This window comes from Sardina pilchardus, chromosome 2, assembly GCF_963854185.1.
Source record: "Sardina pilchardus chromosome 2, fSarPil1.1, whole genome shotgun sequence".
Lineage (NCBI taxonomy): Eukaryota > Metazoa > Chordata > Actinopteri > Clupeiformes > Clupeidae > Sardina > Sardina pilchardus.
The window spans coordinates 27,275,365-27,345,970 of NC_084995.1; the positions used below are offsets into that span (position 1 = coordinate 27,275,365).

Sequence of the window (70,606 nt, forward strand, 5' to 3'; positions counted from 1 at the left end):
TTAAGACAAGAATATACAGTATGATTTATTTGAAAACCTGCCTTTTAGCTGTATGAATAGGACATGTTTAGAAGTTCTACACGTGATTGTATCTACTGAATGGTAGATGGTACAGCAAAACTGGCGTTATGGTCTATATACTGGACGTGGAAAATGCAAACATAACCAAATAATGCTTGCCACCATGTCAAAAGAAATCAATCTGCTGCAATACGGTTCTATCTGTGTGAAATAGCACACAGCACACATTGGAATTGAAATGTGTGTGTGTGTGTGTGTGTGTGTGCGTGTGTGTGTGTGTGTGTGTGTGTGTGTGTGTGTAAGAGAAAAAGAGGAGGTAAAAGCACTGAACGCTTTGGTTCTTAAGATGCGGGGGGCAGGAGATGGGTCGGGGGGGGGGGGGGGGGGGTGTCCAGGACTGAAGCCATTAAAGTTGGGTGGGTTTGAGCGGGAGGGGTGGATCTGGGGATATCAGGCAATGAATTGTGTCTGGCTGCGTATGTGTCCATGTGTGGCTGGGTGCCATTTGCATATTTTGTCTGGACGAGTTGGGGAGAGTGTGTGTGTGTGTGGGGGGGGGGGTGGCCCCATATGTCCATGCATCATTTTAAACAGATGCATTGTCACGGTGACTCGTAAGCCTAACCAGTGATAGTGGAGAGAGACAAAAAAGCGTGGGAGCCAAAAACTGTAATCAACGGGCGATTTAGCATTCACGGCTGGGTAGCGAATCGCTCTGATTTATGCGCAGGCAAACAGCGGGGCAGCCTCTCTCTCATGCGTGTGTGCCCACTGTGTGCCCCAGCAGTAGCCTGGTTATGTGACACCTCGCCATGCATCTCTCCTGTACACAAAGGAAATATGGAGGCGGCACACAGCCAATCAGCTCAAGGCATGGGCCACTCTTAGCCAATCACTTTTCAGCAGGAAGAAGAAGCAGACGCTGAGGAAACTAAGAATCATTTGTCACAGACAACAGTCACACTGTATCGTCAATGTTAGTTCAGGAGTGGATGGATGTATTTGTGTGTGTGTGTGTGTGTGTATGTGTTTGGGTGGGGGGCATGGATGTATTGGTGAATGACTGAACCGCCGTGCTTTTTTTTAAAACATTTTTTTTTTTTAAAGGCGATGCAGTTGTTCAGGGTTCAGCGGCTAGACACACACATGTGTACTCTTAAATCACCAGTGGGGCGGGGGGGAGAGGGGGGGGGGGGGTTCTGATGGAGACCTGAATCACATGCACATATGACAATGGAGTTTGTGGACATGGAGACAATCCCCCCCCCCCTCCCCAGACCAGCGAGCTCTATATAACTTTGTGATACATTAGGTGATATACTGTAGCTGTTGAAATATTCAATCAAATGAAGGAAATGAACATGTTTGCTATTATCAAATCCTATGCCATGAAATCATGACATTTTATAAAGTAGTTCTATAAAATCAATAAAGTGTCTATCTATCTATCATCTATCTATCAATACCACAATACTATCAAAAACCATGATATACAACCTTGATTAGACAGAATTTTTTTTTTAATTTTCAAGACATCAACAGATAGACCTCACTGAGTTTACTGCAACGTGTATCTACCTCCTTGAATAGCCTCATTCAAAGCCATGTGTACATATACAAATACTAAGAGACTAAGAGACAGCCCCTCACACACACACACACACACACACACACACACACACACACACACACACAGGACTGTCTTGAACGTGAACTCGTGTGAACTCCCCAGAGCTGGTCTGACTGATGGCAGGGTATCCCAGACAGCCATCTGACCCACAGACACAAAGCAGGCGGAGAGGAGAGTAGAGGAGAGGAGAGGCCCCTCACTGCAGTGTGTGAACGTCCCGCCCGCCGCCCGCCGCCCGCCACGGCTGCAGCTTGAGCAGCACTCCCCAGCTCCAGAGCACTCGGCCCAGGCTGCAGCTGGGGCCGGCTGACGTGGGGGACGGGTGGAGTGGGGGTGGGGTGGGGTGCTCTGTCGTGGAGCGTGGGAACACCCCAAAAATGTGCCCTGCAGCCGGGCAGCGGCGAGACGGCTAAAGGGCTCATAATGCCTCTGCAGCAGGTGAAGAAGGACCCCAGAGGTCAAGGTCAAAGGAGGGGTGAGGGATGGGGGGGTGGGGGGGGTCTGGTTGTCTGAGAAACAAATGCAAATACGTGGTTGCCATGTGATAATGAACCTGCGTGGCTACTTATTGTGTGCTGAAGTCCAGGCAGCCGTCTGGGTGGAAGAGAGTAGCGAGGACGTTTAGGGCCGACTGCAGTCCACCCCTCACCCACCCAGCCCACACCACACGTCTGATGGGGCCATGCAGGCTGCCACAGAGTAGGGCCTCCTCCTTTATTGGACATGGCAGCGCTGGTGGTGCTGAGGTGTCAAGATGACATTACCCCAACACTTTTTTTGTCTTAAGGAAGACGGCTTCCTGATTGACACTTCACTTTTTGTTCTGACTCCATCTCAGTGTTTGTGTGTGTGTGTGTGTGTGTGTGTGTGTGTGAGAGAGAGAGGGAGAGAGAGAACTGTCTTTTTTAGTGATTATCTCTCTGTTTGACTGCTGTGTTGTGTTGTACAGCACTGATGAAAATCAGCTGGAGAAGATCAGCTGGCAACAAAATTAGGACTGTTTGTGTGGTAAACAGCTTTAGTGTTTCTGTGTTTGTGTGTGTGTGTGTGTGTGTGTGTCTCTGTGTGTGTGTGTGTGTGTGTGTGTGTGTGTGTGTGTGTGTGTGTGCACGGGTGCCTGCGCGCATAGCAGAGCAGAAATAGCTGTTGTTTTGTAGCGCTCCCCAGTAGTCTTTTGTTCCTGTACATCAGTGAGCAGAGGAGGCCAATCATGGGTTTATTTTAAATCCAACTCTGGGCTCCTTTCATGGGCTATTTTAAAACTCCAGCTGTCAGGAGTCAGGACTGATTGAGCTCCTTATCCGCAAAATCTACATCTTGTTGATTTTTCTCAGACTTTTATAGCGACAGAAAACAAACATGGCCATTAATTAAAGGTGACGTATGCACTCTTAATGCCGAGGAGAAGGACACAAGTGTTCATTTTGTCAAGCTGTTTCCTGGCACTTATACTACTGGTGCTTTTTCTTTATTTTAGATAAAATACAGAAAATCTGAAACATGAGTTATGTTTGAGTCCGATCATGAGAACGAAGCGCTGGGTGATCGTTTCTCTCCCGACACAAAAAGCGGATAAAGATTTGTGTTCCTTTGTTGTGGAGCATGTGTGGTTTGGAGCAGCACCTCTCTCCTCGAGCCCCTTTAAGAGGCGTACGCATTACCTCACCCAGAGAGGATGCGCTAGAATGGCTGAAAAGGTACACCCCGTCACAGGGGTGCACTCCTTTATACTGTGCTGTTTCAGCTTCATTTGCTTAGCAGAAAGAGACACCCCCCCCTCCACACATCACTTCAATAGACTTGTCCACCCCTTCTCATGGTGAATATGGTACCTCTCTCACTCGCTCTCTCTCTCTCTCTCTCTCTCTCTCTCTCTCTCTCTCTCAAGCCTAATCGTGTCAGCCTATGCTGAAATAAAGCTTAGTAGCACTACTTTTGTGAGTCTCACTCTGTCTTGGTCTCTCTCTCTCTCTCTCTCTTTTTTTCTTTCTTCTCTGTCTCTCACGCTCCCCTCCTCTCCTCCTCATTCCTCCACTCAGATGAAACTGTCCGTCCGAATGGTGCTTGAGACTCTGTTGCCGTGTCAACAAAATGTCTGCTCAGCTGGAGTTCTGTGGCCCCCGCTGAGTCCAGCCTCCTCCCTCCTGTCACTTTGTCCATCTCTCTCTTTTCTTCGCTTTCTCTCACTTTTTTATTTGAACCTTTTTTGTGTTGTCATTCACATATCCGTGCGCACACACACACACACACACACACACACACACACACACACACAGAGGGAGAGAGAGAGAGAGAGAGAGAAAGAGAGTGTTTACATTTGATTCCCAGCATTTGTGTTTGTGTTTGTGTGTGTACACATTTGAGCTGAAGTAGATTACAAACATATTTGCCAGTGAGGGCCAGATTAGTGTTGTAAAACACTCTTCATTGTATTTTACGTAAACATAAGACACTTTGATTCTCTAAGGACAAAATTCAGATTATTTCTGTGTGTGTGTGTGTGTGTGTGTGTGGGAGAGATAGATAGGGAAAGAGAGAGTATGTGGAAAGAGGTTCCTGATACTGAGTTATAAACTGCCCTCATTATAGAGAGTGTCCTCATTCTAGTCTCCTATGGGAGTTTTCTCTATCTTTTTGCCCTCATCTCTCTCTCTCTCTCTCTCTCTCTCTCTCTCTCTCTCTCTCTCTCTCTCATAGTTATGCAACATCTTTAATAAATGAGTTAGCAATCCAATCCAAAAGCTGATTTCCAGATACCGAATTAGATCATCTGTGAAATGTGGTGTTAAATGTAATGTTTCAAACTACACCGATGGGTATCTCTGCTCTGTTTGTTCTACACATAGAACAGTGTGTGTGTGTGTGTGTGTGTGTGTGTGTGTGTGTGTGTGTGTGTGTGTGTGTGTGTGTGTGTGTGTGTGTGTGTGTGTGTGTGTGTGTGTGTGTGTGTGTGTGTGTGTGTGTGTGTGTGTGTGTGTGTGTGTGTGCGCGTCCGGCTTAGTGAGGTGTCTCAGTTGCGGTTGGTTGTCTTTGTACAGTATCTTTGGAGCATGGAGCCTCTCACTAAAATGTCTGCTCAGCAGGAACTCAGGAGGCTCTCTCTCTCTCTCTCTCTCTCTCTCTCTCTCTCTTTCTCTCTTTCTCTCTCTCTCTCTCTCATCCTTATTGCCACTCTTACTTTTTTCTCCTGTACAGTATGCATGTATCTCTATATGGAAATGTGTCCACATTAAGTTGGCTTTAGGGTTTGGAGCCGTACATGAGTCCTCCATACAGGGGGCTGTCTGTCAGGCAGCATGTGACCCTTCACCCCGCTTCGCTCTTTCCCACTGGCTCCCATTGGCTACGGCAGTGGCTGCGCCTCATGCCATTGGCCCACTGGTGTCTGGGGCCACCCATTCACTGCAGCTCTCACACAATCGCTTAATTCATGTAAGGTGTGATCCAATGACATGTATTCTGAATGAGGCCCACAGCTTTGTTGCACAGACACAATATCCACTGAGGCAAAAAGACACAGAAAGAAAGAACTTGTCCCCATAAAAATGTCTGTGTGTGTGTGTGTGCGTGTGTGCGTGTGTGTGTGTGTGTGTGTGTGTGTGTGTGTGTGTGTGTGTGTGTTTTAATCATTCTGTCCAGCACTGTGCTTGGACTTGGAAATTAACTAAATATGCCGTAGCCTACCAAGTTCACGTTCATGGCCAAAATATCTTCATTTCAAATTGAATATATTCAATTTTCTTTTTCCCTGGGCTTTTCTCACGGCTTTTCCTTTGCTGGGGTGTGTGTGGTCTATGTTCTAGTGGATGGGGGAACCCCCAGTCTGTCACTAGTTCTTATGATCCAACAGTGCACTGGTCTGGAGAACCTTCCAGATTTCCTCAACACTCTACCCTGTCCTCAGACACCCTCAGACGTTCCCCATACCCTCCTCACCCATCCAGACACCCCAACAACCCCCACCCCAAACTCAGCTACCCCCCAGTCTCTCCCTCTGTCCCTTCCAGACTAATTCAACCCCCCCCCACACACACACACACACGCACACTAACACACAGTCAACCCAGACACACTCCTACTCCCTCCTCTTAATACTGAATACATTATCTTAATGATACACGCCTGCAGCAGTGTGTGAATAGGCTGTGTCTGACCTGCTGTCTTGTCTACGACAGGGAGACCTCTACAGTTAAAACCTAGACACCCTAATCACACACACATTATGGGTCTTCAAATCATTTGGAAAACACTAGGAAAGCTCTCTGAAGTTAAAGCTTCAATACATTTGACACATTGCAGAGTGTAGAATTTAATGTTCAACGACAATGGCCTTGAAGTATAATAGTCTTCATCTGGCAGACAATATGAAGGTAAAAAAATATATTTATGAAACAAATTGTCTGGCTTCAAAATGACTAATGGCAAAATGTCTAAATTGTTTCTCTGTTACACTGAAAAGGATGTGATTTATCTGGAGAAAACAGAGTCACATTTTACAAATGAAAAGAAGTAGGCTATATCTGCTTCTGAACAATTGTCATTGCTATCAGGCAGTGAGGAAGCTGAATGTGGCGTTCTGGTGTTCTGGGTTAGCATGTGAGTGGTCAAGTCATCACACAACCCAACACAGCCTTAGAGCTGTACCAGCGTTTGCCAAACACAAGCCATGAATATTAGAATAGACCTTATGCCAAACTCAGCGTGTCTGGCCTCGTGTCTGGCTCTGTGTGTGTGTGTGTGTGCGTGTGTATGTGTGTGTGTGTGTGTGTGTGTGTGTGTGCATCTTTATTGTCCCTGAGGTGATGTTAATAGGGTCCCATAGGATTTGCTTTCCTCTCCGGCACACTCACACCAACCGGAACAAGGGGTCACTGAGAGGACCCAGATTCTCTCTCTCTCTCTCTCTCTCTCTCTCTCTCTCTGTGTGTGTGTGTGTGTGCGTGTGTTTGCACTTGCATGTATGTCTGGACATAGACTGTGAGGTCATCGCTGGGCATCTAGCGTATGTTTGCAAGAGAAAAAGAGCTAGAAAGAGAGAAAGAAAGTTATTCTGTCTGTGTTTGCTAACCTGTTTAAGACACATTGATAATCTCTTTGGTCTTACTTTATCTCTCTCTCTCTCTCTCTCTCTCTCTGTGTGTGTGTGTGTGTGTGTGTGTGTGTGTGTGTGTGTGTGTGTGTGTGTGAGTGTGTGTGTGTGTGAGAGAGAGAGACAGAGAGAGAGAGAGACTGCATCTGAGTGTGTGTGTGTGTGTGTGTGTGTGTGTGTGTGTGTGTGTGTGTTTCAGTTCTGTTCTATCTTTTTAACAACCCATTAAAAAAACTTGTGATTGCTGATTTCCTAATATTACAATGGACTGCACTTGCACAAAAGAATTGGCCACATTACACCCAATGCTACATGGATTTATTGTCCCCAAAACTGTACATTCTCTACAGCCATTCTTTAAATTAAAATGATCACCTCGTCGGCCGTTATCCCTTACATATCATCACGAAATGACAAGTTGAACACACTGACAGACAAAATGACCCAGTGAAAACCTCTGCATCCAGAAGGCATCTCTTCATGCTTCTGTCTTGATACTCTTTAATGTAAATGATAGAGAAGAAGTGTCTTTCATAATCCCTTCTCAATTAAGACCACATTCTGTCCTGACTTCTAATATAAGTCCTGATATGCACGAGTGCTGTTGATTGAAATCACACTGTGAGCTACATGAGTTGCTTACATAAAATTAAATATATTTAGCCTTTCCAAGATTTTCTGAAGTACTTTTCGATAATAGCACTAGAGGACCGCTTGAGAATTGTAAAGATGTGACACATATGCCAATTTATTTTTTAAAATTCACATTTCTTATTTGGATTGTTTTTGCCTGTTTATTTCAGGTTGCTGAGAGAGTGCAGGTGGCACTAGAGATTCCCAGAGGAATATGTCCAGTCTGAGAGGTGTCTGCCTGGGCCTGCTTTACAGCAAACTACCACAGAAAAAATGCACTAATTCCATCAAACAACCATCTCAGCACTGCAACAAAAATGGTGGATTCCAACTGCTTACATGAAGAAGTCCAGACATGTACAAAAACACGCCTCTGTGTAGGCCTACTGAACTCCTACCTGGCAATCTGTGTATTGGCCTCAAACGTCTCTGGATACATTAAAGAATCTGCTAGGTGTGAACAGTTTCTCCACTTTCCTCTAAATCTAAATCCTGTACTGGATATGAACTGGCTGGTTTGTTGCTGAGGTGATCATCATCTGCTGAAGGGGAGATGGGTAAGTAAAGGTAAGTAAATTATATACTACATCTGTCATGAAATAAGAAACCATCAGGTAATCAGTAAAGCAAAAAAATTCACAACGTGTATTGATTTAAACATATCATAGCAAAACATATAATATCCCAGAATCAACATATTAGTCTTCTTGTTATTAGAATGTGGGTCCAAAATAATCAGACATTTGACCCCAATTTTAAATGCTGTGAACCTACAGACCTGGTAGGCTATATAAGACAGAAAAACACCACCTCATTTTACAGCATTTTATTGCCATCATTGGTTTAGTCTTAACTTTTTCTTTGCATGTTTTAAAAATTGTTTAATTGTTTTCTTCATTCACACTGAACTATATTTAAAATGTGTCTGTTTTTGAAGTGGTATATCTGTGCTATTTTTTTTCAATAAAGTGACCGAAAATGGAATCTGAATCAGATTGTTTCTTGATATGGTGGGGAAAAATGCTTTGTAATTATTTAGAGAGAGAGAGAGAGAGAGAGAGAGAGAGAGAGAGAGTACATACTGTATGTGTGTGTGAAGGAGATGTGCAGTGGGCCATGCATTCTTGCCAGTGCCAAGTTCCACCCATAGACGCAGTGCACGCCACTGCTGTGATAAGTTTGGCATGTATAATCTCATTAGTCTGCAACTGTTCGTCCAACAAATGCTGTCAGTTTAACTGGAGTGAATTAAAAGAGTGAAGTGAACGACAAGGACCAAGCAAACTGTTTCAGAATAGTTAGTTACATGATCGAATTTTCAACGAATGTTGACGCATGAGTTGCAAAATATAGGCTACAGTCGGTGTGCTTGCTTTCGATATCAATATGGTCAGCTTTTGGTCAACAACACTTTTTAAGGGACTTCATCATGCAGATTCTTTCGATAAAGCTATAAATAATAGTGGCCTATATTTAAAACATTTTAAAATCAGAGCACAATTATCTGATTCATACTTTTATTTAGTCTAAATTTGAGCTATTAAAAGCCTTTACGGAATATTATGCTATTTAATTTAACACAGCAGTAGGAAACCTACAGAAGAGCATGATATCAACAGAAAACAAACTATTTCAATGATTCTACGACATTCTAAGGTAATCCCAACACTAGGCTATAGCCTAAGCCTAAACCTAAGAAATAGGCTAAATCTGGAGGGAGAAAGTAGCCTATTCGTGCATTAAAATAATGGGTCTTTAAAAATAAATATTTTAGGCTATTTTATGAATTAAAAAAATTAAATGTAGCCTACATCTAGACATAACTTCATTTTATTGTTCATGATTTTACGGATTAAAATGTGAATCTAGATAATTCTCCTCAGTTTAGTTGTAAAGGTGTATAAAAGCCTGCTGGAAGTGAGTGTGTGAGATTGGCTGTGAGGAAATGTTGTAGCCTAATCAAGTCATTTTGTGGGACATTTCCGCATCCGAATACTGGTTTAATCGCACTGTGAATTCGTTGTCCTACTGAACTCAGATTGTTGATTCACCTGAAACTTTTTAAACAAAATTATGCCATCATGTGCAATAGCAGTCATAATGTAGTCTAATTAAACAAGCTCTTATTTCGCTTCATTGGCGCTTATTTCATTTCATTTTATCAAGACACTGTCAAAATCCTACAGTATGTAATTTTTAACCCATCTTTGCCAATAATTTACCCGTTATTTTGCACCCTAATGCAGGCTCATTTTTTGATAATAAACAGAACCAAGGATTTTATTTTTTACTTAGGCTACACTATCTTATTTATCTTGTCTTTGAGCTATTTGTCGTGTTAGATAAATAACCTAAATTAAGCCTACCCTTGTATCCAAAATGATGAATCACCTGAAATCTTTAAAATAGCATAATAGGCTAAATGCTGCTAGTCTAAGTACCAACAACATATTTGGGTTGATCAGGACGCAGAAGTAAAATTCTGTTTTACTTAATTCTCTCTAAAAGATGGTCGCATTATAATTCATGATTTCAGGAGTGTCATGTATTTAATCTTTTCCGTCAAACGTTGAAACTGCTCTCAGAAGAAAGCCTCCACTCCTGTCCAAGATCCTTGATGACCTCACTTCCTGTGTACAGTAGCCTACGCTATAGTAAGCCAACCACTCATTTTGTTGGCGTCATGCTTCGCTAGTCTGCCCATTCATGTGTATAATGCCATGAGGAATGTAATTTTAAGCTTTACTGTAATCTCAGTAATCTGCCTCATTTGATTCTTTTCTAGCAGCCTATTAACTAAACATGCATAGCTAGTTTATGCCTGTTCCACAAAAGTGTCTTTCAGTCCAATTTACAAAACTGATTTAAACAATATCCATCACTGGTCTGACTGGTCTAAACGTGTGGTAGCCTACTCTATACCCTGTGCTGTGTAAAGGCAGAATTATGGCAAAAGCCTGTTTATTCGAATGCTGCAAATTCACTAAATCCTACATTTCTACATCCTGCTTAAAGCCTTTAATAAAGCCTCAATAGGCAGCCACATACATCCCAATTCCATCATTCTAAAGTGGAGATGGAGGCACAGTGTAAGAGCCTCTCGTACTGTATGTGTCCAGTATTGTGTTCCATGCTCCAGTGTGCCTGCACTAGATCATCTCAGAACAAATTAGAATACATGCAAATCTGCTCTCTCGTCACCTGGCATCATTCCAGGTACCTATGGCAACGGCATTCACCATCACCTCTCCTCCCCAAGCAGTATTTGTGACCATCCCCCCATCAATCGCTATTCAGCCTGACTCTTATGCTCTCAATTTGTTTTTTCACTATAGAGGCAGGGCATATTCTCCTTGACTGACCAATAGAAACTAGTAGCCTCTCCATCGCACTCATCCACTCCTAACTTTATTCATAAAATTAACTCCTGATTTTGTGCCTTCATTTTTTTTAATAAATAAAATCAATGATGAAAAAACTCACTAGCAATCTAAATAGTTTGGTATATTATAGGCTAGCCCATTAGAGGAATGTGTGGTGACAGTAATAATGATGTGAATTAGTTGAAGAAAGCATGTAGCATGAATAAAGGCCCTATAGCACACTACACCACTGGCAGCTGCAGGTCTCCAGTGTCAAGGTCAAGTCCATGGTGAGAGATGAGGGAGCAATGCTGCCAGAGCCCACGTCAACATCCAGGACCGCTCCACGACGCCACCTAGTGGTCTCATTCCTGCAAACGCGGCCTTGTCCTCGGTATGCAAAGAAACGGGATAGCGCGTAAAACGTTCGCTTTTTTACATGCAGAGCTGGCCGTTTTTGAAATTCTTGAAATAAAACAATTTCAAGGGTGAGTCAAATAGGCCTACATGTAATTTAAGCATATTTTAAGCATTTTAGCCTAGGCTACTCTTGGCTAGACGCAGCCCAAGGCCATAATTGTGAGGCAATCCTTTGCCTCAAAATTAAAACTAGTTTATGGAAAAACACCAGAACGAATTAATGCGAAACGTTGTGCAAGAGAACATGCAGTGTCCGCCGTTCATTATCGAAAAATAAGTCCCGAAAGAGCTTATGCAGGACACCATTGCAAAGTCCCAAATTACATGGAAACAGTGCTAGGCTATTTGCTTTGATTGTTGCGCCATCTTGTGGTGTGAGGTGGTAACATTCATGCCGTAACAGACATAATTTTCCCCTCAAATGAACGGAGTATTCCAACAGATAATAAAAAATGACATTTTCAAGCAATATTTAATTTCAAATTAAACACCTACTTTATTCAAATCACTAAGAGCTACACAAATCATGTATAATATTAATCATTTTAATATACATTCTCTTGGCACAAAACCTTAAAAATTTACAAAACAGCTTTGAGCATAGATGCATCAAAAAAAGATGGTGATAAACTCTGATAAATGTTGTTTAGATAGGTACAAATTGTCAACAGCAAGAAAATGGGTTATTTTCAGAAGTCATGCACAACAGATACCACTATACTGGTAATATCAGGTTTGTCTGGTGTACCGTTTAGCCTACTTTATGTCAAGTCTTTCCTTTTTTGTGATCCATTATGTCCTGATTAAATTACATTAGGCAATTTATCAGTGGAGACCTATTTCCCAAAAATTCAAATATGGTGGCTTCAGAAATCCTCCCAAAGACATGAGAGTACCACAGGGAGCAAATGAAAAGCAACATGTGCTTTGGCATAGCTTGATTGTCAGCTCAATTTTAATACTGTTTTCAATCAGTACGCGTTTAGACATCTTTTGTGCAGCTCAGTTACCACCTAATGATCAGATGGCATCAGCCCTGGTCCCATGCCAGTAGGGCATCAGATTGAGATCAGTCCTTGAGTCTGTTGTTCTCACAGGCTGGATGGACAGGACTCGGTATTAATGACCACGCTTCACATTACATTACATCACTCCTGATATGGGTAAATAGAATGTACACAGAACTGCAATTGCACATTGTTACAACATACTTACTGCATTAAAAGCTTAGTATTGTATAGTATTCTTTCAGCTACTGAGTTAGTGAATAAGTCAGCTAATGTAGCAAGTACACAATTGTATCAATTTGGAATTACAACACCTGGTTACATGACACTTACAACCACAAAAGCTGCAGCAGGAGATCTGTAATGCTAAAATTCTCTCCAGACAATGAATACTTATTGTGATGTTTAATTATCCTCAGGGGTGCATTGCAACCAAACCCAAGGTTTACCAATTGAGGTCCACACCTGACTGTTAGTTTAGGGGAGCTCTAAGGGTGAGCAAGAATCATTCAAGAGATTCCAATAGGTTGCTGTGGAATAAAACATTTAATATAGTCGCCAGTCAATTGAACGTTAAACCCATGCTGCTGGCTAACTTCACTGGTAGGTGCTGAGATTACCCGAATCCTCGCTATCCTCTCTATGCGGAGCGGAAACTGAGGTGAACAGATGGCGCCCTCTACTGTTATTTCAGTGCACACCACTATGCCCACAATCCACAGCTAAAACAGCAGCAGATAGTGCTGTTCCAAATCTTGCGCCAAAATACAGACAATTTCTAAAATAAAATGCCAGAGGGACACAGTGAAAGCCTCTGCATTTCAATAGGGGATATGCAGCCATATCTGTGAACGGAATTTCATATGTAGTGTCTATGTGCTCCCCTGAACTGCAGGTTTGGAAACTCAATTTCACGTTTAGGCTTTGGCAGAAGTGCTCGGTCTGATTAGATGTAAGCCGGTAGACAGATACACAGGCAGGCAGAGATATGCTACACTTCCAGTTAGACCTCGCTTCACAATCCCCCCCTCCCCTCGCCCAGTCTCTCTCACACTCTTTTTCCCCTAAGACAAGTGAGAACTCTGAGAGAACGACAACATCCACAGAGAAAATCTGAAGTGTACCACCATACACTTCCACACTTTGCATTTAGTGAATAGTAAAATTTGTACTATTGCTCTTCCAGGCACTTAGGAAGGGTCCAGGAAAGAGCTGGACTACATTTCAGTCAAAGAGAAGACTAGTGCAACACGCAGAAGTCACACAAAGGCCTAGCATGTATGTGTGATTATTTGTGTGCTTATGAATGCATTGCTGTCTATACAGACATAATCTGACTGCTCAGTTGGAACACAGAGATAAATGTTATTAGACACAGGCAAGGACATAAACAGATAAACGTGTACGCACATTCACAGACCAACAAGAGTGGCAGTGTTTTCTGTACAGAGAGTGTTGGTCTGGAGTTGTCAGCAGCTATGTAGTCCTCTGTAGAACACATGCACTCTCTCTCGCCCTCTATTCCTCACACACACACACACACACACACACACACACACACACACACACACACACACGTGGGTACGTAAGCATACGCACGCACGCACAAATATCCTTCCTTCAGCAACTCCGCACCTGCTGCGGGTACTCAGGCTGTGTGCAGGCTTGCAGTGATCCAGTAAGGCCCAGATCTAAACATAGCCCATCTGCACATTACTCAGCAGGCCAGCTACAGCCGAGCTGAAAGCTTTCTCAAACAACTTCGGAAGTACGCAACTTGCAACTTGCCACCCCCAACACACACGCACACACAGCCACACACAATCAATCAACACATACACACACGCACAAATGAATGCTCTTGTGTGCGAATCCACAGTCTACAGCATCAATTCATCATACTGCAAAATTCAGCATTTAATGCATATGTTAGCTATACATTTGTAAAACACTAAAGGTAAATCTGTCTCTGTGTTCAAATGGAAACATTCTACTATTGTTTACCATCTTTCCCTTTGGTAATTATTTAGACAGAGCCAAAACAAAACAAAAACACTAAATCAAACAGAGAACTCGATCATCCTCACCACCTCACCATTGCTTTGAAAGGATACTACAACAATGCTTAACACACCAAAACCGGTGTGTACGTGCAAATAACGTGCGCGTGCACGTGTGTGTGTGTGTGTGCGTGCGTGCATGTCCGTGTGTGTGCGTGGGAGTCCTTGTGAAGACTATTGTGTGTGTGCGTGTGTCAATTCATTCCCAAAGGCTCATCCACAGTTCACACCAGAAGGCAAATGAACCCCCCCCAAAAAAAACAAGACGTGACTAAAATCCGAATGCATGAGAGTGCTGAGAGCTGGGAGCAGAGAACTTATGTGTCCAGTGAGCTCAGTGTGCTGTGTGGGGGACAGGCGTGTTGGGGACAGGCGTGTTGGGGGACGTTGGGGGAGTGATGGTCGGAGGTGAAGAGGGCAGTGCTAGTGTGCGGATGGACACTCTGACGTGACGTGGAGGTACCAGTATTGCACTTGGTGGACAGGACAGGACTGCACTGCACTGCACACGGCCTACTGAGGAGAACTGCTGTGCAGGCAGACATACATTCGCTTACAGTTTAGCCTAGGTTCTTACACACTCTTAACACACACACACACACACACACACACACACACACACATCACATCCAGTCACACAAGCAACTGGACACACACTACCTGGTCAGTGACCTCCACTGGGCGTGGACTGCCCGGTGTGTGTGTGTGTGTGTGTGTGTGTGTGTGTGTGTGCGCGCGTGTGTGTATGGCTGCTGGCGGTCAGGCAGCGCTGGGCTCAGCTCGGGCAGCCCGTCCTCTGGCGCTGCGTTTGGCGCTACACCCACAGCTCTCTGTGTGTCCCCGAGCTGCTTCCGCTCTCTTGTCCACTCCTTCTCTCTCTATCCCTCTCTTCTTCTCCTCCTCCTCCTCCTCCTCTTGTCCGTCCCCCCCCTGCTCCCTGGCTTCTCTCTTCTCTCACTACCGCGGCGCGTAGCCCAGCTTGCGCAGCAGGATCTGCGTGAGGTCGAAGGTGGTGAAGCTGATGCCCACGGCGATGGGCCCCTTGACCCAGTTCATGCTCAGGCCCTTGTAGAGGCCGCGCGCCAGGCCCTCCTCGCGCACGATCTCCCGCATGGTGCCCAGGATGCTGCCGTACGTGTGGCCCGTCACGCCCGCCGTCTGCATGCGCCGCCGCACCACGTCCAGCGGGTACGACGCCGACTGGCCGATCAGGCCCGCGCACGCCCCGAACGCCAGCCGCTCGTACGAGTACGGCTGAGGGCGACCCGTGCGCTCTGGGGGAACGGAAGAGAGGGAAAGAGAGGAGGAAGAGAGAGGAAGAGGAAAGAGAGGAAAGCAAGAGAAAGAAAGAGGTGAGGGAGGGGAAGAGGAAATTAGTCAGACACATTCATAGAGGAACTTCAATCTAAATGGAGCTTTTGGAGTGATTCAATGGAAAGGACACAATTTGAGTGGACTGGTTATCATACACCTTGGACCATCTTTGGACCTTCATGAAACTTGGAAAGTTCATTGCATTCATAAACACATAAACACACGCACGCGCACACACACACACACACACGTTCAGACACATGGGGCTCCTCTCTTTCGTGTTTTTATATATCCTCCCTTTCTCGGTCCTCCGGCTCGTTCCCGCTGATCTAGATAAAGAATGATGGGGCGGCAACAATGAGACAGTCTATCCAGTGTTCTTTATAGATCAGTGGGAACGAGCCGGAGCACGGAGGATTGAGGAGAGAGGTTGAGAAAGGTTGAGAGGTTGTAGGGTTCAAGCTGGCGTACCTCCGTGATGCTTTTTCAGGGTCTCGTAGGTGAAGAAGCTGAGTCCCGCGTAGGGCACCACGCCCAGGATGGTGGGGGAGAAGCCCCGGTACAGAGTCTTCAGGCCCTCCTCACGCGAGATGCGCACAAACACGTGCATGATGTTGCTATACCTGTGGAGCACACACACACACAATGACTCATCTATGGGGATAAGGGATACCGTAATTTCCCGACTATTAGCTGCGGCTTCGCAAAATTTCTTCCGTTACAAGGTTCATACAGGGGGGCAGTTAATATGGTGTTAATATGGTTTTATTTCTTTTAACTTGCATAAAACACTGTCCTGCAGCTTGTACGCCGGGATATCTTAAGAGTCCATCTCTACAGACAGTCTGTCACGATCTTGCGTATGATGGCATTTAGTTTGGGAACGTGCACACATCCAAATGAAGGCCCAGCAGCTAAAAAGTCAAAGATCCAACATGAAGAAGAAGGTCGGCACAGTTGCTCTCCGTTTGTTTAATTCATTAGAGTTCAAGTTACATTTCAAGCCCTTTGACTCTTCATCAGACTTACGATGGCATTTTCTCATTACTGCTTTCTTTCAGTGTACTGTATGCTAGCAGCACCCTGTGTTCCCAGCACAGTAGCCACAGTGTGCACTGCTATTCCAACAATGAGACACAAATACATTACTGTCCACGGTGACACAGAGCCCACTGACTGTTTAGCCTATTTATCTCCCTGTGGGGGAGGGTGTTGATGGGTTGCACTACACATTTGAGGTGGCACTAAATAGTAATCGTTTTTTTAATAGTCTCTCCTTTTGTATTATTTTAACTCACAGTCATTGTCTGTACACTGTAGCCCTTTTCTATTTTCTTGATTTGTGACTTAAGGTCTTTTATTTGTTCTTTGCACTTTAAGCACTTTTACTGTGAAGCACTTTGGTGTGGCTCAGCCGTCTGTAAACGTGCTATAGAATTTGACTTGACTTGACTTGACTTGACTTGACTTGACTTGACTTGACTTGACTTGACTTGACTTGACTTGACTTGACTTGACTTGACTTGACTTGACTTGACTTGACTTGACTTGACTTGACTTGACTTGACTTGACTTGACTTGACTTGACTAGTAAAGAACATCCTAGTGGGAATGCGTCAACAAAGAAATCATAAGCCTTCCAAGAGCGTATGTGCCATGCACATCCTTGACTTGACTTGACTTGACTTGACTTGACTTGACTTGACTTGACTTGACTTGACTTGACTTGACTTGACTTGACTTGACTTGACTTGACTTGACTTGACTTGACTTGACTTGACTTGACTAGTAAAGAACATCCTAGTGGGAATGCGTCAACAAAGAAATCATAAGCCTTCCAAGAGCGTATGTGCCATGCACATCCTTGACTTGACTTGACTTGACTTGACTTGACTAGTAAAGAACATCCTAGTGGGAATGCGTCAACAAAGAAATCATAAGCCTTCCAAGAGCGTATGTGCCATGCACATCCATAACAGGGCTTGTACGCTATGAAGGGCTTGTCAAACATTTGGCACCCACTGGCACTCCATCGACCCACGGGCACACTCACATCTCTTTGGGTGTGACGGCCATCCTGGCTCGCACCATGTCCAGCGGGTACGTGAGCGACACCGCCGTGGTGCCCGCCAGGGAGCCTGCCAACAGCCGGGGCACCGGGGGCAGAGTCCTGAGGAGACAAGGAGCACAGTGAGGAGAAGAACATGGACATGCACTCTGACTGTCCACACACTGCACTGCACACATACTGCAAATGGCAATGAACAAAACATTATTCAGCAGTGAGTCATTTCACAGCATCAGGGCTTTCCGGAGGTCTTACCGGTAATGCTATCTCATATTTTACTATTCAAGGTGTGTCTCTTAAGAACTCCCATGAAATAAACGTTTCTGTGTACGCTTCAAGAGGCTTGAGTCTTATCTCTGGCATCAATCATGGTCCGTCATGCTTCAGATGGGTAGGACAGAGAACATCAGCAAGAACTACTAAGAATTGACATCTTGGTCTTACATTCCAGTCAGTGTTTTTGTAGTCAGCTTTCACCGCTCAAAGGTCACACAAGGCGCAGTGTTAAGTGAAGGTGAAAAAAATCAGTAGCAACTCTTCCACTTTTGTTTCCAACATAGACAGACAGAAGAAAAGCTTAAAAACAAAACCCAAAACAAACAAAAAAAAAACAGTCTCACAACAGCCAATAGGCAGTGTTTTCCTCAGCCCTGTAACAACAAACACTCTGTTGAAAGAGCCACAACACTTCAGCTAAACATGCACTGGGGAAGGTCTTTACTAATAAATTATCTTTTGACTTATTAAACAAGCTTTTAAGAACTTGGCTTACAGGAGTGCATCAAAGCCAGGTGCCCTTTGAGTTCAAGGACATATGACATGCACATGCAGCACAGTGTGTCTGTACTTTTTGGTGTGACTTGTACTGTTTGCTTCACTAAGCTTTGCTTGATGAATTTTCTTGCTCTGTAGAAACCAATGTATGATATAGCATTTTATATCGCTATCATCGAGTGAAAGCACTGACTCTGACAGCAATTAAGCTATCGTCAACTTGAAATACTGTTAACCTGCATTTTAAATCCAGTTTGAAAGAACCATGAACCATCAACACGGATTTGAGTATCCAACAAAAGCAATGGTCCAAACATAAAATAATGTTTAATTATTAATCATTGATAATACGACCTACATTATGCTCATTTATCATTATTTTTACTGTGTATGTGTCATAATCAATGTTATCGCTTGTCAAGCGTTTGTGATTGGACCTGTTTTCCGCTGTAGCTTTCCGACATTCCGCATAACCCCTATTGACTGGTTCTCCTCATTCCTCTCATTCTGTGGAAAATGGCTTGCATCATACTACATGGGGGGAACTGACACTCACTTGCCCTGGCACTGGTAGTAACCGCCCAGCAGCCTCTTGTACTGTTCATGGGCACAGAACTGGATGGCAGCATAGGGGATGACACGGACCATGGTGGCAGAGTTGCCCCGCCACAAGCTAAGGAAGCCATCCTTCAGGTAGGTGCGGTAGATGAGCCGGTAGGCCTCCTGAGGACACACACACACACACACACACACACACACACGATCAGCAAGTTGGATGTTGCTGAACATTACGGACATGTTGAGCATGACTCAAATTCAAATGTGTCTCTCAACTCACCTTGGCAGAAAATCTCGCTGAAGACACTGCAAAAACAAAACAAGAGAGAGTAAAACTTCTGCTTGTAATTGAGCTACATTTAAAAAAAAGGGAAATGACAAACAGTTGTGGCGATGATTTCTTTATCATCAAAGTGCTTATGGTGTGTGAGTGTGTGTCATTGCCTTGGAAGATGATCTTGGTTCTGTCCAAAGGAGCCACAGATGTTTTGGCCACAGCGCCAGCAAAGGCTCCAGAGAGCAGGGAGTTCACCACTGTGCGACCCTGTTTGAAACCCTAAACACACACAGAGAGGAGGAACCACGTGAAGACCACAGAAGAACCGAATTACACACATAACGCTCAAGGGAAACTAGGTTAAAAGCATGTCTAAAACACCATAAGAGAAAGACTGATTAGTGTCTGGGGTATTCTACAGCCTTTGTAGAGAGAGCTAAGGAATGGAACTACTGCTTAACACCAAAACAAGGTAATTGATTGTCAAAAAGTGTTGGGTTTAGATGGATCAACCATGGCAGCCCCTCACTGTTAAGCAGCTTTCATACATACTACCCCACAGGAAAAACAGACCTGTAAACACAGAGGAATGACCATGGCCTTGTTTGCTGTGACCACAACTAGCCCTTTTCCACAACACCCCCCACAGACCACAACAGTGCTACAGTGCCATATTTCATACAAGCACAGATTCTGTGTTTCTCTGAAACACCTCTTGAACACCAATGATTGTGTGTGAAAAGGGAACATGAGAATCAGCATCCAGCAGGGTAAAGCATTCTCATTTCAAACACAAACATACACTCCGAATACAAAGTCAACCGACTCGTAGGCCTATCACTTTTAGAGAGAAAGAAAGTTGTGTCTTGTCATCCGCATTAAATTATGTGCTATCTGTACTGGTTGATATTTGTGCAGTAGAAGATTATAAAGCTTACATAAGACAGACCTCCTGTGTGTGTGTGTGTGTGTGTGTGTGTGTGTGTGTGAGTGTGTGTGTGTGGAGAGAGCAATGGGTTTTGGCTTGATCTGAGCAACCAAGTGAAAACCATTTCAGAGGCTTTGCACCACAGCAGACAGCCAGAGCAGGAGACATGCTCACTGCATAGAGATGAGCTCACTGCTGCTCCACCACAGCTCACTCCCTCAGTGACTACACCACCACCTCCACCTCTACACCTCTACACCTCTCCTCCTCCTCCTCCTCCTCCTCCTCCTCCTCCTCTCTTGCTGAAACACCCTCAGAATAAACACACACACACACACAAACATCAACCCAACCTACTGTGCCCTGCACCTACAGACAAAGAGAGAATGAAGCTGGAGTGCAACAACTAGGTTCAAACGGAGAAGAGACTGACATTTTTGTTATGTTTAAATTTATAAAGCCAGGAAATAAAAAAAAAATGAAATGAGACTCTGTGTGGAAAGCAGCAGAAGAAGAATAGCGTTAAAAAGTTTGACTCAAACAATACTTTTTCATGATGCCCAAACATGCCAAAACAGCACCACATAATTATAGTGTCACCATGAGAGTGTGAATCACTCCAACACTCCAGGGTGTGCATGTACACAGACAGGTGACGTTCAGAGTGATGGGAGCCGTTCCTCTGAATCCGAGTTATTCTAAGCACCAGGGACTCAGTGTGACAGCACAGCCTGTCATCACAGGGGCTTCAGGAACTTAAGGGATCTATGAACATCAAGAGACCAACCTCCGCTAGGCTAGACTACCGTACTGTCTTCCCAACAAAGCCACAGAAAAGAGGATAGAGAAACTCTGTTGGATGGCAATGAGATTGTCACATAAAATCCTGATTTATCATGCAAGTGTGAATATTTGTCACTGGGTTCTTCTGGGGGCAGCATTGGCCTACTGGTTAGGGCTTCGACCTTGTAACCGGTGCCTGGAACTGAACTTCTATAACGTTCTATACAAACAAATGTCTATGATATTTGTTGATACAAGTAATGAATGTATCATTAAGTTTTCCAACTACGCCCTTGCTGGGAGGAGTGAATTTTCAGAAGCCTGAACGGCAACAAAAGATATCCAATCTACGGCATACTTCCAGACGACAGACGACCAGTCCACCACGGCTGAAGTTCCCTTGAGCAAGGCACCTAACCCCTCACTGCTCCCCGAGCGCCGCTGGTTGGGCAGGCAGCTCACTGCTCTGGGTTGTGTGATTCACCTCACTGTGTGTTCACTGTGTGCTGTGTGTTCACTAATTCGGTTAAATTGGGTTAAATGCAGAGAACTGAATTTCCCTCACGGGATCAAAAAAGTATATATTCTATTCTATTCTATTACTTAAGATGATACCAAAAGTTAAGTCATTGTTAGGACATTCTCAGACTGGCTGGTTGTGATAGGCTATCACATGACTGCAGATTGCAATCTACGGTTTCTTCACACAATGGAGGCACTGGGTGTATTATACAGACACCACTCAAGTTACATTAAAGAGTGAGAACATGAAGGGGTGACGTTGAAACAGTGGGAATGATGAGAGCATCCACAAAAAGGGCTTTTGCCCAAAGCGCTTGAATACATCTCTTACCTGGAAGAAGACGCTAAATCTTATTCACTGACTGCAGTTAAATGATGACTAGGGATCAGTTCCTAGCGTAATGCTTTAGACTAATCAACCAGTTCTTGGTAGAGATCAAATGGATACCGGATAAATGGTTCCCACAAAGCAAAGGACGAATAATGAGAGGAAATCTGATATCACGGAAACTCTCATCACGGAACATTACCACAGAAAAACGCATTGAGGAAAAGAAGGCCATTCTTCCACTAACAACTCAGCACTATGAGCCAATCGTGCACAGTCATGCATTTTTATGTGTTGTTGACCTGTTAACCTAAAGTTGATGGCTTTTGTCAAAGAGAATATCAGCTTACAGCTTGGATTATAAAAAAAAAAGCTACACACCCACACAAAAAAGAGAAACTGCATAATTGCTTTAGCTAAACATTACTTTTGAGATGCTATAAATTGAGGAGGACTATTTATTCATCCCACTAACAGTGGACGACGTGTCTTGAGGCGGAAAGTCTTACCTCGGATTGGCTGCTGCTGGAGGAGGAGGGAAGGGGCAGCACCTCGCTCTGTGTCAGTGCCGCCTGGCGTTCCTGCACCCCATTCCCCATGCCCCCGCCCCGCCGCTCATGCACACCCACACTCAGGGTGGCACGCGGGCACCCGTCTCAGGGTGGGCACACGGCTGGCGCTGCCCAGAGGAAAGCACACAAGAAAACAAACAGATCAGGACGATAGACACAAAGCAGAAATTCAAAAAGCAGAAATTCAAAAAAGCACAATACAAACTATTTCCTGATGGACTTCAACTGGCACAAACCATATTAAAGACCACGGGAAGACTGTGGGCTAGGTCAGCACAGTAAACACACAGCAATATCAAAAGAAAGATCCCAAAGAACCGGTAGCCTACGTTAACATCTTGAGATTAGTTCTCTAAAACATGCCAGATTCACCTTGTGAGCGTTTCAGGTTCAACATGACACAAGTTAATGGGACAACAATGCACTGTTTGACATCATAGACACCCTGTAGGGACTCCAAGCATTATGCAAACTCAATCAAGCTTTGCCTCAGATAGCCTCCTGTGGTGTGCCACTGAGAACATGGGGCAACACCATGGGAAGTGGAATGGCAAACCTATTTATAGGGGAGTCGGGAACAAGCAAGATAGCAGCAGTCCTTGTCTTAGGTCATCGTTGGGACAGGGTCATTTTCCGTAAGAAAGGAATCAGCTGTTGGTAAAGCAGGCCCACCTCTGGGAATGTCGAGTGGACGGACCAATGTACGTCTGTGTTGCCACATGGCTGGCGCTGATGTCACCAAAACACTGGCGCTGAGTCAAGGTTCAGGTGATGGAACCGTTCCATTAGCTATAGTTTTCCAGACCTACACCATGATCTGACAGCACACACAAACCAACACTCTCTCTAACCTCAACTAGCTTACTTAGAACCGTAAATAATTAATCAATTCTTCACTGCTGGGCTATACTGCCAATTAATAACCCTGGTTTGACGCTTGCTATCTAATACAGCTAAAGGTCATGTCTGCAATTCTGTCAAAGTTTCACCTTTGATTCCTGCACTAGTAATTTGAGCTGAGGCTGTTGGAGACCATTTTGAAAAACAAAGGAGATGTTTCCACTGATCAGATGGGAATAGCCAGCTGTCTTGGGTCACTGGTTTGGAAATCCCTTGCCGTCACCCGACCCCATGCACTGAACCAGTCACTTCTACACCACGCTCGTACTTGGACCAAATGTTAGGACAGCAAAAATCTCAAGAGACACCCTTCAGGGAAAGCCTGATGATCAACTCCTCCAATAATCACTAGGTTAGATTCCCATTCCATTTCATCTTTTACCAAAGAGAGATAAACCACTGTACTGTACGCCAATGCGTTGCCTATTCTGAGTGCCTCTACAGTAAAACAGAGTGACCCTTGCTCCACTCCCCTGCCCTACATATGCTGGCTATATAAGTCACAGTGCAAGACTGCCGCTCAGTGATGCACGCCATCAACAAACAAACACTTCTGGAGTGCTGCCCTCTATGTGAAAGGTGTTTAAGACACAGTAGGTCAACTGTGAACTAAACTGATTTTTCGTGATTATGCTTAAATGAGTAAACATATATTTCAGTTCTCTAAGTGTGTGTGTGTGTGTGTGTGTGTGTGTGTGTGTGTGTGTTGCACACTGATTTGGCTCTTAACCCCCAAATTAACTGATCTGTACTTCAAATAGGAAGTCAGTGAGGGGTGTGCAGGGAGGGAACCAAATCAAAGCATCAGGTGGTTTTGTTAACAGTGCAAGACTGAGTAACTTTAAAGAAGCAGACCCCAGATCAGCAGGACGGTTAGTGCGGTTAATTGTTAACGGACAGGGAATGCTCTAAGAGAGGTGTCCTTAGCAGACATGCTGCGCGGAGAGATGAGAGCCAGGATGGCTGGGCACTGAGCAAACACAGGAGGGCCGTGTTGGCAGCATGCGTAGTCAGGCAACTGAGGTTGGCATCCTTATGGGCTGTGCCAAAACAGGCTGTGGAAAATCCATGCAAGCAGCTCGACCCCTTTTGCCCCTTGTTCCTTTTCAAGGCCCTCTTCTCCTTCAGCCTCCTCTGAGGTCCATCATGCTGCCACCGTCCTCTCTCTGCATAATCCCCGTTTTGTCTTAAGCTCCTATTCTGCTTGATGTTTTTTTTTTTCTCTGCATCCTGGCAACACCCTCCCCCTCCTCATCCCTCATCTGCACCAAACCACCTTTGTTGACCTTATTCCATGGCTACCTTGTCACCTACTGCTAACCGTGTTCCTCTTCCATCCATTTAGAACAGCAGCATTTCCCATTCATGATAGACTTCATTCTCTTCATCCACCTCTAACCTTTCCTCTCCTTCTCATTCCCAATGGAGCCAAAACAATCATCTATGTGATAGTCCTTGTCATCAGATTCAGAAGTCATTTCTGTCCTGGAAAAGTTTCTCTACACACCACTATCCTGACTTCATTTTGAAGCTCATACAATATGAGATGAGCCTAGATGCAGTTGGTTCAAGTCCTAATATCTGCACAAACACTTCTCCATTTCTTTATGACATTCTTTTACAGCTGTGACTAAAAACACTTAATAAGCTACAATTGTAAAGGCTGGCTGTTTTTTATCTACAGCTTAAACCTAACTCTTATGTGCTCATGTAGAGAAGATATAAATGTCTCTTTTTGACACAGAGCGGGTGAAATATGCCATCTCATGCTTCGTAACGTTTCGCCAATCGCCACCCAGTCAAAAGTCCAGGTGATGTCAAATTGTACTAACCCGACTCTGGGTATGTTTTCAGTATTGACAACACATATCAACTGTCCAAGACTGAAGATAAACAAAAGCGCATCAAATAATGCACGTCCATGTTTCTACATTACAGCATTGCAAACATCATCACAGTTACATTTTGACGAAACTGGCGGCTTTCGGCTTCAACGTTGTTAGTTTGATGTTGGCTTGCCCCGTTAGCTAGACACTAGCCTTCACTGAGTTATCAAACGCTTGCTAACGTTGACATTAGCTTGTATAATCTAGTAACGTTGGTGTTAACTTATCCTGTGGTGAACCTTAACTTACCTCACCAGGAATGTGATGGCACCTGTGGATCCCTTTGATGTTTCGCTTCTAAGTCCGTCCTGAATTTAGGTAAAAACGTAGTGAAATCCTATCAGTTAACGTTGTAATGAAGGGTGCCCCAACTGAGTTGAATGTTACCTAAGCCACTACGATGGCTAGCAGGTTAGCAAGCTAGCTGCCAGTTAGCCAGATGGCTATCTAACGACTCCTGAGTCAGGCTTCACTATGCAAAGTTTCGTTTGGTATCCTAATAATATAAAAGTCGTATGGCGGTTTATTGCCAACTTTTCTCGATCCACGGGGGACTGTCAAACACAGTTTTCCCCTTCTGTTGCTCCAACTGTGACTTTGAGGGGCTGACACCCTTCCATGCTGTTTAGTATCTGCTGTGACACACAAGACGAAAGCAAAGCAAGCTTTGCAAGGGCGAGTTTGCTGGTGTTGTGGGAAATGTAGTTAATGGAAGGCATCGCGGGATAGGTGCATTTGAGGGGCGTGAGGAGGACGGAGCGTCTATGAACGGGAGCCCCTCTATCTCAAAGTAGCCGTTCGTCCATTAAAAGCTGGAGGGAGGAAGCCACATGGAGTGTAGATGATGATATACTTTTTATATTATAGTTTTAGTTTGAAATGTAACTATGTGATAAACGCATTTATACGCCGAAAGACTAGAATACTATAATCACATTTTGCAGATGGCAAAGTTTTGCAGTTCGATTCTTAAAAAAATAAATTAAAAAAAATTAAAAAAATGTTTATTCGGTGAGTTTATTACCCGAGATATTTGAAGCGGTAGATACATTAGGCTATATCATTTGTCGCAACCCGATCGTAAATGCCACTGTTTTGCTCCTTATTCACTGCTCAGTGGCGACGACTGTTTGTCATCGGTCAGTATAGCACTCAAGCTGGCTAATAAAACATATCCAGACATCTGACAGTGTCATTTCGTCATTGCGTCAGCGTACAATTGACCAGATGAAAAATAAATGATAAATATCCTCTAAAAATATTGCTTTAGCCTACATCACACTAATGCTTTATTTTCCTGTCTTGTCTGTCTCAGCCTTGCAGTGTCCATAATAATTCTGAAATTAAACACAGCAAGTAGGCTACTCCTTCATTAGATTTCCAAGTATGAGTAAAAGACACAGGAGCATGACTGAATTGTTACACGTTTCAGATAAATACTAGTTTATTTTAGTTGAGTTGAAACATGCTGGAATGATTAATTGGGCTCATGATATGACTTTACTAGCTGTAAACTGCATCATGTGGGTTTAAGTGAAGACAGAAACTGTCCAAAAGGAACAAAAAGGATGAAAATAAGTGCACTTGAAAAACATGATAATAATAGTAAAAAAAAATATTTAATGTCTAGGATTGGTTAAGAATGTTTGCAGTGTTGCACATGACTGGGTCACAATGAATTAAAAAGTAACACAATAAATAATAAACCACACAAATAAAACACAAACATAACATGTCGGTGTTGTGTGGACACTTTCAACCATTAAAGAAACAACTGATGTAAATATGAAAAAAAAATACCTTCAACAAGTTGTGGTAATGTCCTCTTTAACTGTAAAAGATTACAATTCTAGATTCAGACTAGACTGGGTTCTCTGAAGTCCGAGCTGCTTCGGCCTCAGTATGGTTGGGTGGGATCTGACTCGAGACAGCCACAATCACAGATGCTTGTCCTCCGTAAGATGCCCCCTCAGATCTCCCCTCCATCAGTGTGAGAGGCTGCCCTTCTGACCTGTCCACAGCTCTCGAAGCTCAACTTGACAACCAAGGTCTCGGAGGGCGGCCCTACCCACGTCTCCACAGTCTCGGTGATTGGAAAGTGCTTGACCAATCAGGACTTCGGCTCCCATCTCCAAGATTGGCTGGTTATAGTCCCTTGTACGTGAGACCAGGTTCCTCAACAGCATACATGACTGCTTCTGCACAATTGAACCAATACAATACTGATTACACTTATGGGACTTCAGGAAGCATGCTGCATGAAACAAGCCTGATCATTTACATCACATCAATCTACACTGCGTCTGTTGTTTCTCATGCAAAGTGTTCAGAAATGGATTCATGACAGTGGATAAATGCATATCAGTTCATTCAGATGTTTCCAGAAAAAAAAAAGAGTTTCACAAAGTTAATTCAAGTGTTCTAAACCAGACAACCTGATGGACAGTATCCATTTGTAAACGAAAGGAAATCCATCTGACCTGTACATTGACTACCCCTGGATGGGTCCTCATAGCCTGTAGTGCAGCGAGGGCTCCCCCACTCTCCATGATCACTTTACAGTTATCGGGTTTTCGTAGTGCCAGAACACACAAGGCTGCACAGCCCTGATCACACACCTGTTTCAGGTAAATAACACAAACAAATATCAGCGGAAAGGAAATCAGTCAGCTGCTCCATGATTTAAGAGACGATAGCAAAGCCTGAGGTAATGGTAAATCCTGAGGTAAATACTTCACTTGCATATGCAACATTAAGGTGGTTATGTAGACATTTTGAAAATTCATTCATTGCAGAGCAATAACTCATCATTCAACATATTATAGTTATTATGAGTTATTCTGTATGTCATTCTACACAAAAACAATGCAATGGTAGTTATAATATACTGTAGAGATTATAAATCAAACTAAATTCATGTCTGAGATTCCATCCGATGACAAACACCTGTGCATTGGACATATGTCTGTTCATTGCCATGACGATGAGCTCCACGCCTCCCGCATTAACAACACCATCCTTGACATCATCATTTCCTGCTATAGCTTTGATGGCACTCAAGACCTGCCTTACAAGTTCCTGTAACAAATATTTAAAAAAATTTAGAGACAACGCGCACGCACACACACACACACACACACACACACACACACACACACACACACACACACACACACACACACATACATACACACACACACACACACACACACACACACACACATACACACACACACACACACACTTCATAGCACCTGTACATCTAAAAGGTAAAGCATTAACAATACAGTGGGTATAGTAAGTATGCACACCCATGCTAAAGTTGACTAAAAAGAGGAATATAAAATCATCTTTTGAGAATTGATTGTAATGCCTTAATTCAAAAAATGAGTAAAAATCAAACCGCTAAGGACACTAGTTTTCTTTGTGATTGAAGAATGTATCGTAAATAGATAAATGTTCTTCCTTAAATACAGGTTGCATAAGTATTTGACCCCTATGTTAAATTCCCATAGGAGCAGGAGGATTTTTTATATGTTTTTATTTTTAAAGGCCATGCCAATCTCTAGCTATGGTGAAGGGTATGTGATGATGTGGGGCTATTTTAATTCCAAAGGCCAAGGCAACTTTATCAGGATGCATAATATCCTGGATCCATGAAATAGCTGGCCTTTAAAAATAAAAACATATGACAAATCCTCCTGCTCCTATGGGAATTTAACATAGGGGTAAAATACTTATGCAACCTGTGTTTAAGGAAGAACATTTATCTATTTACGATACATTCTTCAATCAGAAAGAAAATTAGTGTCCTTAGCGGTTTGATTTTTACTCATTTTTTGAATTAAGGCATTACAATCAATTCTCAAAAGATGATTTTATATTCCTCTTTTTGGTCAACTTTAGCATGGGTGTGCATACTTACTATACCCACTGTATATGGAGAAAGCCATGAGAAAATCAACACATTTTTACTTAAGACCAAGGCATTCAAATATCGAATGGAGTCTCACCTGGGAATCCAAGCTATCAGCCAACAGGATGATCATAAACTTCAAGCCTCCCAGGTCCACTATGTCCTGACAGAACTCATTCCTCACAGCAAGTCGAGATAGTGTGGCACACAGCTCACTAAGGACTGAGGTATTCTGAGGATGTTCTGCAAGCAAAGAACAGCAACATATTTGGAACTAGAAGGCCACTCTAAAAGTACCAGAGTTGTATAAAGTATCTGAAACCAACACTTGAGTAGAAGTACAGATATTTGATTGAATTACTTAAGTAAAAATAATATTAATCTATAAGCATACCAAGTAGACAACCCAAAGTATCTATTGTTTAAAGTACTTAAGTATGAAAAGTAGCCCATTATAAAACATACTGAAGAAAGTACTGAAAGTAGAACTAGTAAAAGCTTTCAAAACCAGGTGGGGTGACAACCTCTCCCATAGCTATGCTTTTAATTTAAAAAAAAATAATGTCAGAACTTTGGATAGGCTATTAAGAAATGTATCACATTAGTATGGGGCACTTCAGGGTTAGGTGCCTTGCACTTCAGCCGTGGACTGGTCGGGGATCAAACCAGCAACCCTCCGGTTACAAGCTCAAAGCCCTAACCAGTAGGCCACGGCTGCCCACAACATACTGAACGGAAACTGTGGCTTTTGTTTTCATTTGCACATTACTTTAGGCTACATTCTAGTGTTGCTAATGAAATTCTTAAGTACTATACTTCAGTATTTCTACTTAGTTAATTTACATCTCTGAAAAGTGCCATGGTTAAATCCTCCAATATTCAGAAAGACAGACTATTAAATCCTTAAAGGCAGTCCCCCAGGTCTGTGAACATACCTTTAGCCGCCTGAATTATGACCTTCAAGCCACTGTGCTCCAGGACGATCATTTTGGCATGTTCATGAGCATGTCCGAACGGCACACGGACATCATCGTCGAAGGTCATCACCCTGAGCGCAGCGCAGGCCTCTCGTACCACCTCGGCGCGCCCCATGTGGCGTGTAATTGCCCCAGTGAGCAGCGCCAGCACACCAGCCTTCACCAGGTCCTGCCGGTTCTGTTCATGCTTCAGGCCGCAGTGGCGCACCGCGCGCACCCCCAGGCAGGTCAGGTTAGGGTCTTCCTTATGCCCATTTAGGGCCTTCACAAGGAAGTTCCGACCCTGCTCATCTAGTAGGTCCGGCTGTCCATCAGTCAGGGACGAGAGAGCGGAGAGGGCAGATGATAGGGCAGCAGCGTCATTATCTAGCAACTTCAGGCAGCAAGAGAGGATTGTGGGGTAGGCATCCTTCTGGGCAGCTAAGTGCCTTTGGGCAAACCCGAGAGAGCACTGTTCGGTGAAGCGTGTAAGGTCTTCTGTGATGTCAGCTGGCAGTGAAGGTGCCTGAGCTGCAATTCTGAGCGATTCCAGCACCTTTCCAGAGAAAATGAGTGACAAAATGTAAGTTTCTTTGAATAAATGGATAAACTAGTGACTGTTCTGATTTATATTCCCACCTGATAATATGCAAGTCTGTGTTGCATAAATGCGAGTGAGAAATTACTTTACATGTTCCAACCCATGACCTCTCATCCAAGAATATAAAAATGCAACGGGTACCTGGAGGACCTCGTGTGTCTGATCACCTGCTTGGTCGACAGAGGAATTAGGCACCGCTTTAACTATGTTACTGAGATCCACACCTGAAACGATAGTTTACATGGAAGGGGTTTAGGACAATTTAAAGCTCTGAACAGTGACCTGGTAGAACTATCCTCAATGTCTATCATGATTTCTGTACCCTGGGACTCAAACTGCTCGATGGCCTCTTTCAATGCATCTTCGGCGTCCATCTCGAAGTCATCAATATTTTCCTTGACGACGGCGTCGAATGTCTCTTGTGTTATCCTGCGCTGGTCCATCTTGCCTGATATTGGGCTAGTAATCTCTAGTTTAACTGAAAACTGCAAAAAACAGAAAAACAATCTTGTAATAACACACTGTACACATAGTCTATCTATCATAGAAATAGGCAATGATTGGGCAAAACAATACAGGGAGGAACCCCAGCTAATAAAGCAAGACTAACGTTAGGAGAACGCGTTTCATCATAGCAGCAACCTAATTCGCCACTGTTGTTTTGTCTTATGTTAATATTTGTCGGTGATTTAATCCTTTAAAGGTTCGTTTCTACGTTTCATCTAACAATACTCACCAATAGTCTGGGGCCGGGGCATGGGCCAGGGTAGTGCTGTCCGGTGCTGTCTGTGCCGCAGCTTTCAAGCGAGGAGTAGGAGTTACGTAAAATGTGTACGGTATGCGGACGCTTGACAATCCTCTACCAGAGAATGTCTACGCTTTACTACTAGGTATCGTTTGTGAATCGAAGCTATGCACAGACGTCCTGTCCACAAATACAGCCGGTGTAGTACAACATATTTTAAGAAAGGTTCCATTGTGCATTGGTTTCTTTAGCCTCTGTCTGTAGGTAGTCAAAGCTGCCATCAAATGTTGCGCGTGTGTGTAGAGTGAAACTGTTTTTTATGTGTGTGTGCGCTGATGAAGCTACAGTCAAAGATCCTTCATTACTAGCTTTAACCCTCTCTGCTACAGTATTTGCAAAGAACTGCTGGTAAGCATTTAATCCATCTTCAACTAGAAACACTCTTTCTGGCAGAGAATGTGTCTAATAAGACGGATTCTGGCTTATGAATATAAGGAATATGGAATTAGAATGCCAGATGTGATGGGGAAATTTGAAAATTGAAAATGCAAATGTTATTGATAATGTTGGCCTACTCCAAACAAACAATTCGTTAAAGCTAAGCACCTGTCACCCAACTAACTTTTTATCATTTAGGCCTGAAAGGTTTTTATTATTTGTATTATTATTATTATTATTATTATTATTATCATTATTGTTATTGTTATTATCATTATTATTATTATTATTATTATTATTATTATTATTATACATGGATTATCAACAACCCCATCCAATGACAGCAATCCACTCCTAATCACAACTAGTCAATTTGGCTTGTTGCTGCTTTTCCTTTAAGATCGCATATTCGTGACTTCTGAAACAACACTAGGGCCTTTAGGACCCAGCACGAAAGGCAGCTGAAAGGCGTTGCGTGATGTTTTGAAGATGCGTTTAGTTTGGTAAGTCATTTGAGTTTGGCGTTGTAAGTGTTTGACACTGTGTCTATCAAGATAAGCAAAACCCGATATCGTCCTGTCCTGTATGAGGTGAGTATGACACTGATGTTAATAGTTAGTCTTCTCTTTCTTTGTCAACAGGGATCTCAATGATATGTCCCTAAAGACACCTATGAGATAGTTTCGTTTTCGATGTCAGCCTGCCTAGCCTACTACTACGTGACATAACTGATTAACTTGTCTTGGCTTTTAAGTAACCTAATCATGAACCTAGTCATAAGTAAATCCCTAAACTTCTTATTTGTTGCAGAACAGCAGACGAATAACAGAGTTAAATATGAAGCTCATCGTATTGGGTGGCACTGGTCAGACGGGGCAGCACTTAGTAAGCCAGGCACTGCAACAAGGGCACACCGTTACCGCTGTGGTGCGGAACCCAGGCAAAATGACAGTGTCACATGAGAACCTGAAGGTAACATTTTTTGGCTTGACATAAAATATCCAGCTTGTCTAATAATAATTAATTCAATGTTGATCATTATTTGCATTGTTGAAGAATATGTGATCCTATAGCTTTGGTCATCTAGTCATCTGTCTTCTGGGAAACTGCTGCCTGAACAAATTCCTATAACAGGAAGGAGGGAGGGGGCATTCCTGTATGCACCCCTCTGACTCATTATGTCTCAATGGCCTCTAGGTCGTGGAGGGAAATATCTTCTCTGAGGACAGCCTGAAGCCACACTTCCAGGGCCATGATGCAGTGCTCTCCTGTCTTGGTTTCCCCACATCATTTTTCTCTGGAGTCACAGGCTACACCCAGTCAATGAATGCCACCCTCAGCGCCATGAGAGAGACCAAAATGAATCGTGTCATCACCATGACTTCCTGGTATACTGCCCGTAAGTGATCTTATTTTCTCAGAATGATGCCTTGGTTCTATAACACAAAGTCTCACAAGCTCAGCTTTTGGTGTGCGTGAATCACCAACTGCTTCCTCTTAATTAAAGCTGAGTGTGAAATGTGAACCCACAGTACCAGTTTAAAATATCTGGGATCCAATTAGGCTATTCATGGGTTTCATCAGGTCCCTTTGCACAAGTATAAAATTAAGCACCCAGATTATGAATGCAGACTGCATGGTGCTTGATTAATATACCTGTGGAAAGGGACCTGATGAAATCCATGAATAGGCTGCCAGACAGTTATGGTGGTGTGAATTCTGAGGACATCTGATGTGCAAAGAACTGTGTAGTTATTATACTGTAGGTCTATTTCTGCTATTTCATAATGTTGTCCTTGCGAAGTGAATAAGCATTAAAGCATGCTGCAGGCTGAAAATCAGTATGTCAGATTCACGAATGCACATTAAATGTATAGACAAAAAAAACAACAACATTTTTGGTAACAAATGATTTCTCCAAACTCTCCTTTAGCATAGGTAGGGCTAGAGTGAATGTCAACTGTAGTCACATAGATGAGGCCTGAGCGACGTGACCGTGATGGATTCTAGTGTAACTGGTCTAGTTTGACCGTCTGTTTTCACTTTCCTAATCGTTTAAATGAGATTATAGCTAACATGTGTGAGTTTACACTAGTGTAGTGAGAATATGCTTGCTGTCTTTGAATACGGTAAACACTATGTTGGCTACTTTCACATATAGTGGCCTTTAATGTATCATGGGTACATATAAGGTTCATAGTTCCTTTCTGGTACAGTATGAGACCATGATGCACAGTGTACTGAACGTAAATGAATGCTTTATGTATGTTGATTTTATGACAGCTTAACCACATGTGTTTGAATTGCAGCTGGATCTTCAGACACTGCTCCATTTTTCATCCGCAACGTGCTGATTCCAATGATCCGGAGTGTGCTCACCAACATGTATGAAATGGAGGGCCTTTTGAAGAAGAATGAGGACATCAACTGGACAGTTGTTCGACCTCCTGGACTCGGGAATGCACCTGAAACAGGTAGGGCCGATTAATAATGGGCTATGTTAATGCCCCAAAAACTGAATTGTAATTGGAGGCGGTTCAAACTGTGTGATCTTCTCATGCTTTGCTGTTTTTTAAAAGTCACTTGGTCTCTCAAAGATACTTGTGTCTTGTCTTGTGGTGTGTTCCAGCCATGGAGCAGAACAGACTTTTCTTTCATACCATTGAAATTGGAGTATTTGTCAAGGGACTCTCACTCATTACACATTTTCAATCTGGCCACACAAAACCAAAAACAAGGGCATACTCCCCCTAACAAGAGCATGAGCAGAACTAAAACACATTTGACTGCAACGTCATGTGATTTTTCCTCCACTGTATGCAACGAAATTATTTGATTAATTTATTAAATTAAATTGTTTTGAGTGCCTGGCATCTATTATTACATTATCCACAATACCTTTATTAATGATTAACCCTGCTCACCATCATACCATCCTCTCCTTGGTAGAGAGCATCTGCATAAAAGTCCAATAATTGCTTCTTGCCCTGTCTGGTTCCAGGGCCTCAAATCTTTGTGGGGGACTTTTCACACTAAAAAAAAATGGCATTGTCATTGATAACCCTGATTTTGATCAATCATTTACATAAAGGGTGTGAGTTTGACAACGCATTTTGCCTACAGTGCATGCCCACTGTGGCCAGAGTGAAGTCAGACGCACACACGGCTGAGTCAGGCCAAAGTTAATTATAAAAGAGAGATGAATAGATCAGAATTTAACACTGGTTGCATGTGATTGGGTTATTAAATTCCACTTCACCAGAGTGGTTTCGCCCATTTCAAAGTCCCAGCCTTGACGTAACTTCCCAAAACCTACAACTCAGGCCCTATGGCTTATTAACATGGAATCTCTTGTAGGCTAATGCCTTGCTTCTGCACTCTTCAGTATTTTAAAGAGATTATAATATAAAGATATTATAAAGAATCCAACTGAAAGTAGTGGTGGTACTTTTGTTAAGATTTTAGAAGAAATGTCCAAGACAGGTCCAGAGTGCACTTTTATATCATTTCATGACCTGGTGTATTACTATAGTTTAAAGGGCAGGACAACGACCTCCTGACAATGGCAAAGACCTACAGGAAAATATCCTGAACAGGGCTGATCGTGCAACACCCTTTCTGTTCACACAAAGTATCAAGATCTTTGTTTAGTCTTTCCACAGTCCCATGAACCACTATTACTATGCGGCTTTGTTCTATTTTCCACACAGACAATGCTATCTGACTCTGAGAGGCCAAGCCTTTGACTTTGACTTTGATTCACTCCAGCAAAACAGTCATCCAATTACCACCCCTCCTGACTCCCTATAGTATGTCTGTGTGGTTGCAGACAATCAAACAGCTGCAAGCTGGCTATTTGCTTAAGAGAGTGTCCTGAGATGTCTACAGTGGGTGTCCTACTTGTCTTATGTTCTCCATTGAATTCCATCATTTCTGTAACACATCCTTCACTTATAGACCAGCTGTTCTATAATCCCTTCTTACTGGTTTTCTGAATGGCAGTTGAACAAGATCATTCTAGCATCGGAGCAGGCTTCACTCACTCTCTGTTTTGTTTTTAAGAGTACTGTGCCACAGAAAGGAATCAGAAAGGAGAAAATGCTGCACTTTGCATACATACAGTACATATGTTTTTTTTTTTTATTGCACATGCAATACAAAATTGTTGCATGCAGTGCAGCCTTTTCTCCATCCAGTTGAATGAGGTATCAATCAAAGAAGGATTATTTTCCTTTTATTGTGACATGATCATTTCATGCATCACAGACAGTCAAAGATACAGTACCCCTCATGTGGCACAACATCCTCTCCATAGCATCCTGACTCTCTGGTCAAGTTATCTATAGCTCCTATCTCTACCCAGTTTACCCAGTTTACCCAGTTTACCCTAACCTGAAACATCCAGGTTTGCTTCTCTCATCCTTCAGTTAAGTTAGTTACATGCCATTTTTTGTTTTGGGTTACTGAAAACTGAACATTTGACAATATGGCCACTTAGAGACTCCCTTGACTGACACTGGAGGAAGGACTGACACTGGAGGTAATGGATACTAACTAACTGTGCATCCCCTCCCTAGCAAAAAGGTCTTGTCATAAAAGTGATAACACGTTAGTTTGAGTGGAGGTCAAAATTAACTGGAGAGAGCATGTCATTATACAATTCAGTTGTACATGCAACACCTTCTGTTGATAACACATCCTTGGTTCAAAACTGGTAGAAATGTTGGCTCACTAGATACCACCAAGGTTTGAAGAATTCTTGATGGAACTGGTTAAAGAACCAGTTCTCTGTTGGCCAGAAAACAACTTTTAAGGACTTTGACCCCAGGCGCTGCAATTATATCCACAAACAGCACCTCACTGATTCACCAGCAGAGGTCATCATCTTCAGACTTTTACTTTATTAGTAGGAGTGTTTGACTTAATCTAGTGCCTTACAGTCCTGATTTAACATTGTTCATGCCAGACACTAGGAATTATATATTAACCAAGGACCAAACGAAAGACACCAGAAAGGTGGTGCACCCCTCCATACAGCTCCAACTCCACACAAGGTTTCGTTTTTGTTTGGGGGACGGGCCGCCCCCACTTTGCTTGTTTCCAGTTTTCGAGGCCTGGTCTGCCTACAGAGACCAGAATTTTTTTACAGTGCACTCGTAGACTGGTCAGCTAGCAGGTCATGTGGAGATGATTTCTGACTGTGACAAAAAATGTTATGGGCTTGAAATCACATACAATCACTGACTGTACTTTAAAAACCTGGCGGAAGTTAGGCAACTGCCATTTCAGAAGTGTGGAACTGTAGTTGCTCTGCCTACTTGACATCCGAACATCACCCTCATTGTCATTGTCTGGAATCCTCTGTGGCAAATGTGACGTGTTTCCCCGTGCTGCAATACATGGATAGTTTTCAAATGAGAGAGAAAAGATCTACATCTAGATCTACAGCCTAAATGCACTGAAAACCGTATTATGCAAACAGAATTGATGTGACCAATTCATGCCCATTAGTCATTATGGTTATTCTTGTTTTGTCCGTATACAATCCTAGTGGCACCAACAGCAGGAACCAAATTCATTGTGTGATCACTTAGCCATTAAATCTCTTTATGAAGCTGCATATTCTGATTCTGGTGTTCACTTTAATGAAAAGGAGAAGCTGTCCAGATTGACTGCCGTCTTTCGCTCACTGAGACAGTTGTTCATGTTGACAATTCCATGCTTCTCCTTGTCACTTAACACCGTTAATTTATTTTTGTTTGTCCTGGTAATTTTGTGTGCCCGTTGTCAATTTATGTGATCATTATTTCCCATATATTCCTGTTTCTCCATTTACTCTGGTCTTTGCCTATCCATTTTCTGCCTGTATCTGTTAACTGGTCATGAAATTTGAATGTTCTTTTTATTGTCTCCACAGACAAAGAGATTGTGACTCATGAAGGGTACTTTGTTCCTGATATCAGCGGACAAATGGTAGCCAGGGGTGATGTCGCTCGCTTCATGCTCTCTCTCCTGGGCAACACTACTTGGCTGAAGAAGGGTGTCGCCATGACCACTAAATGAAATGTTGATGTTGCCTTGTGCAATGCAGTGTTTGCTCAAGAACCAGATTTCAAAATAAAACAAAGACCAAATAATTTGAACATGAACATGAAGAGAAATACCAATCATTACCAAGAGCCCTGCTCCTTCATTATCCTAACAACAAAAACAAAAACACAAGAGAGAGCTCAGTTATTAACCTGTCATACTCAGGTTTGTCACTAAATCATACCACTTGTGGGACAACACGAGAGTTTTTTGTATGCGTTTCATTTAGGACTGAATTCACACTGGTGCCTTAATTTTGTAATTGCAAGTTACATGTTAATGTGTATGTAATGTGTTGCTTTGTGCAATTATTCAATACTAAGGCTCTAATTTTGTCCGTTAGACAGTTTACTAGAATCACCTTTATTGGTTCATGAGTGTGTGAATGTTACCGTTATCTGTATGGCCTGGAAATAGATATGAGGTCACAAATGCTTTTGAGCATCTTTCTATGGAAAAGGCGTTTTATAATAGTTCACTAGTGCTACTACAACAAGGCCTTGGTAACCTGTTTTAACAAGTGGTTTTCCAAACCAACACATTTTTGCAATATATGTTTTTGCAAGTAGCAACATCTAACGAGAAGTGAATACTGAAACTTGTTATGTATCGTAGGCACGGAAGCTGAACTTAATGAAATTCACAGCATCTCCTCCGCTCATTCGGCTTCTTTTTTTGAGTATTGTGAATGCTGGCAACAAATATTTAACATTTATTTACAGTATTGTTGTTGTAATAACACCGAAACACTTGCATGGCAATTACGTTAAACTGATGGAATGAATGTTTGAAAGAATAGCCTAGGGTGAAGGCTGCGACATCAGGTGAAATGGGACAAATATGGCTTTACATCTTTACATCATAAATATTAGAATCACTAATAATGTTATGATATGGTAACTACAAATGTTCAACAATCATTTTGATTGGTCTGAGGTAACAACGTGGATTACAATTCAAAGAACCACTGGACCAGAACTTAAAAGAAAGTTACATGGCATGTTGATTTTGTGTTGATGGTGATATGGGCTCTGCAGCTAAAACCTTGATGATGTAACATAAAACATGTTTGTATGATGTGATATTGTATCATGTGTGATTTGTGACGTGATTTACAACCCCAAATCAGAAAACGTTGAGATGTGTAAAATAAAAATAAAAATGCAATGCAAATAAAAACAGAATGTGATAATATACTTCTTGTAAGTCTTGTAAACTCATATTTAGCTGCAAAAAGGACATAAACAACATATCAAAGTGACTAATGACTATTGTGTAAAATATATGTTAATTTTGAATTTGATGCCAAAAAATTGGGATTGGGTCATGTTTGCCACTGTGCTACTTCACATGATTATGTAGCTGTTAGTATGTATGTCCCTCTGTTGTTTCTAATGGCCATAACTGTCACAGTCTCATTTACCAGAAGATCATGTCATCTGAGTGAGGGTGTCTTTGGCAACATATTATGTTCTTTATAGAAATATAGATACAAAGATACGTACTCTTCTGATATTTTTTTTCAAGTTTATTTATATAGCACATTTCATACACAGAGGTCATTCAGTGTGCTTTATTTTGTTTTATAAACGTAAGCCTATTTATAACTTTGTGATAAACTCATCCACAATCTTTCTATTATCATTATTTTACATGCATGGAAAATCCCCTAGCCTATATAGGCACTGATTTAGGAGAAAAAAGTGTTTTGCCTAAGACATAGGCTATGTTGGATTTTTTCAGCTATCAAAGAATATCATCGTTGAGAGTTTTATTGCCACCATTAGGCTAATCAGTTTCTAACCTCCATGGTCAGTGGTCAGTGGCCAGTGGCCCCCACCAGAGAAATTTCACTTTACTACCATAGAAGTATTCGATCCAATGGCACGTCACCATTTCCTAGCTGGTTTCAGGAAGTTCCACGTCACATTTAGTTGTCCATTGGAAAAAATCGGGGGTACGAGTGCCGAAAGCTGACGAATGTGATTATACACCATTTTGACTGAAAGGAGACGAGCATTGCAAAGGAATCATGGTAAGACAAGACAATACTGCTTTATATCATCTGTGTAATCTGCAAAGACTTGCCATTGTTGACTGTACGATGATGTGTAAAGGTTTGCCACGTTAGCTAGGTTAGCTCATGTCATTTGATTGGGCTAACTCTGGCTTACGTTGAAAACCCTAGCCCAACTTAGCCGCACTTTGGTGTTCTGCAACTATGATTTCCGACTTGGTCAGATAAAGTTGTATTTTAGTAATGTCAAACACAGAACGTTTTCGGCATCATTAGTACATTTGTTAACCTCGACCTATGTCAAAACATTAGCTACGTGTTCAGCGCTGTCCACTAGGTTGGTTGCTAATGTTCTCATTTTAGCTAACGAAGGTTTAAAGGTTCACTAGCCTGTTTCTTCTCACTTCCTCGCTAATTGGCCCGGTCCTAATCTCATGAACATGTCATTGAAATCTCCGATGAAGTGATGAGTTTCATTTAATCATCGGATGGTTGCAGCCAAATAAATACTTCAATTGGCAGCGTACAAGTCGGTAGTATTGCTAGCTGGGGACACGTCAGTTAGCCAGTGTATTTCATAAACGCAATGACTCGCTTTTCTCCACGGTGGCAAATAGTAACATTACGTTTGTGATAGTCGATCGTGTTCCTTCGTCTGTATGGTTCATGTTCTGCCATTTTTGGGTGAAATAATGCAATGTTTTACTGTTCTAATTCAAAATGTCACTGCTATGATTTGTCTTGAAACATAAACACAACTGTTTTGCAATAGTTAGCCATTAGGAATATCATGTAGGCTATGTATCCACTATTAAATGACAGGCTTCTCGTACGCGTATACGATGCACTGCGCTGTTTCTGTCATATGTGTGATTAGTGTGTTGAGTTAAAGGGATATTCCGCCATTTGTGGAAATACGCTCATTTTCCACCTTCCCTCGAGCAAAACAATCGATATTTACCTTGTTCCCGTTCATCCAGCCATTCTGTGAGTCTGGCGATACAACTTTTAGCTTCAGACTAGCATAGATCATTGAATCGGATTAGACCATTAGCTTCTCGCCTGCTAGCTTCATGTTTAAAAGTGACTAATATTTCTGGTAATTTTCCCATTTAAAATGTGTGTCCTCTCAAGTTAGAAAGTGCAATAAGACCAACTGAAAATGAACCCTGCCGTTTTTCTAGGCTGATTTGACATGGAACTACATTCTCATCTGGCGTAATAATCAAGGCAACTTGCAGCTACTGGCACTACTATTGCTTGATGTCTATGGGGACTATTTTCAGATGCTGCGTACGATATCACTGCGCCTATGGTACGTTTGCAAGTTGCCTTGATTATTACGCCAGATGAGAGTGTAGTTCCATGTCAAATCAGCCTAGAAAAACGCCAGGTTTCATTTTCAGTTGGTCTTATTGCACTTTCTAACTTGAGAGGAGACACGTTTTAAATGGGAAAATTATCAGAAATCTTAGTCACTTTTAAACATGAAGCTAGCAGGCGAGAAGCTAATGGTCTAATCCGATTCAATGATCTATGCTAGGCTGAAGCTAAAAGTTGTATCGCCAGACTCACAGAATGGCTGGATGAACGGGAGCAAGGTAAATATCGATTGTTTTGCTCGAGGGGAGGTGGAAAATGAGCGTATTTCCAAAAATGGCGGAATATCCCTTTAAGTCTGTATGCTGCCTGTTTTCTAGCCTCTCCGGCTGGACATCAAGCGCAAGCTAACGGCCCGGTCAGACCGCGTCAAGAGCGTGGACCTACACCCGACTGAACCATGGATGTTGGCTAGCCTTTACAATGGCAGCGTGTGCGTCTGGAACCATGAATCACAGGTGAGTTCTAATACTCCCGTTCACCCATTCCCTGCACTCCAATTAGTAGTGAAAGTGGTTACCTATGTATTTAATGTGTGTGGCACCTGTTTTACAGACCCTGGTGAAGACCTTTGAGGTCTGTGATTTACCTGTGCGTGCATCCAAGTTTGTTGCCAGGAAAAACTGGGTCATCACTGGAGCAGTAAGTTGTTTACTTTGTGGTTATGCTTATTCATTTTGAAAGATTTGTGTGGTTTCTCATTGTTATTTTTTTTTAATTGTTTTTTAGGATGACATGCAAATTCGTGTGTTCAACTACAACACACTGGAGCGTGTTCACATGTTTGAGGCACACTCCGACTACATCCGCTGCATCGCTGTCCACCCTACACAGCCCTACATCCTCACTAGCAGCGGTAGGCACAAAAGAAAGCAACATGTCTAATCAGAAATTAGCGTCTTTTATCAGATGCTTTGCACATTTTCATGGCTGCCTGCCCTTAACTCTCTGTCTCCTCTGCATCTCTAGATGACATGCTCATCAAGCTCTGGGACTGGGAGAAGAAGTGGACGTGCAGTCAGGTGTTTGAGGGCCACACACATTACGTCATGCAGATCGTCATCAACCCGAAAGACAACAACCAGTTTGCCAGTGCTTCCCTGGATAGAACCATTAAGGTACTTACTTCATGAAGGAGCAGCATGCCAGCACAGGACTACAGAGCTGTCTATCTGTGTGTGTGTGTGTGTGTGTGTGTGTGTGTGTGTGTGTGTGTGTGTGTGTGTGTGTCTGTGTGTCTGTGTGTCTGTGTGTCTGTGTGTCTGTCTGTCTGTCTGTCTGTGTGTCTGTCTGTCTGTCTGTCTGTCTGTCTGTCTGTCTGTCTGTCTGCCGGACTACCTGCCAGTTATGCATCCTGTTTTATGCCATTCAAGTGTGTATAGTATGTTTACATGTGTGCTATGAAAGTAATGCAAACCTGAGTGTGTGCATATACACCATGCCTTTTTTTTCCCCTTTCTTGCAATCGGTAATGTTGCAGGATGAGTGGTTGTGTATATGAGGGGTACTCAGTTTCTGCCTGTCTCTTGTGTTGAAGGTGTGGCAGCTGGGCTCCTCCTCTCCTAACTTCACGCTGGAGGGCCACGAGAAAGGAGTGAACTGCATAGACTACTACAGCGGAGGAGACAAGCCCTACCTGATATCAGGGGCAGACGACAGACTGGTGAAGATCTGGGACTACCAGGTGAGCTGTCCTGCCTACATCAGGTGAGGTCTAATTGTCAGATTTGATTTCTCTCTTGCATGTATTAACATGCTCCCCTCCCGCCTCCTCTCTCTCCTCTCAGAATAAGACCTGCGTGCAGACTCTGGAGGGCCACGCTCAGAACGTGTCCTGTGTGAGCTTCCACCCAGAGTTGCCCATCATCATCACAGGCTCAGAGGACGGTGTGTTTGCTCTCTCTTGCTCTCTCTCTCACACTCACACACTCACACACACACACACATGCACAATCTTCTCTCTCTCTCTCTCTCTCTGTGTCTCTGTCTCTCTCTCTCTCTCGCTCTCTCTCTCTCTCTCTCTCTCTCTGTCTGTCTGTCTCTCTCTCTCTCTCTCTCTATCTCTGTGTCTCTGTCTCTCTCTCTCTCTCTGTCTCTCTCTCTCTCTCTGTCTCTGTCTCTCTCTCTCTCTCTCTCTCTCTCTCTCTCTCTCTCTCTGTCTGTCTGTCTCTCTCATTGTCACTCAAACTGATTGCGTCACATTTGTCCCCTGGCTGCTGGCCTGATCTCTGTGTCTTCTCGTCTCTTGTTCTCCCAAAGGCACGGTGCGTATCTGGCATTCCAGCACCTACCGGCTGGAGAGCACGCTGAACTACGGCATGGAGCGTGTGTGGTGTGTGTGCGGGCTGCGTGGCTCCAACAACGTGGCCCTGGGCTATGACGAGGGCAGCATCATCATCAAGGTAATGTCCGGCACTTGCATTTGTTGACAGATGCCTTTAGTTAACTTTGATTTTAAGGCTATGAGCTGTCATGCATTTCAGAACTAAATAACACTTTAGCTGCCTTTCTTACATTTTCATCATTTTCAGTCATTTTCTTGCTTCTGCGTTGTTTTTCAGAGAACTGAAATTGCACTGGGCTTATGAGTCTTCTCTTGTCTTTTTCTTCAATCCAGCTGGGTCGTGAGGAGCCAGCTATGTCTATGGACGCCAGTGGAAAGATAATCTGGGCCAAACACTCGGAGGTGCAGCAGGCCAACCTGAAGGCCATGGGAGACACCGAGATTAAGGACGGAGAGAGACTTCCTCTGGCTGTCAAAGACATGGGCAGCTGTGAGATCTACCCTCAGACCATCCAGCACAACCCCAACGGCAGGTGAGTTCATGGGAACCACACAGACAGCATCTGGCATTTCATTAGTCACCATTCAGATACATAACTAAAACATTACTTTAGAATTGTGTATGTGAGTGAGAAAAGATGTTCCCGAGGTGTGTTCAAATTTTCAAACAGACGTTAACGTTCATGGCAAAAAGTTTCCTTTGAACTGTTAAATTTGAATTTTTCCATCACAGTAAACCTTTTTCCATCACTCCTGTATGTTCATGGAGAGCTTCCTCCTCAGCCGATTTGCAAAAGTGTTCATAAACATTCATGGCGAACTCCAAACAATCAGAAAACTGTCACTGTAGACGTTCGCCTACTTTTGCACATTTGAAGGCACCTGAGCTCTCATGGCCTTGGTGCAGCATAGTGGGTGTTAACGCTCCTCTGGCCTGTGTGTGTGTGTGTGTGTGTGTGTGTGTGTGTGTGTGTGTGTGTGTGTGTGTGTGTGTGTGTGTGTGTGTGTCCTCAGGTTTGTTGTGGTGTGTGGAGACGGAGAGTACATCATTTACACAGCCATGGCTCTGAGGAACAAGAGCTTCGGGTCAGCACAGGAGTTTGTGTGGGCCCACGACTCCTCAGAGTAAGTACTGCGTCTCAGGTGTCCAATGTGACCTTGACAAGGTCATCCAGCTAGTCTTGCCAAAGACTGGCAGCATTTTACTAAATCAGGTTAATATATAAGCAAGTTTGTTAGTGCAAGTGTTGTCATAGGCCAGTCCTCTGAAGTGGAAGAGACTGGTGTTTTTATAGTTATTCTGCTTTTTAAAAGTCTGATGTACACCTCCTATCCCACAGGTATGCCATCAGGGAGTCCAGCAGTGTGGTAAAAATCTTCAAGAATTTCAAGGAGAAGAAATCTTTTAAGCCTGACTTTGGTGCAGAGGGTAAGATGACCCAGACTATACCACTTATCCATACAGTGCCGCCAACCAGACTATTCTGCTAATAGTCATTAGCATGTTGTTCACGTATCTCACCGGTGGCTCCTTGTATGTTGTCAGGTATATATGGAGGTTTCCTGCTGGGTGTCCGTTCTGTGAATGGCTTGGCATTCTATGACTGGGAAAGCACAGAGCTGATCCGGCGTATTGAGATCCAGCCTAAGCATGTGAGTTTTAAAAACACACACACTTACACACACACACACACACACACATACACACATACATACATACTCAATTACACACATACATAGATGCATACATGCATACATTACATACATGCTGTTGCGGCCCAGACATACCAACAAACACAAACACAAATTCCCACTGATGTATTGTAGACATTTAGATGGCCATGTGTACAGCTTACTAGTCCTTACCGTAAGGTCAGAACGCATAGCTGTGTGTAGGGGTTCTCCCTTGGCGTCCCGCCGGGTTCTCACGGTTCCGTTTCTCCTCTCAGATCTTCTGGTCCGACTCTGGAGAGCTGGTGTGCATCGCCACAGAGGAGTCCTTCTTCATCCTGCGCTACCTGTCTGAGAAGGTGGCCACCTCCCAGGAGACGAACGAGGGAGTGACCGAGGACGGCATCGAGGACGCTTTTGAGGTAAGGGCCCGATTTGGCAGGAAGACGCTCACTAAAGGACAAGTTGTTGGTGGTGGCACAGTGCGCTGCAGTGTTTTTCTTGATCTGGGTCAGGATGTATGGAAATCTCTAGATCTGCCGCTCTCCCGCTCTTCTTGTTGACGGTTGGACTGTGTGAACTGTGATGGAATGTGCTGTATGTCCAGCTGTGTAAACATATTCTGCCTTTCTCGTGTGTGTGTGTGTGTGTGTGTGTGTGTGTGTGTGTGTGTGTGTGTGTGTGTGTGTGTGTGTGTGTGTGTGTGTGTGTGTGTGTGTGTGTGTGTGTGTGTGTGTGTGTGTGTGTGTGTGTGTGTGTGTGTGTGTGTGTGTGTGTGTGTGTGTGTGTGTGTGTGTGTGTGTGTGTGTGTGTGTCCGCGCTGGCTCCACTCAGGTCCTGGGGGAGATTCAGGAGATCGTGAAGACAGGCCTGTGGGTGGGAGATTGCTTCATCTACACCAGCTCTGTCAACAGACTCAACTACTATGTTGGAGGAGAGATCGTCACCATCGCTCACCTGGACAGGTACACCTTTTTTAAAACAACGTTTTAAAGACGTGAAAAGTTATGTCACACAAATGACATCGGTCACTGACAGCATGGTAATTCGATGTGTTTACATACCTATTATGATACTTTTATGTTTTTTAATGACAAAGTGAAGTAGGCTGGTCACGACTTATCGACAGTAACTTTTTTATAATGTGTTGCGTTATCACATTATTGCTTGTCTTTTTCATCCAAAAAAAATAGTTACCACCACAGGCTAAATAGGAAGCATGCAAAGGTATCATCTTAATCTCAATTTGAGGTCTTAATCTCAATTTGTGTGTGTGTGTGTCTGATTTTAGGACCATGTACCTGTTGGGCTACATCCCTAAGGATGACCGATTGTACCTGGGCGATAAGGAGCTGAACATCGTCAGCTATTCATTGTTGGTGTCAGTTCTGGAGTACCAAACGGCAGTCATGCGCAGAGACTTTGGCATGGCCGACAAGGTCTTACCCACAATCCCCAAAGAACAGAGAACCCGCGTGGCCCACTTCCTGGAGAAACAGGTAGAACATCCTGTCTGTGGTATCTTATTGCTGCATCGTTGATGTTTCTGATGGGATATCTCTTATTACTGCCATAGAGCACAAGTGAATGGTGAATTGATTGATTGATTGATTGATTGATTGATTGATGTAATGTAATGTGTGTTTGTCCTCCAGGGCTTCAAGCAGCAGGCTCTGGCTGTGTCTACTGATCCGGAGCACAGGTTTGAGCTGGCCCTGCAGCTGGGAGAGCTCAAGATCGCCTATCAGCTGGCTGTGGAGGCAGAGGTGAGCCCGGGCCCTGTTTCAATCTACCCCATGCCAGTTCAAACCATCTACGAGTCCGTCTGCAGAGGGCTACATATTTGCTTTGAACCGAAAAAATGCTCAAGCAAACAGGCCAGCACTCTGGCATTTTAGAAGTATCAATATTTGAAGTGGGTGAGCTTTGTTATTTCTGGTGGCGAGTCCAATGCAAACCTCACACGGCTCTGCCTCTCTCCCCACCCCCACCCCCTCACCCCCGCAGTCGGAGCAGAAGTGGAAGCAGCTGGCAGAGTTGGCCATCAGCAAGTGCCAGTTTGGTTTGGCGCAGGAGTGCCTCCACCACGCCCAGGACTACGGGGGCCTGCTGCTGCTGGCCACCGCCTCGGGCAACGCCGCCATGGTGGGCAAGCTGGCCGAGGGCGCGGAACGCGACGGCAAGAACAACGTGGCATTCATGACCTACTTCCTGCAGGGGAAGTAAGTTTGTCCCGCGTTGAGAACGTGTGTGTGTGTGAGAGAGTGATGGCCAGATGGTATTGATGGTACAGCCTCCGAAGACATGTCATCAAGGGTTTCAGGAAAATTGGGAAAAGTTGAGGGGACATTATGTTGAACCACCGTACCACTATTGAAACTGTTTAGGTAATGATGCAGTGAATCAGAAACTGAAGGGATAATTCTTTCACATGCAGGGAAAAGAAACTGAGCAACACGCCAAAGCTTTCCCCATGTTTCCCATGTGCGAGTGTGACTGTAGAGACACTGTGGTTGAGTGGCCCCGGAAGAGGCTCTGTCCACCATCCTCTGAGTGTCCGTGTCTCTTTCTCTCCCCAGACTGGACCACTGCCTGGAGCTCCTCATCAGAACCAACCGCCTACCTGAGGCGGCCTTCCTCGCCCGCACTTACCTGCCCAGCCAGGTGTCCAGGTGAGCTAACCCAGCTTAGCTCTTCTACGTGTAAACTTGTGTTTTTGTAGCACTTTATTCTCATCAATTCCCATTCTCATCTAAACTGGATGTGAAAATGTGACTGTATGTGATTATGAACAAAGAATTTTCTTTCTAGAGAAGATTTGAAAAGAGATTCCTTTGCATTAAAGGAGTCCTAGAATTCAAAACCACATTCACCCTGTTCCTGTTGAATTTAGGCTGCGAGCAGTGTCCAAAGGACAACACCAAAGACTTTACCGCGTCCCCTGCCTGCTTTCGTATGCAAACTGGGAAATAGAAACAGCCGTGTTGAAATGCTCCAATCTGAACAGAGCTCAGATAACACGTAATAGGCGCCCATCCCCCTTTAGATACACCCCCTCTCATTTGCATACCTTCGATTAATAATTCTTGTTAAACTGCTCTTACGATGCTAGTATCTAGATATGTGGTCTATGGCAGAGACGTTGTAATGCTAGCATTATTACAGCTAACTTTGGAGAGTTACTATATTAAGAAATGTACTGATAAAACTTACCAATCTAACACATTCATTCTGTTGGGGAATCTGCTGCACTTCATCTTCGTCAGAACCTTCTTCTGACTCGGTTTATACATGTATGGCTGTATTCCTTATTTAAATCCATTGTTGATAGCTTTATCAAAGACTTTGGCTTTATTTACCAGCAGTAAACGTAGTTTCACTTTGCTCTAGCTTCAGACCGGTGGATTAAGCCAATCAACTTTCAGGACATATCGGCCAATAGACCAATCAGCGCGCATCTCATTTGAATATTCATGAACTTGCTGAGTGGGCGGGAAAAACAAACTGTTTCATTGCAAGGCTTATTTATGACCTTGTATTAGGCGATCTAGCAGTGCTCCTGGGGCGTTTTCAGCCCCACAAATTTACATATGACATTATTTAGGCTCAAAGATCAATTTGTAATGGTCAAAAAATGCGTTCTATGACTCCTTTAAGCATCACTATTCTCTGTTGTACTGTTGTGTGTGTGCGTGTGTGTGTGCGTGCTCAGGGTGGTGAAACTGTGGAGGGAGTCTCTGTCCAAGGTGAACCAGAAGGCAGCAGAGTCTCTGGCCGACCCCACTGAGTATGAGAACCTGTTCCCGGGCCTGAAGGAGGCCTTCGTGGCTGAGCAGTTCCTGCGGGAGACCAGCCAGGGCAAGACCCGGCCGGCCACCGACTACCCGCTGGTCACGGTGAGCCGCTCCACCAGCCCTCCCCTTCCCTCCCCTCTCTGCACAACACCCACCCTCTTGCACCGGCTGACCCTCTGGACTGCCCTCATCTTTGTCCACCTCTGCTCTCGTTGACCCGCCTCCCCACGTCACCCCTCATCCTTCCTTTCTGTTCTCTCTCTCTCTCTCTCTGTCTCTCTCTCTGTCTGTCTGTCTCTTTCTCTCACTCTCTCTCTCTCTCTCTCTCTCTCTCTCTCTCTCTGTCTGTCTCTCTGTCTCTTTCTCTCACTCTCTCTCTCTATCTCCTATGCTCCCCCTCCCCTCTCGTGTTGGCGTTGCGGTGGCATTCCTTCCCACTGTCTGATTCTGGATAACCTTGCCCATGTCAGCCTGTCCTCCTCACAGCTGCTGGATGCACACACACACACAGACACGCTTTCATATACATACATGACTCCCACACTCATCGCTTTTTTTTTTCTTCCTCAGCCCAACGAGGAGAGGAATGTTCTAGAAGAGGCGCGAGGCTACGAGCCCAAAGATGTCCCTGCACCTGTTGAGGTATGATTGTGCCAAACACATACACACACACGCACACACACACAAAAACACAAACACTTTCACACATTGCTCCCACACTCATCTTGTTGGTATGTGTGTGTTTTTTTTTCAGCTCAACGAGGAGAAGACTGTTCTAGAAGAAGCGCAAGTCCAGGAGTCCAAAGAAGTCCCTGCACCTGCTGAGGTATGATGGTGCCACAAACACAAACACAAACACAAGCATGCTTTCACACATGACCCCCTCGCTCATCCGGTTGGTGTTTATTTAATTTTTTTCCCCAGCCCATCGTGGAGAGCAATGTTGTAGAAGAGGCACCAGTCCAGGAGCCCGAAGAAGTCCCTGCATCTGCCGAGGTATGATGATACACACACACACACACACACACACCAACCAGAGTCCTGCACGGGTTGGGGTACACATGGGTATCTAACGGGGTGACCCACACATTTTGATGAAACGGGTGAAAAATATTCTACTGTGTTGGGGATACGGGTAGGGTCAGACACGGGAGGCACGGGTTTAAATCAGATTGCATACGTAACAATTTCCACAATTACACAATTAACATATCCACAATAATATGCCTGCATTTCAAGTTGATAAAAAGCATTTATCAACTCTCTTGGTGCATCCATCAGAACGAAGTGGTTGATTAAAAACACCTAAAGATGACTTTTGTCCAAAGTGACTTACATATGTCAACTATATTACAAGGGGCTAACACTGTCCCTGGAGCAACTTGGGGTTAAGTGCCTTGCTCAAGGGCTTTCAGGCTACTACACATTAGCCCAGCTCCTTAACCACTACACTACCAACGCCCCATTAAGTAAAAGGTTTAATGATGTATTTGCAGGGCGGTGTTTGAAGCCTAAATTAGGCAATTGCGTGGCGATAGCCTGTTGTAGCCACAACTGCTTGAAGAGTGGTGACATTTTTGGTGGTATTTGTGGTAGCCCACTTTTCACCATGTAGGATAGGCCCGAACTTCCACTGAAGTTGCATCTGCAGTGTTTATGGTCGTGTAATTAGGCTACAGAGGTAACTAGCCTATGTATGACCTAGCAATAAACCTTTTCTTAAACGCGTCTGATGTGGTAGACTGATTTTAACTCTGGTGCTGGTGCATCAAAAATGACGGGTACAGTACGGGCAGGTGCGGACTCTGATACACACACACACACACACACACACAAAACCAGGCATAGTGACATATCTATCTACAAATTACAGGAACATCTGTCTGTCTGTTTGTTTGCGCATTTTATGCGCGTTGTATATACGCATAGAACCTGTTGTATATATGCCTTAGAACTCAAAGCTTTAGGCTTATGTCCTTTTGATCAGCTACAGGCAACGAGTGGCAGACAGAGCGTGATGTCTCTTATAGGCTACCAGAGATTGTTTTTGAGTCATATCCTTTCAACTTTAAGAGGCATCATTCCACAAAATAATTTTGGGGGCTGTTTTTCTATCAATAGGCTAAATACATAGCCTTAACTCAAAACAGCTGTTAGGCTTATGTCATTTCGATCTATGTGTCTAGTCCTCTCAGAATTCCTACTGAGTACAAATGCAAACAAAAAAAAGATCTTGGAACTGTTTAGTTCTAGGGGTAGTCTCTGAGACATTCTAATTAGGAGACACTGCACTCAAAAAATCATTCATAGAAATGTATGGGATTGTTTCGTTGTCTACACATATCCTGCCGCCAAAGGTTAACATCAAGAGACGGTTGACAAAGGTCTTGTATCTTTAAGGATCTTTGTTAAAAACATGTTAATACATTGTGCCAATCCTATAGCATGTTGTGAATACATCGTGGCAGTCATGTGTTGTGATGTCGCAGCTTGGTTTTGTGAAGCCTTACACACACGCATTGTACCCAAAATAGCTTCCTGATAACTGTCCATAGTACATTGCAAGATGGCCATCAAGTGGAAGGACATGCTTAAAAGGACTTCAGTAGAATACCCAGTTAGTAAACTGTGTTCTCAGAACTGTCGCGTCTGAATGTGCTTGGATCATTCTACAAAAACGTGCCAGTCAACATTCTAAATATCTTGTTTTCAAAGTACTGTTTTTAAAGTCTTGAAGCACCTATTTAGATAAAGTAGATCCTTATCTCTCAAAAAAATATGCAATAACTGTATTTATTTATTCATTTATTTATTTATTTTCCGAATAATCAACATGCATATGTGTGTATTGTCAACCCTGTTACAAAGAAAATGAAAAATGTTTTAAGTCTTATTTAAATCAATTATGGTCATGAAAAATAAATCCCCCCTGTTTACATTAACTCATTGGCTGCCAGCGATTTTCAGTGCAGAGCGCTCCATACTGCCAGACGTTTTACAGCATTTTGACTGTTTTTCCAAGATCCACCGAACGGTGAGCTTTATGACTATGTAAACACCGAAGGTACCAAATGAAAGAGTAGACTCTCTTCTTTCACCAGGAAAAAACGGCTTGTTTCTATCGTTTTCCGTTCTTTAGTAATCGTCAGTAGAACATGGGTTAGTTTTGCTAAAAACACCTGTTTTTGACCAAAGCATGGAGAAAACGATCTTTTTGTGAAAATCAACTTTTTAACGTTAGCGTTTCAGTAGTATGTCAACCACGATTGCACTGTTATCTCGTCAGTCTCGTCAAGGTTGCTAGGGACTCTGATGGTCGCTAAAGACTCTGAACAGGATGCTAGACTTAGCAAGCTAGCACTAGCAAGGTTGTTGTTAGTCTATATCGCAATATCCAATGTAAATGGATCATACCGTTCACGTGTTTTCCATCCTTGATGTAAGAAGTAAGCATATTTATTCCCTGCATGGCGTGCAAACTAGATCCACTGTGGTCGATCTTCAGTGTGTTTGCTAGTTGTCTCTGCATGACTTGTGCACTCTAGGCAGATACTAATGATCCAAATGGCACTGTTGCCATCTAGAGGTTCGGATCGCTAGTGCACTCTGTTTACAAGCCTGAAACTCTGCCAGATCGTTCCCAAGCCCACCCAGGAGCCCTCCCCATTGAAAACGGCAATTGACGTATGTGTCTAAATTGACGTTTAAAGACGTCAATGGCAGTTAATGAGTTAAGAGTGTTTGCAAATGGAAAATGTTCACTGTTGAAACGTTTTTGTTTTTTTTTTCCTGGGGTGAATATATTGCTCTATTTTGCAGTCAAATGAGGTTATTTTACATTCGTCTTTTATTTATTTATTTTACATTAGAGTATTATACAAGTAACAGCGTTGATACTTACAGGGTTGACGAAATATGTTACTGGTTATTACTAGCCATGTGGTTGATGCGATGACACCACGTGGTGTGCATTCTCGAGAAGTTAAAATGCTGTTAAATATGTAGATTTAAATGTTCAAACAAGTAACTTTTTCCTGCCTGATTTTATGGTAACTGAGTTGACACGGTGACTTTGTCCCTTGGCAAGAAAAAATTATTAAAAGATAATCACACTCACTTTAAAAAAAAAAAAATCAACATTTTCCGGACCATATTGAACAACTGAGGCTTTTATATTTAAAAAAAAAAACACTAAAAAGTTAGTGATAGTAGACAAACCATATTGATGGACAAGCCATTTTTATGATGTCTGCAAGATATCTAATACATAAAGTCCTTAAAAAAAGGATTAATTCTTTGAAAGTAAATCGTAGGGGTGTAACGGTACATAAAAATCACGGTTCGGTGTGTGTGTGTGCCTCGGTCACGGTTCTGTATTTTTCAGTACAGAAAGCCTGTAGCTGTTTACTGACCGTATAGCTGATGCACAGCGGGAATGGTATTTTGAAAGTGTCAACTGTTTTTTTTTTTTTACGTTAATTGACTAAACTGACATTGTTTGCCACTTAATATGTTTGTGTGGGAACTCACATTTGAAATGTGGTCTGCACGCAAAAAAGCCTACTGTTGATTACAATTAAAGACTACATGGTGCATATCTGTATTGAACCTAATGCCCTGGACCTAAACAGCTCAGTTTCAATGCATGTGCCTTTACACCCCTAGATAATTGTCATACCACAGAAACTAAATTAAATATCATTAATTCAGCTTTACAAGGCTGTTTTGTGACACTAAATGGCACGTTTTTGTAGAATGACTTGCTTAATGACAGTGCCCAGGTATTTGTGTTCGTGTACAACTTCAACGGGTTACTCATGGATTGTAGTGGCTGTCCTGCATCCTCCATGGTTGGTGAAGTGAATGAACATCTCCTTGGTCTTTGAAATATTTAGCTCCAAAAAGGAACAATCATACCATTCCACAGACTCACTGAGGACAGATCTTGGACAGAACCAGATAGCAGGGAAAGGAGAACAGTGTCAGCAAACTTCACTAGATGGCGATCAGGATGGAGGCTTCTACAATCATTTGTGTACAAGATAAAAAAAAACAGTGGTGAGAGGACACAACCCTGGAGTGAGCCAGTGGACGTGTATCTGATGTCCGAGAACCTTTTGATTGACTAGCACCTTCTGTGTTCTTTGGGTAAGAAACTTCATGATCCACAGAATTAGCTGATTATTAGCAAGTGGTTGGATGGTGTTAAAAGCAGATGAGGAATCCGCAAAAAGGAGCCGGACAAAAGAATTTGAGCCCTCTAGGTGTTCATGGACAGCATTCTATATGTAGAGTTTGGAATCATCCACCCCTCCCTTATAGCGTGATATGCAAACTGAAGGAATCCGTCTTTGAAGCTGTGGCATTGATAATGTGATTTTTCACGATCCTCTCCAAGGACTTTGTGACAAGGGCGGTCAGGGCTATGGATCTTAAGGTCTTTCAGGACTTTTTAGGCTGCTCTTCTTGGGAATGGGCATAGTGGTGGAGCTCTGGAGTATCTGCTGGAGAGCTATCTAGATACATAGATTTGTGCAGGGCTGATTGACATCTGTGCTTGTCTATATGCTCGTGTGCAGCAGGTGTCTGTGCAGCAGACGGGACCCCTGGAGGCTGAGCCAGTGGCAGAGGCCCCGTTAGTAGAGGTCCCGGCGGTAGACGCCCCGCTGATAAAGGCCCCGGCAGCGGGAGCCGGCATGTTTGCCTCAATGATGGCAGCAGTAGCAGCCCCTGTGGCGGCAGCAGTGGCCGCTGTGAGCGCCCCTACACCTGAGCCAGCAGCAGTGGCCGCCGTGAGTGCCCCTACACCTGAACCAGCCACTGAAGAAGAGACAGTAGAAGAGGAGGAGGAGGAAGAGGAAGAGGAAGATGAGAAGGAGGAAGCAGCAGCGGAAGCCAGCGTGTTTGCTTCAGTGATGGCAGCTGTAGCTGCCCCTGTGGCGGCAGCAGTAGCCGCCGTGAGCGTCCCTACTCCTGAGCCAGCCGCTGAGGAAGAGGAGGAAGCCGTGGTGGAAGTACCTGTTGAAGAGGTGGCAGCACCTGTTAAAGAAGTGACGCCTGCTGAAGAGGAAGTGGTGCCTGTGCTAGAGGAAGTGGTGCCTGTGAAAGAGGAAGTGGTGCCTGTGAAAGAGGAAGTGACCCTTGTGGAAGAGGAAGTGGCCCTTGTGGAAGAGGATGTGGTGCCTGTGGTAGAGGAAGTGGCTCCTGTTGAAGTGATGGCGGCGCCTTTGGTAGAGGAAGTGGCTCCTGTTGAAGAGGAAGTGGCTCCTGTTGAAAAGGAAGTTGCTCCTGTTGAAGAGGAAGTGGCTCCTGTTGAAAAGGAAGTTGCTCCTGTTGAAGAGGAAGTGGCTCCTGTTGAAAAGGAAGTTGCTCCTGTGGTAGCGGAAGTGGCTCCTGTTGAAGAGAAAGTGGCTCCTGTGGTAGCGGAAGTGGCTCCTGTTGAAGAGAAAGTGGCTCCTGTGGTAGAGGAAGTGGCGCCTGTGTTAGAGGAAGTGGCGCCTGTGGTACAGGAAGTGGCTCCTGTGGTAGAGGAAGTGGAGCCTGTGGAAGTGGTGGCAGCACCTGTGGAAGAGAAGACCCCCACCGCAGCAGCTACATCAGCAGCAGCAGCAGCAGCAGCATCAGCAGCAGCACTAGCAGCAGCACTAGCAGACCTAGACAATGATGAGGTACTCCTCAGCACTCAGGACCAGCATCCTGGAAGTGTTCCGTGATTTTATTGATCTCTCTGTACATGCACTGCTGGGTCACCAACATGTGTGTACATAACCCAAAGTGCATGTCTTTAACCCTAGCTTTGCATTTTGCGCAAATGGAATAACAAGCACCATAAACATGGCGTTGGGATGCTAATGGTAACGCTAATGGTAACGCTAATGGTAATGGTAATGGTAAAGGTAACTGTAATGGTAACGGTGATGGGGTTGGGATGGTGATGGGGTTGGGATGGTGTGTGTGTGTGTGTGTGTCTGTATGTGTGTGTGTGTGTGTGTGTGTGTGTGTGTGTGTAAGTGTGTTTGTCACTCGCAAGAGATCAAGTTTCACTGTCCGTGTTAACCCCCTCTTTTCCCACCTCCAGATCCTGGATGAGCTGGAGGATGACCTTGACAACATGGAACTTGACGACATTGACACCACGGACGTAAACCTTGACGATGACTTCCTAGATGACTAACACACCCTTGTGATTCAGGCCATCTGTGTTTATTTAAGAGACCAAACTCCTTTTGTATTTCTACTTGAGTTGTGTAAGGCAGTGAGACTCGTTAGCTGCTGTGGGTATCAGTGCGAATCACTGATGCATCATGGGTGATTTCCCACGTGAATATTGGCGGGGTGGGGTTAAGGGACACATTCATTCTGAATTTTTATATGGATCTCTTCAGCTCGCCTTCACACAGCTGCCCTTGCCTTTAAGTATGTATTTCTTTATCTAAATGTATGTCCTAACCTAGAGCAATCATTGTTCATCCACAGTAAAAAAAATAAAACACTGCATTATGGGATTCAATATGTTTTCCTCGTTTCACTTCCTCATAAATCATTATTTGGATCCTCAGTATGGAAGGTTTTTCAAGAGAACACTAGATGGCGATGCATACCTTTTTAACTAAATTCACCCCTTCAGCGAGGATAAATATATTTTTTTTAAAAAATGCAGTTGCCAGGGGATGTGTTGAATGCATTTTTGTGTATGTAACTTCACTTTCTAAGATCTTGAAACACCGCAGTTGTGCCTAAACATGGTACTAAGAGAATGCAGGACCCCACAGGCTGTAGCGTGGTTTGGCAGAAAATAGTTCCCGATGAGGGTCACCTCCGTGACGCACCCAGCGGCCCCTCACCCTGGTCACACATGGAGAAGTACTGAGGCACAGTACCGCTTACGCCCCACATACATGACACGGCTCGTTGGGATTTCATGTACTGCCCTGTGCATAGGAGGAAGTTCATGAGGGTGTCACCGGTCACCAGAGAGTTGTCACTGACAATAGGGTGAGCAAGGGGCCTAACAGCCTATTGTAGTCCTGTGTCAAAACTCCCCATCAGGCATTGCTTGACCCTTGGGGATCAATAAAGTATGTATCTATCTATCTATCTATCTATCTATCTTGCTGGTAATTTAATGCTGGTATACAGAGAACTTTAGGAGACGATTATAACAGCTGGGATATCATCATGTGTCTTGCCTGTCATCCCTTCGCATATATTTGTAAATTATAAGGTTGTGGAAAGCCTTTTGAAATGGGGTTGAGTGGAAGTGGAGCACATAGTGTATGTATATCCATAGTTCCAACTATCCATAATATGATGGAGTACATACAAACATAAACTACTAGCAATGAACAAGCATATAGCCATTTTGGGGAGAAAAACTGGGGGTGGGGGAAGGGGGTACAGTCATCCCCTTTGCCACAGGCCTGATCTGGGGGTGTGAGAGGTGGAGAAGGCATGCAGAGGTGGAGAGCTGTCAACTCTGCACCTGTAGAATTTAATTGGGTTTATCACGGTGTGAAAGAAACTGGTGCCCAGCTCGACTGTGAGAGTCCTCCATTTGAGGATGGTGTTTGTACTGCAGCCCGTCAGAAAACAAGATAAGAGCGCAGGAACGTGACTGACCAATCTCATTGGTTTGACGAGTCTGCTTTGAAATTGCTCCGCATGAAAATGTGAATCAGGATTACATGGTTGAGTTCAGATTAGAACTATTCCTATGGCCTCCACTACCTCACTTTGAGAAAAAAAAATCCCCATACACTACTCAGGAAATAGTCATCAGGCCTGGTGAAGTGTGTGTGTGTGTGTGTGTGTGTGTGTGTGTGTGTGTGTGTAGTGTGTGTGTGTATGGAGGTCAAAGGGAGGTGAGCCAAGTGGCCGGCTGGGAGAGGAGAGTCCTCTCTGGCGTTTCCTCTTCAACTTCTCTCTCATCTGAGTGGGAGAGGAGCGGAGCGAGGAGATGAGATGAGAAAAGGAGGAGGCGAAGGGAACATGGGCAGATCAGAGCCCACAGGGGCACGGTGACATTCAGCCACAAGCACTCGCTCTCTCTTTCACTCTCTCACGGCCTCGCCAAACTCCCGCCTGCTCAAACGCTTGCCTCTCTGAGCGGACTTGAGAAAGACATCTGTGGCTTTCATACTCTCTAATCAACACCACAGGGGCTATGAGATGAAAGCATGTAAAAAATGAAGCCCGTTTCAGTCTGGTCACTGTCTGACGCTGACCAGTAGATTTGGGCATGGGGATCCTAGTGGATGAGTGTCTTGAGCTTCTGCGCTGCTTGTGAATGCCACTATCTAACAACTAGGGTTGTTATCTGAACTCAGAAATTGCACACTCACTGTCAAGGTTGAGCTTGAGAATGCCGTGTTCAGTCTCTCTGTTATCAGGAAGCCATACTTTAGGACTAACTAACATCACACTCCGCCCAGTGTAATGCCAGTAAGGACTCTATTATCAGTGATACATCCTTCTGGCCGTGTGAGGTTTGCCTAGTAAAATAAAACCTGCACTACAATCCCCCAAAACCCAGAGCGAAGCTCATCTTCGCCTCTTGCATGGTAATAAAGACTCATGTTGTTAAGCATGCTCCTGATCGTGTTACATGCTAAACCTGCCACACTTCAGATTGACTGGGAAGTGTCATGCTAAGTGATCCATGTGTCATGTGTTTTGGTAGCATGATGCCTAGACAAAGCAATACCACAGCTGTACTTTGGGGTCTTAGTTGAACACATATACAGTAGCTCTACGCGAAAACCACATATATGTTTGCCAAACCCCCCCTACCACATACTTTTCCAAATAGAGGTGGGTGAGAAAAGCAGAAGGCCATTCTCCACAAGAGTGAAATGTGTAGTGTAAAAGCACCTCTTTGAGGTCACCTGAACAACCTTGCCATGGCCCTTCCCAGGGTTTAGCATGAATAAAGCCCCCCAGTGAAGTAGCAGGGCTGGTGTTTTAGTCCACAGCCCAGTGGGCTGCCTTCTGTAGCCTAGTGCTTCCCCAGGTCCCCCAGGAGCGGGTAAAGCGGGGAAATCCTGTGGGCTCAGTGCGGCCCCAGCCTCTCGCTCATTAGCCAGCCGTTGATTGATAACCTGGCTAATTGTGGCCCAGTTCCCTACCGGCCGAGCATCCAGCTGCCCAGGGCTTGCAGCTGTGAGCAGTAATCAGTGGGCAGCTCCGTCGCTCCAGACGGGCCAGATCCCAGATGGATCCTTTCAAACGGCAGCCTTCCCCCGCCTGATAAGATCGTTACGGGCCTCAGTCACTCTATTCACTGGCTGGCTGCTGTTTGAATGACAGCGACAGTTTGACTGACAGCTTCTCTCTAGGTTTATAATGTTTGCAGTGCAGTTTGTGATGTTCTGCTTGTGTTTTCTGAAAGAAGCAAATGTTGTGACTGCCTGCATTTTTTTGGTGTGTGTTTTTTTTTTTTGCACAAGCTAGTGATCATGCTTAGCATTGCAGTGCCGGTGCCAGCCAGCAGGGGGAGACGTGTGGTGTGCAGCTGAGCTCCGGCTGGCCTGGCCAGGCGAGTGCTGGGACTCTGCCCTCTCCCTGTGTGCTCACACTGCACTCTGACTCCTGGCCGTACAGCTGTGGGATCGCTGACCAGAGATGAGATGAAATATCGGAGGGTATCTGAGTACAGTAACAATTCAGCAACTGGCCTCCATTCCAGAATCAGAATCAATCGCAATGCAACCTTTTTTTTTTTGCAGTTTTCATTAAAAGGAGGCCTTTAAACAATATGAGGGCCCCTGAAGTGTCGAAAATAGTTTCATCTTGATAAAGTAACCCTCTCTGGATTCCATCTCTCTCTACTGGAACAATCAGGCGGCCGGGATGTGCATTTGACCGGGGTCTGACCAGAGCCTGGTGGGGTCCAGCTGCTCCAGCGAGCTTATGCGATCCAGCACTCACCTTCACAAACACTCTCTCCGAGATCTCAGGTTACAGTGCACTCCAGACAGCCTATGCCTTTTTTAACCTCTGTTCCTAATTGGGTATCAGGGTGAAAGATGCTTAGATGTATCCTTCATCACCAATTACCCTCCGATGGGAATCATTCAAGGTAGAGGGATGTTTTCCTTTAGCTCTAGATCATTCAGGTTTGACCAAAATCCTGAGACTGTAATACCTTCGGGTTATGAAATGGAGTTTAGGATACTCTGACTTTTTTGTACTGTGTTTATTTATCTGTCATCCTGTTCTCTCTCACTCTCTCTCCATCTCTCCCTTGCTCTCTGTCTCTCCAAGTATGTGTGTGTGTGTGTGTGTGTGTGTGTGTGTGTGTGTGTGTGTGTGTGTGTGTGTGTGTGTGTGTGTGTGTGTGTGTGTGTGTGTGTGTGTGTGTGTGTGTGTGTGTGTGTGTGTGTGTGTGTGTGTGTGTGTGTGTGTGTGTGTGTGTGTGTGTGCGTGTGTGTGTGCGTGTGTGTGTGTGTGTGTGCACGTGTGTGCACGAACACACATAAGAATGTCTTCATTTTCTGAATATGGTCCTGTTACATGTGGCATCTACACCGGAGGGTACATTCAACATTCAAAACACAACAGAAATTGTTGCACTAACATGAGAATGAAAGTAATGCCGAACATCCCCTCAAAAGAATGATATCATGAGCATGTTCAATTACAGTCTTCCACAAACTAAACTGATTTATCAAAATCTCATTTATGTTAAAGATGTAAAATATTACCTGACCTAGAGCTTGGGAGTGTCATTCTGGAGGTTCTCTCTCTGTTTGCAGTATTATTGTGTTCTTATTGTCGGAACACTGAGACCAGAACAGAGCTCAATAGGAGATCGCCTGGAATCAGTTGTGTAAACGCCCCCATACTACCACAAGGCCAAATGGCATTATACTGGTGCAATGATATGTACTATAACAACAAATACACACTAAAGCACCAGCAATATGCCTTTGATATCTGGTGGTGCCTCTTCAAAAAGCTGCATGCCTAAGTTGGAAATAGGTTTGATATATCACAGGTAAAAGGGCTATTGCCCCATCCTCAGCTTTTATTGTAAAATAAAACAAAATACCAGAGACAAGGACATGTGTTTACTATTTTCAAAATACCAAAGACTGACAAGACTGTATGTTTACTATATCCAAAATCAATAGGCTTGACATAAATGTAAACATGGGTGTAAAAATGTGTCTGCTCACAGATGTATTGTCATTTATTTGAATGGACAAAGAATACATTGGTCAGCTTTGCAAATGGCAAAAATGTACAACTGTCTAGTTGTGTAAATTGATATTTACAAACAACCCCCATACCCCAACACACACACACACGCACATCCACAAACAGTGAATGTTTGCTTTACTTAGCTAAGTGAAATCTGAACTGGTCTTCAGCAATAGCCTAAGCTTAGTAGTTAATGTTATTTTTTCTAGTTTGTTTGTCAATTCTTGGGACTTCAGTTGCTAATTGTTTAGAGCATTTAGTGTCAACATGCCCATACTTGATTAATGCTACAAGTTTCTAAAAAAAAAGTTATCGGTGGACGTTTTGGAAATGTAGTGCAATGATGCTACTATTTAATAAGTTGAGTCAACAAAGTATACCTAAGCCCTCTTAAAAGTTTGCAGTGGAAACACCATCATTGACAGAGTATTTCACACCTTTTCTATTGCTGTCATTTTGCTGTCACTTTCAACACATCAGAATATGAATCTTAGACTTTCTTCTCAGAGACGCAAAATGCTCTCTAACAAACTCTTTTGGTATTTACATCAAACACAACGCAATCGGGTTGCACCGGTAGGGTGTCTGCCGTGCAAATAATAAATAATCAGCCATTAGGCCGAAGGCATGTGCCCTGTATCCGAAAGCCATTTCCTGTGTTGCCATTAGAACAGCGGTGCGCGCACGCTCGTGCCCTGTCGCGATGCGGCTTGCGTGAGGACTTGAGACAGGAAGTCTCCACGTTCGGAGTGTTCGGTGGAGTTCTGAAGTCACTCACTGTCTCTGTCCGTGTCGTGGGGCTGTGGTCCCAGTGCGTACAATGGAAGGATGCCCGGCTGTTATTACAGCAGCGTGGTAATGAATGGGACTGCGCGCCTCCAGTTCTGAGCCTCCTCGTCTAAAGTTGGATTTGACCGTTGAGTGACGGGGCCGGACGGAATTACATTTATGCGTCCTCGCTCATTACTCGATTTATTCTCGCGTTTCCGCAGGTCACTACAGAGGGTGTTTGTTTGTTTCTGTCCCAGAAGCAGAGTTTGATTAGGCTTGAAAGGGAGCGGGGTTATGACACGAATCCTTTAGAACCGCTGATTGTGACAACATTAAGCTTCCCCTCCAGTAGTCTTCTGTAGGCTATTAATAGTTTTAAGCCTACTTTATTTTCAAATACAACACTGTGCACAGTAGGTCACTATAGATAATTACAAGCGAACATTAGCAGCACGTTAGACTGCAAGCTCATCCACTTAAACCAACAGATTGCTTTTTTTTTTCATTGGCCGTGAAGTCCAATAACTAGCTGGAGCCTGGGAGTCTTTGTAAGGCAGTCTTTTTTCCTTTTACTTTTCTTGGATCAAAACACAAGTATAGTCTTTCATCCTAGGAATTACATATGAACTGACCTCATCATGTATAAGGCAAGAATGGCCGCGCCGCCAAGCTCGGCAAGGCAGGGGACTGTTTTATCACAAAGACCTGTAGACACAGTACCATGCGGAAATTTGATTAGTAACCTTGGTAACATGAAGAGGTCACAATAATCCTCATAACTGGATATGATAGGCCACAGTTAGGGTTAGATAAGGGGTGTCACGGTCTAACAGTCATTGTGTCAGAGAGCAACTTCCAACCAGGTCCCAAAATAAGAGATCCGTGCTTGATTTGACAATTGTTGTTTTTAAGGATTTGTTTGAGGATCCCTCCTCCCTGTGTTCTATCAGTGGAATCTGTATACAGTCACCAATCACTTTTGTACTCTGATTGCAATCCTCAAATTTAGAATGACTCATTAATAGGATTAACGGCATGATGGGAGTTTTCCCTAAATCAGATAAAGCCTTTCAATGAGATGAAACAGTGTTGCGCGCACCAATGTGTTGACATCTGTGTAAAATCTTTTGATGTCATAAATGTGATGGTGACCGTGGTTGGAATGTGCCTTCAGAAAAAAACGAGCTGAAAAAAACAATACATGGATGACTGGGTCTCTCCTGTGCTGCAGCTTGAGTCTATTATTGATGTCATCTTGATCCAATTTGATGAATCTTAGGGGTTCGCCCAAAGAGAGGGGCCAGTCAGAGCAAACGCAGGTCAGATTTCTCCAGATTTCACCCCAATTCCTTCTCCCGAGCTCACACTTACACACTACACACGCTCACTGAGTGACTACACACACACACACACACACACACACACAGAGAGAAAGAGAGGTACACACACACACACACACACAGAGAGAAAGAGAGGTACACACACACACACACACACACACAGACACACACACAGAGAGAGAGAGAGAGAGAGAGAGAGAGACATGAACAGTCACAAACACACTGACACACATATATATCACAGCTCATTTACACATGTTCATTTAAGCTCTCTTATGCCACTACTGGATTCCAGGCCTTATTTTCTCCTTATATATATATTTTTGCAGCTTGACCTTGTCCCAGCTTTCCCCCACTCACTATGATTCGGAATGCATTCAAAGGTTGGGAGTTATTTCATTAAAGACTAAACACGAAACAGGTTGTACCACAGCGCTCTTGTCTGAATGGGTGCTAAATGTTCCGATAAACTCTGAAGCATGCCAAAGGTTAGTTACTACCACCAGATGCGCAAGAGCAATCGTATTAAATGCATTTAACCTGTTCCCTTTGGAGACCCATTCACATGTGTTATGTTGCATCATCGCCATTATGAATGTGTAAAGCAATTTGGTGAGTGAAAAGCCAATTTGTGTTATGAGTTTCCAAACAGCCCCTTCCTCCTTCCACCTTAGGTGAACTGAAGACCCTGTTGCACAGCCCTGGTGTCCAGGGCAGGGTCACGGTCACGGTCCCCTCTCTGGTCCTCGGCTCACGGCTTTGATCAGCATACCCTCTGTGAGGTAATGGTGCTATCTATGCCACGACGCCGCTGCCAGCGATGACAAGGAGCGGAGGAGCGCATGGAGGGTTACAGTCCGGCGCTCGGTGCAGTCGCCATGGGCTACGAGCAGCCTTCGCCGGACGGAGAGGCCTTATTGGATGTGGCAGGCTTGAACTCTGTCCCTGCTGACGCTAACTCAATGAGGTGAGGGGGTGAGAGGCAGAGGTTGGGTTCGGCTGGAGACAGTTCTACTTTACATGTCTAAGAGAGAGCTAACAAGAACTGCCTGTGATTTCATTTCAGGAAAAGATCGTTTGACCCCTGAAATTCCTTTCTTCTTTGGGAAACGGATTCGTTCTGCTCTGCCTCATATTTCGGCGGTTAGGCAGGTGTACATTTCAGACGGCTACTAATAACTTGCTAATTTAACTTAAAAAGGACATATTTCAGGACGCGAAAGCCTCAGTAGCGCGCGAGAGTACACTTAAAAGCACAACGCAGGATACGTGTGTTTTTACAATGGCTTCCACGCTGAGAGCACAATGGCTGTCATCAGGCCCAGCTCCACGGCCATAGGGATTCTCATTTGGCAGCCAGCCTGGCCAAACAAAGGAAGTCTAAAAGCTTAAATGGTTTTGCTCCCTTCGTATTTATGTACTGCACAATGCATGAGCTGCATGTCAGTCTCTCATAGTTGTGTTTTTATGAGCTGTAATAACTGACAGGCCATAATTCATCGGCAGTTATGATCATTGAGGGTTATATTAATTTGACCCATTAAGTAATTATTGGATAAGGAACAGTTTTCTCGTGGATTTGATTTCATTCAATTTCCATTTTGCAAAAAGCTTGTAAGTCTATCTTTAAGCAAAGCTAATCCAATTGTTTAGATGGTTGGCACTACACGAATTGTATGATGATATAACATTTATTATGTGGACATTTAACAATGTAGGTTTTTATAACCAGCCGAGTATATCAGTTGCATGGGCAATGTGCAACTCCAGTGTATTTATGTCATTTCCTGCATTTACTTTTTTACATGTGCATGTTTTATATCATAATCATGTATATTGTACAAACATGTGCATTTTAAAGTATGTTAGATGCAAGTATGTTAGATATTGCTGCTTTTCCTTTATTGTTGCTTTCTCTCCAAGAATAATTCTCCTTTGTGATCTTCCTTTTTCACTCCCACAAGCTCCACCTGTCCCACAACATGAATGTGTGCACGCACACACACACACACATGCACACCCCGACACACATACACACACACCATCACCATCGCCATCCCAACCCCAGGGTTGCCCAGGGGGATGCTGGGTAAGTGAAGCTGACAGCTGAGACAGAGGCATCGCTTCACACCCACCGGCCCAGCCGCCCGGAGAGGCACAAATTCCTTCCTGGGGCTTTTAACACTTGCTCTCGGCCGAGGGGGAGCGGCGGAATTAAGGAGAGGAGAGTGAGAGACGCAGAGAGACAGAGAGAGAGAGACGGAGTGTGAGAAAAGGAGACGAGGAGGCCATTTTAGGTTCCCTTGCCCAATAACACCAATGTTGACACCTGGGTGGCCTCTGCAGGCCGCAGCTGGAGAGAGAGAGAGAGAGAGAAAGAGAGAGAGAGAGAGAGTTATGCACAGGAGCTACTGAAGCAGACACCTCGATCCTCCTCCACCCAGCTGCGTTTTCACAGGTAACTCTGTCTGGCCGCCAGTTCCACTCTCTTCTCAGTGAGATGGCATGTGGATAAGGAGATACACATCACGCTGTGCAAATGCAAAAGAGATGATGAGCTGAGTTCACATCACCTCCATATATCAGGACCATTTCCATTCAAATACATTGTTTTTTTTCCCCCTGTGCATGATACAAACGGTCCGCATTTGCATGTATTTTCTCATGAGGTTTCCAAGCAAAAAATGTCTTTTCATTTTTATTTACATTTCTTTGTTCCAACGTCACTTACAAATAAGCACGGACTTTCAGGTTACATCTTCAAAAGAACAGTTGGTGGGTGGTCTGTTTATTATGGAAAATAAATAGTGTGCCAGCAGAACTGAGCAGCGTCTGTCCGCCTGCCTCACCTCTCCCACTGACGAGAAAGAAGGGGGCGAAATATTAGTAGCCTATCTGCCGGTGATCTCCTGGTGCTCCTGGGAAACCCCGGCTCCGGCTCCCCACCTAAGCGGCCTCGCCTCTGGTTCTGGCATCTGGGAGGCTGTCACGAATACCAGCATATGTGGACACTGTCCTGGCACTGAACCCGCGCGCCAGCGCCCCTGCCTGGCCCTTATCACCCCCATCACATCCTCCCTGTCCTACCCCACATACCGCAGCAGCCGGCAGAGGGGCCCGCGCTTTTCATCCCAGCGCTGCAGAGAGGGCAGTATGGGCTGCTATTCATCTTTTTCTTTTATGCCTTCTCTCCCTCTCTCTCTACCTATCATAACTATCTATCCTTTTGTGTGTAAGCATGCATGTGTGTGTGTGTGTGTGTGTGTGTGTGTGTGTCTGTGTGTGTGTGTGTGTGTGTGTGTGTGTGTGTGTGTCTGTGTGTGTGTGTGTGTGTTTGTGTGTGTGTGTGTGTGTGTGTAGGTGTGTTTGAGGTCTCATTCTTCGCCTGTATGATTCAGCCATCCCACCTCTACATGAAACACATGAACCAAGACTGGAAAGATGATCTTGCTCAACGGTGATTCCCGATTTCTCAATACTTACCAGGTGCCTAGATATTGTCAGACAATATATTCAGAATTAAACGTAGAATAAAAATGTATTTAGTCACATAATAATAATAACAATAATACTAGTAATAGTAGTACATTCTATAACTTCCCATTTGTAAATTTGTAAAAAAACAAATAAACATTTACAGGATGTAAAAGTGACTCACGCTGGTGCACCAAAATAGCACCTGAAACAAACATGAGAGGAGGTGGGCACCATTGCCAGCCATCTCTTGTCTGTGATTTGGTTGAGTCAGCCAGTGTGGCCCAATCTCTTGCAGACGGAGCAGCCACCATGAGCGCTGACTCTACCTCTCTGGGAGATAGTATGGCCCATTTCACAGAGTTAGGGAGAGAGAGAGAGAGAGAGAGAGAGAGAGAGAGAGAGAGAGAGAGAGAGAGAGGAAGAGGGAGAGAGAGGGGGAGAGGGGGGAGCGACAGAGAGAGGGCTCGGAGCTGGAGCTGCAGGCACAGACATGTCTCCACAGCGGGTATAAGGCCTCACAGCATTGAGGGCTAAGAGGGGACATTCCGGCTTTTTATCTCCCTCCGACTCACTATTTATCTCTCTGTACATCTTTATTCTCTCCCTCTCTTTGTCTTACTCTCTCCCAGCCGGCCCTCGTTATCTCTGCCGAGCTGAGACAGCTGGATTAGGAGGAAATTTTCCCCACAACCTTATTTCATCTCACAACTCATCCGCTCTCTCACTTGCCCATCTACGCCGTCCAGCCATCTGTCCGCTCATCCCCACTCGCTCACACATGCGCTCTGGACCGACTGAGTTTTCCTGGCTTGGCCTCAGCTTTTTCCAGTCTTTCAGCTTTTTTTTCCCAATGCCATTTTTCTCTTCTTTTCAATAGTGCGACCAGAAAACACCCTCACACACACAAACACACACACACATACACACACACACACACTGAGCAGGGCCTTCTGTGAGGCCGAGGAGCATAGTTAATATTTACTGGGCTTACACGCAGCTCTATCAGGGGAAAGTCATCTCGCTGCATAAACATCCTCAGGGCACTTTTAGTGCTATCTGCCCCTACATCGCTGCTCTAGTTTAGGGGAGACCAAGGAGGGCTGCTTTTGAGTGTGTGTGTGTGTGTGTGTGTGTGTGTGTGTGTGTGTGTGTGTGTGTTGGGGGGGTTGGGAGGGGGGGACTCGCCTCTGATGACAGACGGATACCTGGAAAGTAGTTAAGCTCTGAACACCGCCTCAGACATATGTCATGCTCACACAACACAGCAAACAGCGCTATCTGATATGATTAATAAAACATGGAACCAAACAATGCATGCTTCATCTCTAATGTCTCACCGAAGGGGTTTTACATAACTGGAAGAGAGTGTTAACAGTACACAAAGCCTTATCCGTTTGCTGACAAATTCAGAAAAAAATGAGAGATAAATAATACATTTCTATCAAGAGGCTTTACGGTAGCCTATGCTGTATGGAAGTGTGCTGTACATATGCTGTGTACGTCAGTGTATACCAACGACCAGAGGTGTGTTTAAACAATGAGTGTGAACAATATCACACTTATAAGGTATATGTCGGTGTCCATGTAGTTTCCGTGTGTGTGTGTGTGTGTGTGTGTGTTGTGTGTTGTGTGTTGTGTGTTGTGTGTGTGTGTGTGTGTGTATATGTGTGTATGTATGTTTTGCGTGTGTGTGTGTGTGTGGCAAACAAGTAGGCTCCTGGGAGTCTCTGTGCTCTCACTGGTTCCTGTTGCGGCGGGTGGGTGCCGGCTGCAGTGCGGCGGAGCGTAGCGTTAGCGTCAGCTCTAGCGTTAGCGTGGTGCCCTCCCGGCGCCTCCTGGCCCCCGCGCGGCTGCTGCGGCATGCTGCGTGCGGCGTGCGGCGTGCTGCGAGAGGTGAGCCATTGTTTGCAGTGAAAGAGGAAGTGCTGCAGCGGCGCAGGGCTGCGTACTGCCCTCTCTGGAAGCGCAGAGCAGCTGTGTTGTCACAGGAAGTAGAGCCAAATGCCCAGGATCTGTCAGAGGCAATGACGGCGCAGAGCTCTCTTACTTTGGAAAAAAAAAAATCCTCCATGACTATCTTCTTTGGAAAATAAGATTGTTTGGAAAAGGAGGATGATTTTTTTTTTTTTTTTTCAAGTCTATGTGCTTCACCACTAAAACCAACGTCCCTGGCTGCAGTGCCAAACCAAACCTCAGGGTCTCAGTGGAGCGGCTTCTCTCCTGACAGTCTCTAAAGAGTAATCTTCCTGGGGCCGGGCCCAGTGTCCTTAGACTGCCCGCCCACAGCTATCACATCAGTAGGGCCTCGGATGGAATAGATCGACACTGTCATCTCTCCTCCCCTGTCTTACACACGCAAACGTACCGACACAGCAACATTCATAATAGCATAATAATATTTTAATTTTCTTTCAAGTAATAAAAAAATAAAAATCTGCAGTTTGCCCAAAAGTTGCCTCCACTCCCTGTATGTTCTTTTTGCTGCTATTTGTGAGTTTGTGTGTGTGTGCTCTTATGGTATTACATGCTGGAACGATCAAAAGAGAACTGCTTTTGTAGCTTGTGTTTACATGTGTCAGTAAGTGTCACTAAGTCAATGTGAGTGAGTGTGTGTGTAGAAGAGCAAGAGAGAGTGAAAGAGAGAGGGAGTGTGTGTGTGTTTGTGTGTGTGTGTGTGTGTGTGTGTCCAACTGACACCTCCACGTTCCTCACACACCCCCATCTACAGCAGCAGCAGCACATACCTGAGATGTCAGCCCGGCGGTTCTGCCTGCCTGCTGCAGACAATGGGCCCAAACACCTGCAGGCCAGCGGGTCAGGGGGGGGGGGGCCAGGGTCAAGTCTAAGCCCCCCCTCCGCGCCAACACGCAGACGACACCCCTCCGACACCCCTCCTGAGTCCCCACAGGTGCACACCTCTATTGTGGCTGAGAGAGGGTCACGTCCTCGCTCTCTCTCTCCTACCTGTCAGTTACCTGGGCCCTTTGATATGGGCGACCACTTCAGCTGCTTCCTGTGCTGGCTTAACATTCCTCTCCATGGGACACATTTGTGAGGCATGGAGTGCAGTGGGGGTGGGGGGGTGGGTGGGGGCAACTTTAGAGGAGCATTAAGATTAGGGTGTCTAACTTGACAAAATGATGCTGCGAGTCTGCGGTATTGTTTGGCCAGCCACCTGAGGATTAGGAGAAAGGACCTGTGTTTCTGATCGCTGCTGCTCTTTCTTTCTTTTCTTTTTTTGGTAATGAGCTGCTGAGTGAAAGATAAAAAACGTTTTGAAGCACCTTGAGAAAAGATTTGTATGGGCTTTTGAGTTGTACATCCTTTACACGGTCACCCGCAGGAACCGTATCCTCAAGAAGCCTCCCTCCAGTGGCTATGAGATGCAGCGGTGAATGCGATGAGCTGATTCACAGACAAATCACGCAAAACAATGGTTACAGATCGGGTTCTATCTGGTTTTGACAACTGGTAAAAGCGTTTCTAGCTAACATGTCATCTGCCGTAATAGTAATAGAGTAATAGTCCATGTAATGGTGCCTGAGTGGCCAAGGAGTAAAACAGGCCTTTGGGCATCTCTCGGATTTCAGCTGCGCTCGGACAGAGGAGGTTTGTTTTGATCAGAACCAGAGCTCGGCTCATAGAAGCTTCAATTAAGCTCAAATGCACCGTGAGGTCCGCTCTCCGGGCCGACTCTCCAACCAACTTCACAAGATCCATCACGGGGTAACCACAAACGATGGGTAAGCAGAGAAGGGGTTAGGAAGAACAACGAGCGGGAGGAGGAGGGGGG

The 70,606-nt window shown here is 44.2% G+C and overlaps 4 protein-coding genes and 1 long non-coding RNA gene across 8 annotated transcripts in view; 3 read left to right on the top strand and 2 right to left on the bottom strand.

Moving 5' to 3' along the window:
- Positions 1–8,357, top strand: part of LOC134068213 (uncharacterized) — a 23,643-nt gene extending 15,286 nt beyond the window's left edge. Inside the window, exon 4 of the long non-coding RNA XR_009936618.1 lies at positions 7,544–8,357. This is a non-coding gene — a long non-coding RNA (uncharacterized LOC134068213). The remainder of the gene's footprint in view (positions 1–7,543) is intronic.
- A 3,269-nt stretch (positions 8,358–11,626) lies between these two features.
- Positions 11,627–25,775, bottom strand: slc25a42 (solute carrier family 25 member 42). The gene is made up of 8 exons (XM_062523810.1): positions 25,382–25,775; positions 22,284–22,453; positions 19,381–19,492; positions 19,217–19,242; positions 18,935–19,101; positions 17,590–17,706; positions 16,008–16,159; positions 11,627–15,496 (listed from the first exon to the last, which is right to left on the bottom strand). The coding sequence occupies exons 2-8, from the start codon at positions 22,371–22,373 to the stop codon at positions 15,180–15,182; spliced, it is 981 nt and encodes a 326-aa protein (XP_062379794.1). The 5' UTR covers positions 22,374–22,453; positions 25,382–25,775; the 3' UTR covers positions 11,627–15,179.
- Positions 25,776–26,531: 756 nt separating this feature from the next.
- Positions 26,532–31,453, bottom strand: armc6 (armadillo repeat containing 6). Its single transcript, XM_062523820.1, has 8 exons — positions 31,342–31,453; positions 30,928–31,090; positions 30,747–30,829; positions 29,984–30,560; positions 29,146–29,291; positions 28,079–28,210; positions 27,613–27,750; positions 26,532–27,330 (listed from the first exon to the last, which is right to left on the bottom strand). The coding sequence occupies exons 2-8, from the start codon at positions 31,046–31,048 to the stop codon at positions 27,118–27,120; spliced, it is 1,410 nt and encodes a 469-aa protein (XP_062379804.1). The 5' UTR covers positions 31,049–31,090; positions 31,342–31,453; the 3' UTR covers positions 26,532–27,117.
- A 799-nt stretch (positions 31,454–32,252) lies between these two features.
- LOC134068239 (uncharacterized) lies at positions 32,253–38,960 on the top strand. Of its 3 annotated transcripts, none has more exons than XM_062523829.1 (5): positions 32,253–32,291; positions 32,604–32,760; positions 32,986–33,187; positions 34,098–34,262; positions 37,706–38,960. In XM_062523829.1, the coding sequence occupies exons 1-5, from the start codon at positions 32,278–32,280 to the stop codon at positions 37,849–37,851; spliced, it is 684 nt and encodes a 227-aa protein (XP_062379813.1). In that variant the 5' UTR covers positions 32,253–32,277; the 3' UTR covers positions 37,852–38,960. The 3 variants fall into 3 exon arrangements, with proteins under 3 accessions (XP_062379813.1, XP_062379814.1, XP_062379815.1); XM_062523830.1 differs by having other exon boundaries at positions 32,259–32,378; XM_062523831.1 differs by having other exon boundaries at positions 32,266–32,378; positions 32,599–32,760.
- Positions 38,961–39,788: 828 nt separating this feature from the next.
- On the top strand, positions 39,789–56,534 carry copb2 (COPI coat complex subunit beta 2). 2 transcript variants are annotated; one of them, XM_062523833.1, is made up of 24 exons: positions 39,789–39,913; positions 41,596–41,733; positions 41,831–41,917; positions 42,005–42,131; positions 42,245–42,393; positions 42,813–42,959; positions 43,063–43,162; positions 43,535–43,677; positions 43,893–44,092; positions 44,574–44,684; positions 44,900–44,988; positions 45,106–45,212; positions 45,509–45,652; positions 46,065–46,195; positions 46,522–46,729; positions 46,886–46,996; positions 47,238–47,452; positions 47,810–47,902; positions 48,943–49,126; positions 49,595–49,666; positions 49,779–49,850; positions 49,949–50,020; positions 54,604–55,692; positions 56,103–56,534. In XM_062523833.1, the coding sequence occupies exons 1-24, from the start codon at positions 39,911–39,913 to the stop codon at positions 56,196–56,198; spliced, it is 3,888 nt and encodes a 1,295-aa protein (XP_062379817.1). In that variant the 5' UTR covers positions 39,789–39,910; the 3' UTR covers positions 56,199–56,534. The 2 variants fall into 2 exon arrangements, with proteins under 2 accessions (XP_062379817.1, XP_062379818.1); XM_062523834.1 differs by lacking the exon at positions 54,604–55,692.
- Positions 56,535–70,606: the final 14,072 nt, after the last annotated feature.

What these genes read in the sequence shown, in the direction of transcription:
- copb2 (XM_062523833.1), top strand. An exon ending in TCTGGAACCATGAATCACAG is followed by an intron (nt 41,734 to 41,830) that starts GTGAGTTCTAAT and finishes CCTGTTTTACAG; the next exon opens with ACCCTGGTGAAGACCTTTGA. An exon ending in TGGGCCCACGACTCCTCAGA is followed by an intron (nt 44,685 to 44,899) that starts GTAAGTACTGCG and finishes CCTATCCCACAG; the next exon opens with GTATGCCATCAGGGAGTCCA.
- slc25a42 (XM_062523810.1), bottom strand. Translation starts at nt 22,373, where the DNA reads ATGGGGAATGGGGTGCAGGAACGCCAGGCGGCACTGACACAGAGCGAG. An exon ending in CAGCGAGATTTTCTGCCAAG is followed by an intron (nt 19,102 to 19,216) that starts GTGAGTTGAGAG and finishes GTGTGTCCTCAG; the next exon opens with GAGGCCTACCGGCTCATCTA. An exon ending in GCCGTCACACCCAAAGAGAT is followed by an intron (nt 16,160 to 17,589) that starts GTGAGTGTGCCC and finishes TGTGCTCCACAG; the next exon opens with GTATAGCAACATCATGCACG.
- armc6 (XM_062523820.1), bottom strand. Translation starts at nt 31,048, where the DNA reads ATGGACCAGCGCAGGATAACACAAGAGACATTCGACGCCGTCGTCAAG. An exon ending in CTGATAGCTTGGATTCCCAG is followed by an intron (nt 28,211 to 29,145) that starts GTGAGACTCCAT and finishes TATTTGTTACAG; the next exon opens with GAACTTGTAAGGCAGGTCTT. An exon ending in GACATATGTCCAATGCACAG is followed by an intron (nt 27,751 to 28,078) that starts GTGTTTGTCATC and finishes TACCTGAAACAG; the next exon opens with GTGTGTGATCAGGGCTGTGC.
- LOC134068239 (XM_062523829.1), top strand. An exon ending in TGTCACATGAGAACCTGAAG is followed by an intron (nt 32,761 to 32,985) that starts GTAACATTTTTT and finishes AATGGCCTCTAG; the next exon opens with GTCGTGGAGGGAAATATCTT. An exon ending in GACTTCCTGGTATACTGCCC is followed by an intron (nt 33,188 to 34,097) that starts GTAAGTGATCTT and finishes TTTGAATTGCAG; the next exon opens with CTGGATCTTCAGACACTGCT.